This window comes from Miscanthus floridulus, chromosome 4, assembly GCF_019320115.1.
Source record: "Miscanthus floridulus cultivar M001 chromosome 4, ASM1932011v1, whole genome shotgun sequence".
Taxonomy (NCBI): Eukaryota; Viridiplantae; Streptophyta; class Magnoliopsida; order Poales; family Poaceae; genus Miscanthus; species Miscanthus floridulus.
In genome coordinates this window covers 73,321,402-73,382,469 of record NC_089583.1, presented here as the reverse complement: position 1 = coordinate 73,382,469, position 61,068 = coordinate 73,321,402, and the positions used below count along the sequence as shown (strand labels likewise).

The 61,068-nt window shown below is 43.3% G+C and overlaps 3 protein-coding genes and 1 pseudogene across 4 annotated transcripts; 2 read left to right on the top strand and 2 right to left on the bottom strand.

Moving 5' to 3' along the window:
- Positions 1-1,358: 1,358 nt before the first annotated feature.
- Positions 1,359-3,733, top strand: LOC136551729 (uncharacterized). 2 transcript variants are annotated; one of them, XM_066543270.1, is made up of 6 exons: positions 1,359-1,448; positions 1,796-1,996; positions 2,077-2,351; positions 2,421-2,639; positions 2,723-3,038; positions 3,124-3,733. In XM_066543270.1, the coding sequence occupies exons 3-6, from the start codon at positions 2,223-2,225 to the stop codon at positions 3,636-3,638; spliced, it is 1,179 nt and encodes a 392-aa protein (XP_066399367.1). In that variant the 5' UTR covers positions 1,359-1,448; positions 1,796-1,996; positions 2,077-2,222; the 3' UTR covers positions 3,639-3,733. The 2 variants fall into 2 exon arrangements, with proteins under 2 accessions (XP_066399367.1, XP_066399366.1); XM_066543269.1 differs by lacking the exon at positions 1,359-1,448 and having other exon boundaries at positions 1,553-1,996.
- Positions 3,734-5,330: 1,597 nt separating this feature from the next.
- Positions 5,331-6,332, bottom strand: LOC136551728 (uncharacterized). The gene is made up of 3 exons (XM_066543268.1): positions 6,080-6,332; positions 5,776-5,859; positions 5,331-5,699 (listed from the first exon to the last, which is right to left on the bottom strand). The coding sequence occupies exons 1-3, from the start codon at positions 6,296-6,298 to the stop codon at positions 5,370-5,372; spliced, it is 633 nt and encodes a 210-aa protein (XP_066399365.1). The 5' UTR covers positions 6,299-6,332; the 3' UTR covers positions 5,331-5,369.
- Positions 6,333-11,132: 4,800 nt separating this feature from the next.
- On the top strand, positions 11,133-12,609 carry LOC136548648 (uncharacterized). Its single transcript, XM_066540098.1, has 2 exons — positions 11,133-11,917; positions 12,579-12,609. The coding sequence occupies exons 1-2, from the start codon at positions 11,133-11,135 to the stop codon at positions 12,607-12,609; spliced, it is 816 nt and encodes a 271-aa protein (XP_066396195.1).
- A 1,937-nt stretch (positions 12,610-14,546) lies between these two features.
- LOC136548647 (uncharacterized) lies at positions 14,547-33,684 on the bottom strand (annotated as a pseudogene).
- Between the last annotated feature and the right edge of the window lie 27,384 nt (positions 33,685-61,068).

The following is a 61,068-nucleotide window of genomic DNA, read 5'->3' as shown; positions in this document are numbered from 1 at the left end:
GGGGGGGGGGGGGGGGGGGGGGCGAGCCCCGCTCCAGCAGTACCTCTCAAATCAGCCTCTCAAATCAGGACTCCTACTGAGAATTTGAGAGTTTCCTTTTCTTTTTTAGGGTTCGGTTTTTATCTCAACTATAACAGTAGACCTCAAATCAGGATCTTTACTTTTGCAAGTGTGTTACGTGTGGAACCACATATAGAATCAAATGAGAAATAAACACAACAAAAAAGTAGGGACCTTAACGAAGAGTCCTCATGAACGAGAGCCGAGGGGGATTATTTCAGGACCTCTCCCTGCTTGTTGCACCTGTATTTTTTTTCGATTCTTTAAATATAGCTTTAGATGTCCAAGTAGAGGCTCTGTCTGGAATGTGGTGTATGATTTTAGCCATACCCTATCTGGGTACCTAACCACGGTAGGAATGTTAGAGACCATGCCAGAATGAAGAACGTATGGGCATAACTAGGTGTGAATTTAGGTCGGGGTCCGAGTTTGATCCCGATAGCATTCTATAATTTTCTAAAAATATATATTATTTATCTTTAATATTTATAGTTTGCCTGATTCTATTTTAATGGAGCTGATCCGGTGTCACGTCGGTTTCAAATTCATTTTATTTTCATTTAAGCTCTTGCCAATATATATTGTCCTGTCCTTTGCCCTGTTCGTTTAGCTGATAAGCCATGGCTGAAAGTACTGTTAGCTGATTTGTTATGAGAGAAAAATATTGTTCGTTGGCTGAAAAAGTATGGCTTATAAACTAAGCAAACATGGCCTTGTTTCTGTGAACACATAAATGGTAGTATGAATGTAGAGGTAGCTTCGTACCGGCAGCTAAAACTGAGTATATACCGAAAGAAATAAAGGAAAAGTATATCGTGTACTACAATTTGGGGAAAAAAATTGGGTGAGCGACGGGTCCATTAAACCACCCATACGCCCCTAGGCTGGATCATCGACACGTGGCGAAGATAACAAATCAAGCGCTCAACATGGTGCTGCGCTTGGAGCCGAGCCGATGACCGAGCCTGCACGTCGCTACGCCCGAATTTTTTACTTTTTGGCTCTTTTTTCGAAAGTTTCTCTCAAATAGACCCCTGGCGGAATAAATTCTAGAAATGGACCCTTGGCTCGGCGTCAGAGTGAGTGGCGCCGAGCTCGGCGCCACGGTGACTGGCGCCGAGCTCCTGGCCACGGGCAAACGGCCTGCAAGGGGCTCGGCGCCAGAGTGGATGGCGCCGAGCTCGACGCCGCAGATCTTGGCGCCGAGCTCGGCGCCACTCACTCTGGCGCCGAGCTACCTGCATTTAACCCCCGCCCAGCCTTCTTCCCTGAGCGTTCTTCCTCTTCTTTCTCCTCGGGTTTTTTTTCTCGCCACTTCATCCTACCTCACGAATCGACATATTGGACCTTGAAAACCTTGATTTGATCCGTAGATCTTCGAGAGCAAGGTATACTCGCTCACCTCCTTGTTTTTCTCATATAGATTCGGTACATATTAGTCGGATTTTTGAACCTAAGAATCGTCATCACTTAGGGTTTCATTGTATCCCTCAATATATGTATTATACAACCGTAGGTTCATTTCAAGGCGTGAAAAATGCTAGCAAACCAAGCCGCATGTAGTTATGTTATGGGTTTATTGTTGTGGATGAAATGAGAAACCCTAGGTTTAGGGTATAATGTTAACTGCTTTTGGTTCTTATAACGAAATTGATTGTATTGTAGTTATGGTTCTCATTGATATTTTGTTGTGATGTTTTTATTTATGTTTGCTAAATTACATCCTATTTGTTAGATGCAAGAAATGTTTCGGGAGGAGTTTTGGCGAAAACGGGGTCGTCCTCGCGAATTATACCCCGACGCGTCTAGCAAAGATGCCCCTGTTCCCCCTGACCTTCCTGTCCCTAACTGTGATTGTGGTTTCCCGGCCCATGTTTTTCAATCGAAACATCCGGACACAGCCGCGCGTTGCTTCTACACATGTAGTCGGTTTAATGTAAGAAATTATTTGTACTATCCTTTTTCTTTATTTGTTTAAGTATGGTACTAATATATTATTGGAATCTCGTTGTGTAGGACCATGAGAGGTGCTTTTTCTTTCAGTGGATCGATGGTGCAGAAAAGTTTGATCCTAGGTACCTCTTTTTCGACGATTGGTTTAGAGGGAGACATCCACGTGAGCACTTCAAGCGGTGGGTTCCACCCCCCCTAACCCTCCGGCAATGACGGCTAAGGAGAAGCACCTAGCCGCCGTTAGACGACTCGAGGAACCTCCTCTGTGCGATTGCGGAGATCGAGCTGTGATAAACCCTGAGAATACGTTGGAGTTTGTGTGTCCAAACAAGCATGAAGTAAGTGCAAAGTGTATGTGTTAAAATCTTGAGCTATATGTGTTTATGTACTAATGTCTCATTATTTAGGTGTATTCAATGGCGAAGTGTCGTTTCAAGGAGTGGTTGTATGGTCCTAAGAACCAATGGGCGGAAGAACCGCGGAGGGTTAAGGAAAAGAAGAAAGAACGTGTAATCTACAAAGCACCTCCTGTCATGTGCGAATGTGGTGTAAAATCCAACTATGGCCTAGTCCCTTCGGAGCTTGGAATAGGTCATTATTGCGGCCATATGATTGAGTATGATGAGGTTTGTTATAATTCTGGTAAACATGAAATCGTATTTTGTTTGTTTTCCTAATACATATATGATATAATATTTGTTTTGAACAGAGTACTAGGAAATGCAGTTGGGAATGTTATGATGGTCAAGCTAAGTTCTTGGATGAACTGAAGAAGAGGCAAGTAATTGCACGGAAGAGGGGATATGGACCTGACTACGTCAACCTATTCGTTAAACATCACAAAGAAAAGATGTGTGAGTTTGCTAGACAGCGCGGTATTTGTAACCCGATCGATGTTGGGCTTAACAAATGGGGATTGGAGAGGCGAACGACGTTAGAGGAGGAGAGGGCAAGGAATGAGGCAAGGGAGGAGACAAGAGTACAGATGCAGGTCTTGGACGAGCATGTTGCTACATTATGTGCCAGTGAGTGCTTGAAAACCTTTTTTCGTTGCCTGGTTTTAAATGTAATATTATCGAGTTGCTAACTGATTGCATTTTATACATCAAGGGATTGGTTGCAGCGGAGAACATGCTGCAGAGGTGGCTCGTGCAAGATATGAGGAGAAGAAGTTAGATGCCCATAGATCACGAGCTGGTCGCACCGTTCAATCATCGATTGTGCTGTGTGATGATGGAGACGAGGATGAGGACGACACTGGCAGACTGAGTGAGCTCATTGCTTTAGCAGAGGCGGGCATACAGGCGCAGGAGGCTGACGACGACACAGGCAGACTGAGCGAGCTCATCTCTCTAGCAGAGGCGGGCATTCAGGCGCAGGAGGCTGACGACGACACTGGCAGACTGAGCGAGCTCATCGCCCTAGCAGAGGCAGGCTTACAGGCAGAGGAGGATGACGACGCGTTCTTCACTCAGGCCGCAGCGGCCGCAGACGAAGCGGAGGCCGCTTACTACAAGCGACAGGCAGGTGAGAGCAACGCAGTTGAGCCTAGCCGCAGCAACAGGGTTGTAGTAGAGGACTGGTACTCGGATGATGAGTTGCTTACTCAGTACGTTTCAGATTGAGGATTTGGAAGTGCATTTGCCCCTTTGTCTACTGTCGGCACTTAGTTATACTATTAATATGTTGTGTAATATGACATAGTATCTAACTTTTCATTATGTGGTTGTTTTCATTATCAATGGTCTTAATATTCCGCTTAATGATACAGACTTATTTCTATTTGAACACGTGCTGCAAAAAACAGTTAACGACATACGATATTATAGAAATCAACACACGAAACACATTAAATGGCATGTGACTACAGGTACCGAACCTGGGTACATAGTTTTCTTTGACTAAACCTAACATGCCTTAGGTAATTAAACCATGCCTTCGGTAATTAAACCTAACATGCCTTAGATAATTAAACCTGGGATTCTCCACAAGAAAAACATAAACTCATCCTAGTAGTGTGGCCACATAGCAAATTGTGTTGCACCTTCTCCATAGTAGCCTCCCGTTGTTGGTGGTGGTGGTGGCGGGGGTGATGGGGGAGACCCCTTTTTCTTGTGGTTAGGGCAGGTGCAATATGGATCATTGCAGAGTGCCTCCTGTGAATCGGCACCATTGTTGTTGTCGTCCTGTTCGTCGTCCTTGTAACCGCTGCTAACTTCCCTTTCTAGATCGAAGATACGGTCTTGTAGGTAGTAGATGTACTCCGCATGCGGATAAATAGGTCGAGGATCGACCCACCTACTGAACCCACAGTTTTCTTCTGTCAAGGAAGACTACAAAAAGTATGTCGTGTAAGTGATATACAAGACAAACATATTGAAGAAACAAATAGTAAAAGAAATTACCCATGCTCGCGGGCATTTGAAGAAACGACGACCTCCATCTATTCCCTCGGTGAACATCTGCACTAGGCAGTCCTCACCATGCATGCATTTTGGCCACTCTTCTTTCCTTTCATCGTATCCTGTCAGTGGTGCCTCTTTGGTGAAATCACTTTTGCTCTCAACTGGAACCTCTCATAAAGAGCTTCCTCAAAGAAATCGGGACCAAGAGGACCCTCCCACCCCCAGGTAGTTTTCTTCCCCTTTCCTCTCCCTCTGGACGACCCTCCAGACATTGGTACTACAACGAAAGCAAATGCTGAGGAGTGTTCTTCTTCCTTATTATTTGTGTGAATGAGAGGGAGTGAGTGGTTATTTATAGGTCAAGAGGAGGAATGGAGGCCTGTCAATGTGCCATGTCAGCGATCCAGTGTGCCGCTTTACCTCAGCCCTTGGATCAAACAGTCATAAGATGGATGGTGGAGATAGAGTTTAGTTGTGCTTCCTTGCATGTTGTCCTTGCAGCTGAGAGGTCTATATCAGTGATGTGATAATTCGATGATGTCCGTGTATCTGAAAAAGTCTATATTTATTCTCTGAAAAGCATAGATTCTCTGAAATGCATAGATTCTTGTACACAGCGTATGTACAAATATTCCTGGATTATAAACGTAATAAATTTATAGTTAATCTGTGTACTACATTTGTGTCTTTGTACAAGTATAGTATGATTAAAGATTCACGCAAAAAATTCGCAAGATACGGTCTTGTATTAGAAGCATCCACAGTTACAAACAGAGACATCAATATATATTCTAAACATTTACTCATCCAACAAGCATAATGCAACCACAACGAATATCACAACTAACATAATATGTCATGCAAAGTACAAATAGTCCACAATATTCATACGGTCCCGAATAATTAAAGATAAGTAAATACAATAGTTCATAGTAACATCTACCACGTCCCTCACTGTCTCCTACTCTTGCCCCTACCCTTGTGACCCAGAGCGCTGGTGCCTAGAGTGTAAGGGTCACGGGGACGGCGTCGCCTAGTGCCTAGAGGCGGTGTAGGATAAGTCGATGGAGCGTCATGGAGCTGAGAGGGCCCAAGCTCATCGTGCCTCTTGTCCATGTCATCGTCGTCGTCGGCCTCCTCGTCCTCCTCCTCGTCCCCTGTAGCTGCTTGACTAGAGGAACCCAAGGCTCCTCTTCCTGCGGAAGGATCGTACACGTCATGCGTCGTGTTTGTCCTGCAACCACAACGACCAGCCGCACGGCGTAGACGACGTGACAGCCTCTGTTGTACAAAACAATGTTAAGTGAAAGAATATAACGTATTAATGATTTGTTTGAAAGAATATTTGTAATCTTACATCTAGGAAGCCAAGTATGTAGTCATCATTGACTCTAGGCCGAACGCGCTCGATCTCTTCAACTGAGCTTCTCAGTGTATTGCCCTGCAACAATGTTTTCAATATTAAGACTTCTGAACACCTAATGTATTACAAGGGTTATATATTTAGTTTTGTTTTCTTTTGTACAAGAATGTAACTTATTACAAGGGTTATACAGCGCGAAGGTTGCAATAACTACAATAGATAACTCCTAACGTCGGTCCAAGAACACCTAATGTATTGTTATGTAACTAAACGTAACAAAATAAGTCGATTGGCTTACCACTCTGTCCAAGATCGGTCCTGCCTCCACCTGCCTTCCTGCACGAGTGGACCGGTCGTACGTCGTGTCCTCATCGTCGGAGGACTCGATGTCGGCGTAGTCAGCTTCGGTCCACTGTAGTCTGAGCCTGCACCTTGTCGAACGCTGGTACCAAGCTTGGTACCGCCTGAACTCACGGTTCGTGTGCGGCTCGTTGTTGTCGTCCAGGTTGTCGTGCATCTCCTCCCATTCCTCAATGTAGGACTGGTGGTGCCTCTCCCTAGTCAAAAATCTTCTTGTTCCTCTGACGATCCAACCTGCACGTATGTCATCGTTACATTAATCCACGTACGTGGCACCATATTATAATAAATGGACCATCATCATGACTCATTTGAAATATCAAAACACTTACTTGTGTAAGTCAACGCCAGTCGAGAACATAGGCATAGGCCAAAGCTGTCTCACTCCAAATTGGCGTGCAACCCTATCTGGCAGGTGGTACTCGATAGCATAGAAGCAGATTAGAGGACACCTCATCCTATAGAAGTAGTCGTCGGCCCCACATACGGTGCTCAGCTGAAAAAGTAGTGCGTCCTCTCCACCATATGGCTCCCACTCTACCTGCATCATGTTCAAATAAGATGTTAGATGGTATACTAATCCTTTTAATAGGTGCATGGAAAATAAAATTTACTTACACTAGACGCCGTCAGCGAATCTAGCTCGTTCGTGTACTGAATGTACGCCCGGTCTATCCTCGTGTGCGAAACCCTGACCTGGTCCCAAAGGTACTGCCCACGTCGGCTGGCGACTTGGAGGCTGACCTTGGAACCACTCACGACGAGCCAGTACCTCTAGACGACCAACTGGAAAACGAGCCCACATCCACAGCTTGTAACAGGTACACGCATCCACCAAGTGACTGGGTTCGCCGTAGACCGACGACACCCCTCGCACAGCTGCCGGTATAGAAAACACAAGACTGCAGAGCCCCAGCTGTACTGACCCGCCTGGTCCCAGTTACTGAGGCAGTGGATCCACATCCAGGACGCATTGTCACCCGTCGCGTCTGGAAAGAGAACGCAAGCAAAAAGGTGTAGGATCCACGCCCGGCAGTAGTACACAACCGTCTCCTCATCTGCCTCCTCAGGGCACTGTGCGAACTCTGTACGTAGCCATGAGATGGGAACTCCTAGAAGTGCGAGCCCCTTGCTCGCCAAGCTCACGCCCAAGGAAGGCCTCCACTCGTGCTCTCCATCCCTCTGACCTGCACTGCCCGGTGACTGGGTTCCCATGAATCCTTAGGCCTAGCATCTTCTGACAGTCCTGAAGCGAGACTGTCATCTCCCCTGAAAGGTAGGTGGAAGCTGTGAGTCTCCGGCCGCCACCTATATTTAAGACCAAGGAAGATTACTTGTCAAACAGTCAATCGCATTAACAAATGGCCATGAATGGAGGCAATGATTCACTTTAATACCTGTCTACCAACGCAGTTATCGCCGCTGAGTTGAACTTGGGCAACCCACGATGAACCTGAAAGGAGATGACATCCAGGCCAGCTCTTTGCAGGAAAGGAGTGTACCTATCGTCGTACCGAATGTCCAAGAACCCACTGTGGGTCCTAGAACGAAGGTGCGGAAGGTCCTGCATCGAAGATAACATAGTAACATGTTACTTCACGAACACATGTACGAATAAAACTTATAGATTATTACCTGCCCCAGCGCAACGAGACGTCCTCTGTGGGTCTCCTCGTACGTCGGGTCGAGCAGGTGGAATTGCTCCATCCTACAAAAAAAGTGAATGAATTAGAATTACAATGTACAATGAAACATGAACTTATAAATGTATACATAATTGACACAAATACAAGCATAAATTGAGACATGCATAATTAAATATATGATACGACAAAATATAAAATAATACTATAAACCAATAGTCCTACCTCACTAATCTGCCAATGGCAACTTCGTGAGTTGTGGCCAAGTCTACCTGCACTTGCCGCACTCGTACTGCTCGGGATCAGTAACAAATGGAGTTCCTCTCCCACGCCTAGTTCTTCCGGGTATCTGATCCATAACCATCCTATGTCTCATCCTCTGCCTTGATCCACGCTTGTTCCAACGGTAAGCTGGATCCGCAATGTACTTCGGCCCATCATAAGGAGGCCACTCTCCAGGGTCCTAGAAAGGCACGAAGCGAGGGCTCCATGTGTTCACAAGCGTGTTGACACTGAACTCGTGAGGTATCCTCCTCTCGATATTATAGTTGCGATGCCTAGCTGCTGCCACCAAATGCGAACATACAAAGTGGTATTGCCTTGGTTTACCACAAGTGCACTTGAAATCTTGGAGGACAACCACATGTATCCTCGACTCTCGGACCTCGCCATCGGACGTTGTACCGCCCCTATGCTCGACCTGATAAGTCCCTATGGCATGGTCAAAGCATGCAACCTCATGTGTGCCAGCCCTTTCTCTTGCCTTCTCTAGGTGTGCCTTTGGTTTCGGAGCCCATATCTCTCCATCACTACTCAACTGCAATGCATGGGTGTGTCTATCGTTGAACCAGGCAACAAGCTTATAGAAGGTGAATTGAACAATTGCATTCACGGGCATACCACGTATCCCCAATAGCAATTTATTGAATGACTCTGCCATGTTGCTGCATTGAAACTCGTACCTCCAGCCACCATCGTCATGAGCTCTCGTCCATTTCTCCAAATCCCTCATCAAACCCGTGAGCCATTGTCTACCTTCTGCATTTGATGCGGTTCTGATCTGCTCCAACTTTTCCCTAAAGTACTTGTCCTCAAGCTGTCGAGCAGCCTCCTGCAACAGATCAAAGTTTTTCTTGACACTGTCCTTCCATAGGAGATTCTCGGCAAGGTGTCGAGTACACCAATGATGGTGCAAAGGTGCATACCCCTCTAACTGCTCTCGCATGGCATTAAGTATGCCCTGATGCCTATCAGATATGACGCCAACCTCCCTGCCAGGGCCAACCACATGTATCCGGACTAGCCTCAAGAACCATCCCCAACTGTCATTGTTCTCCTTCTCAACCAAAGCAAATACCAAAGGAACCAACTTGTTGTTCGCGTCACAGGATATGGCTATAAGAAGTGTGCCCTGGTATTTGCCAATCAAGAACGTACCATCAATGGAGAAGACGGGATGACAATGCCTAAAGGCCTCGACACACTGAGGAAAGCACCAGAAGGCACGGAAAAATATCTGCCTCCCATCCTTCCATGCATTAGGTTTTGGGATGTACTCATAATGCATGCCTGGATTCACCGCTTTGATTGCATTGAAAAGAACTGGCAGCTGCTCATACCCATCCTCCCAGTCCCCATATATCATGTTCCACGCTCGCTGCTTAGCCCTCCATGCTTTACCATAAGTTATCACATATCCTCCATACAACGCCTCAACGATCCTGATAATTGTTCTCACCTTCATGTTGGGTTCTCCCTGCAAAATTCCCATCAACCGCTTAGCAATTAGGGTAGATGTCAACTGCCGATGCCTCAGTGTCAGCTCATGGTCAGCACAATTGTGTGGCCCAACTACTTTTGTGATCTTCTATTTTCCGGTCACCTATTGCTTCCTTGCACAAACCCTCCATGGGTAGCGTTCCTTGTCACACACAACTGTGTAACAGCGCTCCACATATGAATGCAATACCCTGTAAGGCCTCTTTCGTATCACTGCAAAAGCCTGCAACCACCTCTTCAAAGCAGGGAGGTCATTGAACACCCTCCCCTCCTCAATTACCATGTTAGGACCGGCCTCAGGAGCTTCTAGGAGCTCATCATCACGTCCTTCTGTAAATGCTAGATCAGAATGAGCAAGATCACTAAACTCATGAACTCTAGGATCACGGCGGTCGGGAAAGATACGTCTCATCATCTCAACATCACTCTCCGTCAGCTCTCCAACAGGACGATCATCATTAGAATCAAGAGCCCTAGCCATCTCATATGGCTCCGAATTATTCATAATTTCAACATTATTGGAGCCACGAAATCCATCTGAAAAGTGCACTTGCGCAGCAACATGGGGCACATCGATATTCTCAGGAATGTCTCCTGCAACGTCATTACAGAAATGAGGAAAGAATAAAAAAAATACCATGATTCTGATGAGCTCCCCAAAACCATGCGGTTAAGACACTTACTCGGATGATTCTGTATCAAAGGGATCTCATAAGGAGGATCTGCCACGAAAACATAAGTATGACAACCATCTCCAAATAACGCATTGGGGGCAGATTGAGCATCAGGAACCGTAGGCGCAATCTGCACATGCAGGTAAGGTTTCGGAACGGGAGGGTCGATGTGTGCCAGATGATCTATTGCTGGGGTAAACCCATGAGGGATTGGATCAACTAACACCCGACGAACAACCACGTCCAAACATTACAGCTGGCTCTTCATAGCCGATCTCACATAATTGTCCCACTGATCCGCACAACCAATTGAGATCATTCGCCTGAAGATGTTCGGAGGACAACCTAGGTGCAGTACACCATCAACTGCAATGTCATCATCTCCAAAGCAATGCAGCTCCTCCCGAGCCCTTGCAACCATATCACTAAATGAAGGCCTATCATTGAATAACACATGCACGCTTTGCATGTCAAGAAACTCAACATATCCATAACGATCGCTTTCAACCGTGCCTCCATAATATATGGTCACTAGGTTGTCCATCTATTTAAAAAACGTAACGAAACACATGTCCTTTAGTCCAAATTATACGATAGATAGTACCTAACAAGTACTTTCTAACTACAAACTAAGTAATCATGATAATAACTACGTATATATTTATAGTGTACTCACTAAATAGCAAGATCATATGTAGGTAACTACAAATATAACTATATATCTAAGTAGCTATCTAACTATATCTATTTATCAATGTATCTATGTTTCTATCTATCTACATATATATAACCATATCACTAACAAAGTCATCACAATATAACTAGTCAATAACATACACCAACTAAATAAGTACATTGCATATTCATATTTTATACCTTTCTGGGTCGACGGACGATGGGCGTAGGTCAAGGCGAATATCCGGGACTGCGGTGGCGCGGCCAACGACAGAGGTGGCGCGCGGCGGTCGCGGGGTGGCCGACGCTCCGCGCTGCGAGACCGGCTCGACGGCCGCGGGAGGCGGGGCGAGGCGAGGACAGCGGTGGACGTCGGCAAGGCGGGGCGAGGCCGAGGCCGGCGGTGGAGACAAAGGCTACGACGACGGTGGAGGGCGTGGCGGCATCGGCGCTGCAGCCAACCAACGGCCAACAGCGCGAGGCACGGCGGCGCGGTGCGGGCTCGGGCAGAGGGAGCGGAGGCAGCAGCGCGGGCTCGGCCGCGGAGCAGCAGCGGCTCGACGGGCCTGGCGCGGCGCGGGCTCGGCGCGGGCTCGGCGCGGGCGGGCGCGGCAGGCTCGCGCGGCGCGGCCTCGCGGGCAGGCGCGCGTTGGCGCGGGGGGCGCGGGCCACGGCGCAGCGGGCGTGCGGCGCGGCGGGCGCGCGCGGGCGGGTTCGCGGCTGGCGGGCGCGGGCGACGTCGGGCGCGGGCGGGCGTGGGCGCGGCGGCGGCGGCGGGGGCTGGCTAGGGACAACGAGATGGGGAAGAAGGCCGGGTAGATATTTAGGCGAGCTCGGCGCCAGAGTGAGTGGCGCCGAGCTCGGCGCCAAGATCTACGGCGCCGAGCTCGGCGCCATCCGCTCTGGCGCCGAGCCCCTTGCAGGCCATTTGCCCGTGGCCAGGAGCTCGGCGCCAGTCACCGTGGCGCCGAGCTCGGCGCCACTCACTCTGGCGCCGAGCCAAGGGTCCATTTCTGGAATTCTTTCCGCCAGGGGTCTATTTGAGAGAAACTTTCGAAAAAGGGCCAAAAGTAAAAAATTCGGTCGCTACGCGAGGAGCCGAGACATGCGGGGAGGAGCCGACGCACGTTGATTAGTTTTCCTCGCCACGCGTCAGTGATCTAACGTATGGGCGCACCGGTGGTTCAGTGGACCCGTCGCCCACACAATTTTTTTCCCCAATTTGGTGGCCCGCTGGACACGAGCCATCGTTCGTATTGATGGGTAGGGTTGATGGGCCACGCATGGCATTGATGGCTGTAGCACATGCATGAAGCACGACCGATGGTGCAAGGCGGAGTGACCGCCGTGACGTGACCTACCGGCGGCGGGGCCCGCAGTCAGTCTCAGGTCCTTGCAGGCGGGCCCCGCGGCATGGGCATACAAGTGGGAGCTGACGAGTCCTCTGGCTGTTACCGCCGCGTGGTGTGACTGCGCGATTCTTCCTTCTTGTTTTATGATGATCCAGTTGCATGCATAGGCCGCGTAGCCTTCTCTTCGTTTTGTCACCGCACACGTAGAGAGACAGGTATATGCGTACATGTACGCGTTTGGTTCGTAGCGAAATCCCGAGGGCGGAACGATGCATGTGTAGACACGTATTCATAATTCATGTACGTACATGCAGGAGATGGACATACCAGTTGCAGCTTGTCTAGTCTCTCTCTTGTCAGGCAGAGGCCGTAGGTTGCAGGGCACGCGGAGGCTTGAAGCGTATAAGAAACGACTTGCATGCAGACAGAGGCAGAGAGCATGAGGCAGGCATGCGGCAGCTGGTTCATGCATGCCGACTGCTGCACGCATTGCTCGATTCATGTTTGTGCGAAAATCCCAATCCACAACTCAACATTGCTTGTGTATGTGTGTGTGCCGCCTCCTCTTTGTGTAGCTTGTTTGATGCCTGCAAGAAGCATTGCTCCACACACAACTCAAAAATTGCCATTTGCATATATACAACGTTGTTGCCAAGATGGCTGCTCTATAAGATTGCAATCATGCATGCATTGGTCAAAGACTTGTTCTATAACGAAATAAAACACGTCTTCCTTAGGCCTCCTTTAAAATTCAGGAATTTTACACAAAATAATAGAAATTAATTTATTTTTATAGGAAAAACACACATAAAAAAGTTCTTCGGTTCGGAAAGAGGCCGTATACATTTACATCGCCCATACGTAGTCTCCTCGCATGCATAATTAGGAGAGGCTCCTAATGCACGCTTTGAGCTGATGACGCCTCATAATGCATCCTATGAGTATATTTTTATTACTCGTGTGGCTGGGTTAGGGGGTCTTCTTGCCCGCACGACTGATAATATTCATTATCAACTCCGGAGTGTGGGAGAGGGGGTCCTTCACGCACGGAAATTGATAGTCATATCAATATTATTACCGGCTATTCTGAGATTTGTCAAGATCTATGTTGCCATTTGACTTAATATGGATATATTATCTTATAGTATATTCGTTTTAGCCAGCCTTTAGTCTTGAAATTCACTTAGTGGTTCAGTATCTATATATCCAATCTGGTTGCCATGTGTCGTACCATGATAGGAATTGCTGATATTCTCTTCTCAACTGTGAGTCCTTGCCAAAATTTGGTGTTATTAATCTTCCTATTCCTCTCAGTGGTGCATTGTAGCTATGGTGTTCTCGTAAGAATATCTTTATTTTTTATTTTGGTATATCATAAAATATTGGGGATCAAACTTTATATTCCCTTCTAATTCTTTAGCTTCTTTAAATATTCTCCAGTTGTCATGGTTTGTTTTCTTGGAAAACAGCTCTTCGTGCTCTTGGGATATTTTTGAAGGGCTTAGGCTTGGGAATAAATATATATACCTGTTGTAATATAGATATCATGGGATGCTGGCCTTATTGGCTGTGTAAATCTTGGTGGAATGGAGTAGAATACAATTTTATATCTTCCTTGGAGGTATGAAAGCTTTTTACAAGCTTCCTTAGTAATTTTTCCAAGGTCAGAACGTTGGATCTCCTCCAGCGTTCCATATATAGCATGGTCTATAATGGTCTGTAAGGAAATTTCTTGCGTGACATTCTTTTGTATAGTTCTAAAATATCTTAGGTTTATGTCCGCCTTTAATATTAGATATGTATGACGTGGCTCGATGACTAGTGTGTCATCTAGCTGCAGTAACGGGAGAATGAGTGCTGATTACTATTCCGGGATGCCTTTCATTTCATTTATAGAGCTTCATGAAGAAGCTTTGGATATCCAAGAATATCTTTCTCTGCCTTTCGGCATATTTTCCCCATATTAGATCAGTAATTTCTTGGGGGAAGTATGACAATATTTGCTCTGTTTTGAAGCTTATTCTGGGAGGAAGGAATTCATAAGGTATATTGTAACGATATATTTCTTTGTCAACTATTATATATGGCTCATTACGCTGTAGCATCATTTTATTTTGGATTTCATATGATAAGAGCTGATCCCTGGCCTTGTCTTCACTTGTTCCATTGTTCTTCATTCCTGCCGAATGGGAACATGAATTAGTGAGACTATTATATAACTCTGTTTCTGTAGCATTGTTGGGACTAATTTGTTCCATATTTTCTACTTCTTGTCTCTATTTTTAGTTTGTTGCATTCAGACATGACGCACAGGCTTGTTTCAAACAAATGCTGCATCTACACCTATTGTCTTAACTTGGATACACTACGCCAGATTTGCACATCACTGCCGGCATCATCACTGCTGGATTTGTGAGAACCGGCAGTGATGTACCTTCACTGCCGGTTATGAGCTTGAAAATGAAAAAACGATTGGGGCTGGGCTAAAACCGACAGTGAAAGACCACATCACCGCCGGTTTGTGGCTTGAACCGGCAGTGTTTTGGCGGCCACTCATCACTACCGGTTTAAGCCAAGAGCCGACAGTGATTGTGCTCTATCACTGTCGGTTCTAGCCAAGAACCGACGGTGATAAGCCTACAACACAAAAAGGCTACAGCCGTCCTCTCATTCCTTCTCTCTTCCATCCCAAGAACAGAGGCGCGTGTTTGGACCATTCCCTCTATTGCTGCGGCTGCTCTTCACCATGAAGCTAGTGCTTGGATTTTGAAGAATGGCTTGATCTTTTTGCTTTAAGGTTAGTAACAAACATCCACTCCTTTGATTTTGTTGCTTAATTAGCTTCGTTTTGATGGCTACATTGCTTGATTCTCATTCTAGTTCTTCTCCATTCTAGAGAGCACTTTTCCAATTGGACATTTGTGCAAGGCTCAAATTGTGGTGAATCCATCATTCAAAAGGTTGGTGTCTATGAACACATTTAAATTCCTAGCTAATTATTCCATGGTGGTCAAGATAATCATTGTTAGTATGTGATGCTATAATTAGTTCTTAGAAGTAGAGTAGAATAGTTGTTCTTCAATATTGTGCAATAATTGTTTTTACTACGATTTTCAATTTACAGGGCCAGGGCTACCAATTTCAAATTTTCAATAATTAGTGTACAATAATGTTTTCCAAAAATGGTACTTTCGAGCTACAATTGTTGTTCATGAAGCTCGATTTCTTATTAATTCTTTATAATTACTGTCTCAGTATTTTCTTGTGCAGAGATGGATCAAGAGTGGATGCATCTGTCCCGAACGGACAAGCGATACATGCATGGCGTCAGCCAGTTTATCACCGATGCCAAAGCCCATGCTGGGAATAGGAACCCTGTCTTCTGCCCATACAAAGATTGCAAGAATCATAGGAACTTTCGTCAAATTGAGTCTATACGATCGCACTTGATTACCAGGGAGTTCATGCCAAACTATATGAAATGGACTATGCATGGCGAGGTTGGTGCGAATGTTCTGCAGGAAAACGATAATGATGTGGACATGCCTGACGTAGCCATCCACGATGCTGACGAGGAACCCGGTGTCAACACAAAACCTATGGCCACAGCTATAATGTGTTTAGGAACACGCTAGCTGACGACACTTAGGATAACGATGGCATTTCTTAGCTGCTACGTAATGTAGAGACCAGATGTCTTAGTGAAAGAAAGCTAAGAAAGCAAAACACCATTGTATAGAAATTGTCCAATGAGTAAACTGGAAGCCAACATCATGCTGTTAGAGTTCAAATCGATAAACTGATTGAGCGATAAAGGCTTCGATCAGTTGTTAGGTGTAATAAAAAAAATGCTCCTAGAAAAAAATGAGTTACCAAAAAAGACATACTTGGCCAAGCAAATGATCTGCCCCATTGGCCTCGAGGTTGAAAAAATCCACACGAGTTCCAATGATTGCATATTGTACCGTGCAGAAAAATACAAAGACTTGGACAAGTGCCTCAAGTGTGAAGCTCCATGGTACAAGAAAGGGCCGTCAGATGAGGGTACCAAGACCAGAGGAGGTCCCATAAAGGTCGTTTGGTATTTTCCTATAGCTCCTCGGGTGCATAGATTGTTTGCATGTGCAAAGTCAGCCAAGCTGTTGCGCTGGCATGGCAAAGAGCGTAAGAAAGATACAATGATGAGGCACCCTGCCGATGGACATGATTGGAGGACTGTTAATACTATGTTCTATAAGGACATCGGTGGAGAGGTAAGGCACCTTTGATTTGCTTTGAGCACAGATGGGATGAATCCTTTCGACCAGGTTAGAAGCAATCATAGCATCTGGCCAGTGACGCTCTGTATATACAACCTTCCACCTTGGGTCTGTATGAAGCGGTCGTACATCCAGATGCCACTACTGATCCAAGGGCCAAGACAGTCTAGGAATGACATCGATGTGTTTCTAGAACCAGTGATCGATGAACTAGTGGAAATGTTTGAAAAGGGTGTGCTGGATGTTTGGGACGAGTACAAAAAGGAACATGTCACGATCAAGGGAGTACTTATCGCTACAATCACTGACCTGGTAGGTTGAGGTTCGTTGTCCAGAGAGAAGACAAAAGGCTATACTGGATGTGTCGAGTGCTTAGACAACATCGATGCGGTAAATCTACCAAATAACTCAAAGATAGTTTATATAGGATACCGTAGGTTCCTACCTAAGGATCACCCTTACCGCAGGAACAGAAAAAGATTTCAATGGTGCTATTGAGAAACGCTTAGCTCCAAAATATCAAGACACGCCTACGATACTTCGAGAACTCAACAAACTGGAGGTTGTCCTTGGGAAGGGGGACAATGCAGTAGCAGCGCCTGATGGGAGCGTTTGGAAGAAAAAATCGGTTTTCTAGAAACTACCTTACTAGGCATTTCTGAGTGTACGCCACTGTCTTGATCCCATGCATATCACTAAAAACATGTGTGCTAACACTCTTAACACCTTGATGGACACCGGGGGGACATCGAAGGATTCACTAGCCACACGTCTGGACATGCAACACTTGGGAATCAGGAATGAGCTGCATCCCGTGGAGCTAGAGAATGGCCAGTTCGAACTTCCGGTTGCGTCATGGACATTGAAGAAGGAAGAAAAGCATACGCTTATTTCTTTCTTCAATGAACTCAAAGTCCCGACGGGCTACTGTGCGAACCCAAAGAGGCTAGTGAACATGAGAGAACTCAAGTTCAACTATGGCCCTATGAAGGCCCATGACTGTCATGTCATTATGACTTAGCTGCTCCCTGTTGCCCTGCATGGTATCCTCCCCCCAAAGGTCCACGCCCCAATCATAAAGCTTTGCTCGTTCTTCAATGCGATCTCAAAAAAGGTCATTGATGTGTCCACGCTAGAGCAGCTACAGCGGGACATAGCCAAAACTCTTATTAGGCTTGAGATGCATTTCCCGCCGACTTACTTTGATATCTCATTGCATCTGCTCATTCATCTTGTTGACCAAATTAGAGCCCTTGGTCCAATGTACCTGCATCAGATGTTTTCTTTTGAAAGATTGATGAAAGTTTGTAAGAGGTATGTTAGGAACAGATTCAGACCAGAAGGGGGCATGATTGAAGGATGGTCAACGGAGGAGGCCATTGAGTTATGCACATATTATCTGGACAACAAAAGGGTCAGAGTTCTAGAATCTCATCATGAGGGAAGACTACGTGGCAAAGGAACGATCGGGGAGAAATCTATTACAGTAGACGACCCTATTTCTTTTAGACAGGCACCGTTTGCTATTCTCCAGCAAGCCGAGGGTGTGATGCCATACATTGACGAGCACAGACAATCGCTGTAAACTCTGTATCCGAGTAGGTCGCAGGCTTGGCTGGATACAAAATATAAGGAGGAATTTATCAGCTGGTTGCGACGTCGCTTGCTTGGAATAAAGTTGGGTAATCAACTGGATGTCTTAGCCAAGGGGCCTTTGAGTACATATCTTAAGTACCAAGGGTATGAGATCAATGGATTCACATTTTACACAAAAAAGCAAGATGGAAAAATCACATACCAAAATTGTGGTGTTCGTTTTAATGCTCACGACGAGAACGACAATGTGCAGGCAACATACTATGTTTTCATAGAGGAGATATGGAAGCTAGCCTATGGTCCGTTGAAGGTAGCTCTTTTTCACTGCCAGTGGGTCCAGCTCGAGCAAATCAACACTGACAGCGAAGCGTTCACTACCGTTGATCTCACTAAGACCGCATACAGAGACGATCCCTTCATCCTTGCAAGAGATGTTATGTAAGTCTTCTATGCAAGGGACAATAAGACAAAAGGAAGGCTAAAAGTAGTTCTAGAAGGGAAAAGAAAGATTGTCGGTGTCGATGGAGTGACGGACGAAGAAGACTACAGGGGCTATCGAGAAATACATCCATTCGGGGCGAACGTACCCCTACCTATCCTTCAAGATGGTGACGAACCTGCTTACGTATGAATTGATCACAATAAGGCCCTCATTGTTGATGCACCTAAAGATAGTTAGATTATTGTCAACTATGTAATCATTATGCAGATGTTGTATCAGTCATTCACACTGAATATTTAATTTATATTTTGTGCGCATCTCTATAATTTAATTATTGACTATGTAATTAAATATTAAGATGATGTTCATAAACACTATTATTTGATAATTATAGACCATTAATTAATTATCATAAAATTAAATAATCAAGGCACAAATTTTTGTGTTATTTTAGAATATAAACTAACTGCATTATTTCTATTAATAAATAAATAAAGAAAAGCAAACTAACCGAACTCCCTATCCTAGCTCAGTGGTTAAGGCCGCGCACTCTATACTCTAAGACCTTCGCTCGAATCCCAGGTGGACCAAACTTTTTTGATTTTGCATTTATTATTTAGTAGTGCATTACGATGGGATAAAAGAAAAAAATAAAACCATTCTAACCGAACTCCCTATCCTAACTCAGCGGTTAAGGCCGCGCACTCTCGACCCCATGACCCGCGCTCGAATCTCAGGCGGGTCAAACTTTTTATATTTTTTACAAAAAGGCTATGATGGCAGGCTCCAAACCGATAGTGTTTTTTTATATTTTTTTACTAAAATATGGCGGCAGGGCCCTTCACTGTCGGTTTTGGTTTTAAAACCGACAGTGATAGCTTCTATCACTATCGGTTTTTAAACTAAAACCGACAGTGATGTGTAGATACTCCTCACATACCAATAGTGCTCCCATGACCACAATAATTGGAACACTGCTTCCACATATCTCGACAACTTTAGTTTAGAAATAAAAATGTAACACGACTGCTAGCCCCTATAAAATTGCCCTCGGCCAGGAGCTAGCCTCTTCATGCATGTTGGTTTCAGCCAGGCCTTATCAGCCATGATATAATATTTTTCTCTCACAACAAACCACAGATATTGTTATGCATCGCAGTCCACAAAAATGGTGCACACATGTAAGGTCTTTGTTATCGTATATGTAACTTATTTCTAATTTTTTGTAATTTTTTATGTATTTCATTACTATCTAAATAAATATATTGTTCTTGTTAAAACTTTCCCACTATAGTATCTAAATAAATATATCCTTTACATATATGCAGCTTCACTGTCGGTTCTATTTAGAAACCGATAGTGATAGTCACCTTCACTGTCGGTTCTATTTAAAAACTGACAGTGATGTCCATGCCCCCCTATATAAAACAAACTACCGGCCACATACATTGATCCCACCCCACCCACAAACTCTCTCAGTCTCATTTCTCACGTTTTACTCTCACTTCTCAAGACATCCACTCTCTCTCTCTCTACATGATTTGGTCATGGCAACTGCATTTTTCAATGGTATTGATATGTTATCTTCTCCAATATTCTATCTATATTTATTTGATCTATATTTATATTCATGTTTCTTTGCATTCTACATTTATATATATTCTTATTCCTTGCATTCGATCTATATTTAATTATGTTGCCATATTTTACTTAGAATAATTTTTTTGTGCATATATTTTATGTTAAATTTTTTTTTTGCATTTTATCGATCAGGTGGTATGAACAATGGACCTCCCCCACCACAAGAACCAGGTTTTAACCCTGGTGATGAGCCATTCACTCCTAATGTGGCCATTCCATGATTCCCAATTCTAGCTATTGTATAAAATATTTTCTAACATCTTTTGTTTTTTGATGCTAACAAATAAGTGTAACTAGTTTAATATTATTGTTGCATGCATATATGTCGTAGACTATATCCCCAATAGATTGGCTGCGAACAGCACTTAGCTGGTTCTTTATCTTGAACATCGTCGAGAATACGGCATCTAATGCAAGTGGTCGGCTATGGACGTGTGAACTCAGTTTTTTCATCACTGTGAGGGGTTCAAATCATCGAAACCATATCCATAGGACAGGAATACAGAGGCCGGACATGATAAGCGTCCAATTAAGTGCCGTGCGCATCTGTTTAGAGGCACTTCGACGTATTTGCTATGATGTGCCTGATTTCTCGCACTTCAAGGCACTTGCTTTGAATGCTGGTGATATCCCTGTCCCACAAACAAGCGAATGGTTTGCAAGCTACAACCATGCGGGTGTGGTAAAATGGTCACTTATACCTGAGTCGTGGTTATTTGTTGTTTATTATTGTAATAACATTCTCTAATTTTTTTCTCCACATGCAGATTATGCTACAGGGCCTTACCTATGCTGCATGTGGCTTGTGGGCTGTTCTAGACCAAGCTACGGAGCAACTTGGGTACGATTGGGACTTCTATAATGAAAACCTCGACCAGCTCACTATAGAAGGACGCTAGTACTGTATAAGGATTATTAACAGGGGCAGTGGTCATTCAGTAGGTTACATCTATGGGCGACCATTCTTTTGGTATTGTGAGGCACGAGAGAATGCACTCATACGGGTATTGGACTTCATCGATACAAGCGGATACATAATCCGTGACATCAATTACCATATATGGCTATAGAGGCATGTTAGTGTGCGTGACCCGATCGATCCCGGTAGTGATTCCGATAGTAATTAATGTTTATTTAGCTATGTTTTCAAGGTCATAGTTTAATTGGGTTCTAATTTTAATATGTATGGCTTTGTGTGTTTAATTATTGTCATGCATGTAATTCGTATAACATTTGTTGGACAATTAGAAATATACATTCTGGTGTGTATTGGTATCAAAATTATTCTCAGGCTTGCACATGCTACGTGTGAAGGAAACACCAAGTTTGGAATTTTCCGGAGATGGTTTGTTACTTTATGAGGTTCAATTGAATTTCCGCACGATGAGACCGTTTAATTATAGGTTGAACTGAGTCTACCCACGAAAAAATCCGGAATGGTACCAAACTTTTACACAGGCTCTAATGTGCCCTAGGGATAAGAATTTTGTGGAGGTGGATGAAAAAATCTATTGGGTCCAAGATGAAATTCACCCTCTTTTGTCTCATTCGGCACAGAGAAAAATATAATAAATAACTAAATTACTCAGAAAAATCTAAGATCCTATGTGCGGTCTTAATTTGGGTGTACAAGCTTGCCAAAAAAATTTCAAGCCATTTCGATATAGACAAAGTATACATGCTTCACAGAGGTACATGTGCCCTTTCATCAAACCATGACTATACACATAGGTTATCAAGGTTTCTATGGTTCATATGCATTCCGGTGTTGTATTGGTCTTAAACTTTTTCTTAGGCTTGCACGTGCCACGTGTGAAGGAAACACCAAGTTTTGAATTTTCCGGAGATGGTTTGTTACTTTCTAAGGTTTAATTGAATTTCCGTGCGACGAGACCATTTAATTATAGGTTGAATTGAGTCTACCCACGAAAAGATCTAGAATAGTGCCAAACTTTTACGCAGGATCTAATGTGCCCTAGGGATAAGAATTTTGTGGAGGTAGATGAAAAAATCTATTAGGTCCAAGATGAAATTCACCCTCTTTTGTCTCATTCGGCACAGAGAAAAATATAATTAATAAACAAATGATTAGAAAAACCTAAGATCCTGTGTGGGATTTTAATTTGGGTGTACAAGCTTGCCAAAAAAATTTCAAGCCATTTTGACATAGGTGGAGTATACATGCTTCACAGAGGTACTTGTGCCCTTTCATCGAACCATGACTATACACATAAGTTATCAAGGTTTCTGTGGTTCATATGTATTCCGGTGTTGTATTGGTCTCAAATTTTTTCTTAGACTTGCACGTGCCACATATGAAGGAAACACCAAGTTTTGGATTTTTTGGAGATGGTTTACTACTTTCTGAGGTTTAATTGAATTTCCGTGCGACGAGACTGTTTAATTATAGGTTGAACTGAGTCTACCCACGAAAAGATTCAGAATAGTGCCAAACTTTTATATAGGATCTAATGTGCCCTAAAGATAAGAATTTTGTGGAGGTGGATGAAAAAATCTATTGGGTCCAAGATGAAATTCACCCTCTTTTGTCTCATTCAGCACACAGAAAAATATAATTAATAAAAAATAATTAGAAAAACTTAAGATCCTGTGTGGGATCTTTAATTTGGGTGTACAAGCTTGCTAAAAAAAATTCAAGCCATTTCGACATAGGCGAAGTATACATGCTTCACAGAGGTACATGTGCCCTTTCATCGAACCATGACTATACACATAGGTTATCAAGGTTTCTATGGTTTATATGTATTTCGTTGTTATATTGGTCTCAAACTTTTTCTTAGGCTTGCACGTGCCACGTGTGAAAAAAACACCAAGTTTTGAATTTTTCGGAGATGGTTTGCTACTTTATGAGGTTTAATTGAATTTCCGCGCGACGAGACTGTTTAATTATAGGTTGAACTGAGTCTACCTATGAAAAGATCCGGAATAATGCCAAACTTTTACACAGGATCTAATGTGTCCTAGGGATATGAAATTTGTGGAGGTGGATGAAAAAATCTATTGGGTCCATGATGAAATTCACCCTCTTTTATCTCATTCAGCACACAGAAAAATATAATTAATAAAAAAATGATTATAAAAACCTAAGATTCTGTGTGGGATCTTAATTTAGGTGTACAAGCTTGTCAAAAAAATTTTAAGCCATTTCAACATAGGCGAAGTATACATGCTTCATAGAGGTACATGTGCCTTTTCATCGAACCATGACTATACACATAGGTTATCAAAGGTTTCTGTGGTTCATATGCATTCCAATATTGTATTGGTCTCAAACTTTGTTTAGGCTTGCACGTACCACGTATGAAGAAAACACCAAGTTTTAGATTTTCCGGAGATGGTTTGCTACTTTCTGAGGTTTAATTGAATTTCAGCGCGATGAGACCGTTTAATTATAGGTTGAACTGAGTCTACCCACGAAAAGATTCAGAATGGTGCTAAACTTTTAAACAAGATCTAATGTGCCCTAGGGATAAGAATTTTGTAGAGGTGGATGAAAAAATCTATTGGGTCCAAGATGAAATTCACCTTCTTTTGTCGCATTCAGCACACAGAAAAATATAATTAATAAAAAATAATTAGAAAGACCTGAGATCTTATGTGGGATCTTAATTTGGGTGTACAAGCTTACCAAAAAAATTTCAAGCCATTTCGACATAGGAATACATATGCTTCTATTTATTTAGTATATGAAAGAATTTTTTTAATATATATAAACATCACTGTCGGTTTTAAAAAAACCGGCAGTGATGAGAAAAAACCGACAGTGATGCTTGTTATTACTGTCGGTTTATGTTGAAAACCAGTAGTGATATATAAAAAATTAAAAAATAATTGTGCTAGCCCTCGGGTTTAAGTTCGGGTCTCGGGCTACAGAGTTCAGACACTTAATTGCTATGCTAGTATAGGATGTGTGCCAAGGTTTATTTATTTTATCTTTTTGACCTTTAGACCGCTTAATAAATTATAAAATTAAACCCAAAAAAATTGGGCCACCTGGGATTCGAACATGGGTATCGGGGGCTAAGTTGTGGGGTCTTAACCGTTGAGCCAGTAGGAGGTATTCGAAAGAAGTGGAAAAGATAAGTTACTTATTCTGTAACCCCTACATGGAAATCACTGCTAGTTTAAAGAATGGTCCGGCAGTGATGTACCCCCATCACTGTTGGTTCCTACTTACAACACGGTTTTCATGACAGATGACAGACATGCGGCAACACGGTATTATTTAGAAGAGCAACAGTCCTGTTGGCCCTCTTGATCTCTGGTACGTAGCATATCATATACTACGGTCTTCATGACAACGAGACAACGACCAAGATGCATCGCCACATACAATCCAAGGGACGATGTAAGCAAAATGAGGTCATACGTACAATGCAACATCCAATATGTAAGCAAATAAAACGAGGTCATGCAATGCAAGTATCAACCCAAGGTGATGATGATCAAACAAAGGATTCGACAACACGGTTTTTTTCAGCACAAGTAAATTATTACATCGACCTAAGACATAGATTAATAGTGCTACTAATTACTATCGGTGTTGCCGCATGTGTCGTCCCCCTACTGTCGGTGCTCCTCTTCATGCTTCTTTCATCGCTCAGCCCTGCGCTGGTGCCGTTCTGCGTCCATCGTGAGACACCGCTCGGTCTCCTCCTCCTAGCGGCGGCACTCCTCCTCCTCGTGTCTACGCTCCTCCTCCTTGGAGATCTCGATGACGCGCTTCAGGATGCAGTCATCGGTCTCCTTCTGTGTGATGGCGTGGAGGTGCCGATCCTCCTCCTCCTTCCGGGCCGCCTCCAACGAGTTGAAGACGACCTCCTCCACCGGAAAGAGGTTCTGGTTCCTCCTCCGATGCGGTCTCACGGTCTGGATCATCCTCGAGGTTCACCTCGAGGCCCGATTTGGACGACGACATTGGTGGAGGCATCAGGGGGCGACATGAGGACAACGGGTTCAGCATCGCCCATGTTGTCTTCAAGTGGCAAGGCATTGTGGTGGCAGGTGATCGAGGGCCGGGGAGAGGTGTGTGTGGGAAGGGTGCTTCGCTTTCTTGACGTGCGGTGGTGCAATGGTGCTTCGCTTATATATAGGCATGTCGGTGGGTGGAACTGATCATGGTGCAATAACCCGCACCCCTCGGAAGATGGAGTGCGCCTATGTTGGGAACCGGTGCAAGTAGTCGATGGACTCCTGGGTAAACGCGGTGTCTCTTCATGGGGAACTGAAGGGCCATGACCAGTCCAAGGACCGGGTAAAACAATGGTTCTTCATGGGAACCGTGCGACCAGCGTGGTCGGGGAGTTGAAGGGCCTACGCGCAAAGTAGGGACAGATAATCACTCAAAGAAATAAATTCCTTCAAACTTTCTGAAATCAGGTGATAGCTCAATGGTTTGTCCACTGCTCTAGAACTTGTAGGCTTCGGTTCAATTCAAGGATGCAACACATTTATTTTATCTTTTTGACCTTTAGACCGCTTAATAAATTATAAAATTAAACCAAAAAAATTGGGCCATCTGGGATTCGAACATGGGTATCGGGGGCTAAGTTGCAGGGTCTTAACCGTTAAGCCAGTAGGAGGTATTAAAAAGAAGTGGAAAAGATAAGTTACTTATGCTGTAACTGCTACACGAAAATCATTGCTGGTTTAAAGAATGGCCCGATAGTGATGTACCTCCATCACTGTCGGTTCCTACTTACAACCAGCAGTGATGTACCACCATCACTGTCGGTTTCTAATTAGAACCGGTAGTGATGAGGTCTGGTATAAAAGGCCACCGCGGGTTGAAATTATCCAAATTTCAACCCCACGCCAACCCTTCCCTGCGCTCCTCTTCTTCGACGCCGATGCCTGTGCACCGCCCCACACCGAAGCACCCATCCACCGCCCCCACGCCACTGTTCCTAGCCCCACGCTCCTCTTCTTCGACGTCGAGGCCTGTGCACCACCCCACGCTAGAGCAACCGTCCACCACCCCCTCGCACCGCCGTTCCTAGCCTAGTGCTCCTCTTCTTCAACGCCGACGCCCGTGCATCGCCCCATGCCGGAGCACTCCTCATGCTGTCCACCGCCCGACGCCAAAGCACCACCGAGGCCTTCAGGAGCGCGCGCGGACAACTGCTTTCCCACCCCCACGGTGAGTGCGTGGCTCACTGCCCGCTAAGTTTTAGATGAAATGCCCCACTGTTGTTGTCTTCCCAATAGCAGCCAATTCCTATTCGATTGAGTTACATGCTGTTACTCCTTGGTTTAGCTATCCTTATATGTACATGTTGTTACATAAACCAGTTAGTTTTTCCCTGAAGAGATTATGCTACCTACTAATTTGTTGAGGACCTGGTAATCATGGCCCTAAACTATTTAAGAACCATTGGTGTTATTTGCATGTTGTCGCAACAAGTTATTCCCTCTAGTCATAGCTAAGTGACCTTTTGCGCTGTGTGCAGTCTAAGTATTTAAACATTGATCATCAACACCTCTTGATATAGTTAGATTGAATATGTGACAATGATATGAGCATATATGTCTCAAATAGTAGTTGCATAATGTTATGATATCTCTATACTTTGTAATTATTGCAAGCAATGGAAACTAGCAGTCAAAGGTACACGTTAATGACTGCGAACGTCTTATTTGTGACGGTAGGGAGTGTTCTGTTTGTGTAAGAGTTAGATAAGAATTTCTGCTCTTGCTTAAATAGATTTAGTTTGGAATGTCAAGGATAAAGAATATTAAATAGATTTAGTTTGGCCATATAACTTGAATAATAACTCTTGTTCAGTGAGTTACTATTACCACTTACCACATGTCTAATTTACTTAAATGTATAGGCAACCTGATATGGTATGTAGTGCATGTTGGTCACATGCCTGGGATTTATCGAACCTAGGAAGATTGCTATGCTCAAGTCAATCCCTACCCTGGTAATTTGCACAAAAAATACAACATAGAAGCTGAAGTTTTGAGGGCCTACTATAGTGATTTGGCCTACCTTGCAAACCATGGGAAACTGGCCTACTATGGTCCAATGAATGCAAACCATGGCAATTCGCTGGCACTGGAGATCGAAGAGAAGCCACCCACCGGAGATGCAAAGATTAGGAGAATTGCTACTTGGTCTTGAAAAGATGTCATGCATTTATTTATGGCTATGGTCATCGCTTTTCTAATTTGGAAGTTGATGTAGGCTTAGTTTCGTAGAACAGTAGGTGGACTTTGTTGTATGTGGTCAATCAAACAATGAATTTGTTCAAGGTGAACATATGCTATTATTTGACTTTGTTGTATGTGGACTTATTATTAGACTTTACATTAAACATATTATATATATGAACATATGCTATTAGTAGTTGTCCGCGGCCAAAACTAACCATGATCGTGTCACGGCCATGACTCATTGTCGCCTGTTACCCCATCGCCGAAGAACTGATCGGCAACAAGAAGAGGCTGATATCGCTGGGATGGGAGAGTCGCATAATCCGACAAACGGTGATGGTGTCAATCAGGTCGGTGAGAACAAGCAACCATGGACCCCATCCGGCCAGCTCGATCTGGGTCAAAATGACCAAGATGGCCAGGTAACTTTGGTATCATGTCACTATGTAGCCACACACACTAATCAATTGAGAGGGTCATAGCTTACTTGGTGTCTCTAGCAGGAGCCTCCACCGGCCAAGGAGCCAGAGGGTTCAGGTAGCAGGAAGGCTAGATCCAAGCGAGGCATGTCAAAGATTCCTGTTGGTAGGAATGCACACTGGCACATTACTGAGTTCGATGAATTTGGGGATCCACTCTCACCGCCTATAGCTTTGACCAAATTCAAGACTATCCTCGGGTTACTTGTTAGGGACTTCATCCCGATTAAGTACAGGAAGTGGATTAGGAAAGATGATGACCGGTGGAGGGTTTCTGAAAGCGAGAAGGATTACATATGTGATGTCAAGATCCCAGAGTATTCACTTTCCTAGCCGAGTATGATAGGGAGTTAGTCAAGAAAAAAGCAAAAGAAATCATGGGGACATGCTTCAAGAATTTCAAGGGGACATTGTACAAGAATTTTGTCCTCCAAAATAAAGAGCCAGATTTCTATGGTGGACAGTTTAGCAAGCAGAAGGACTTCTGGTAGGATTTCAAGGAATACATGTTATTCGAGGAGTACTTAGAATTGAGTAGGAAGAATAAGGAGAATTCATAGAAAGCGACGAATCCTCATCATCTCGGCTCTCGTGACTACGCCAAAAAGATGCCAGAATTTGAAACAGAACTTCAAAAGATGGATCGCCTTGCTGAGGAAGGCGTTCAGGTTAAGACCGCTGATTGTGAGCCCAGATCGGTATTATACTATATGGGGAGAAATGTACGGCACGCCGAGGACGAGAGCTTTAGCTCCTCAAATCAACCCATGAGCGAACTCATCCAGAGGATCTCCCAGGTAACTGAAGAGGTGAGGCAAGGGACTCGCACTTCTAATAGGGAGAAAGACGTGATCACCCAAGCACTCAGAACCAAGGAGCACCCTGGTCGCACTAGAGGAACCGGTGTTGTTCCTTGGAAACTAGCATTCCCCCAAGAATCTAACACTTACCGGACCCACTCGAGGGGTAGAGTGGAATATGAGGCAGAGTATTTGAGGAGACTAAAAGAGATGGAAGACAGAATGAAAGCACGGATTGAGGCGACCATTGAAGCATGAGTCGAGCAAATTTTGCTATCCAAGGGGTCAGTAGTACCACAAAACCCTACTCCTAGTGCCTTTAGCCCATAGTTTAGGGGTTGCAGCAGCTGCGGATCGACCCCACTCGACGAAGAAGAGATGAATGTGCCTCATCCGGTGGACAACATCACTGAACCAACCAATGTCAGGTTATACATCCGTCAGGAATGGACAAAGGACAAGGTGGCGCTTGGCCAGGCCTGGCCTGCGGGAGATGGGACAATTAATGGCCACCCAATTCCACTAGGTTATGCTCACATCACCATTGACAAAATACTTGATAAGAAGTATAACAAGATACCCATTGAGTACTTCGTAGTGGAAGACAGGCCGAAACTTGGTCAAAACAAGGGCTCTCAAGTCACCTGGAGCAAGTGCTTCATTAAGCTTGACCATCAATTGCCCTCTGATGATGAGGACGACTGCGAGTCTTCGCCCACTTGCGATGATCACTCACCATCTCCCAATAGAGATCACTCCTCTCATCATCTGGAGCCATCACCCCTAAGAAGATAGAGGTCTCCTTCTATTCCTCCTCGTTCGACTCCATCTTCATCAGCCCTGAGAAAAGAGACTCCTCCTCCTCCTCCTCCTCCTCCATCTTCATCAGCGCTGGGAAAACAGAATTCTCGTCATCATCCTCCTCCTCCACCTCAGCCCAAAACAAGATCAAGGACATCCTCGCAGTCATAGAAAAGGTCCTTGGATTCAGTCGCTAATGCTCCCAAAGTGAACCAACATAAAAGAAAAAGGCCGTTCAGTGGCAGCGTTACCACCTTGATGAAAGACAAATTTACAGCACACATCTCGAAGGAAGATTGTGTTAGTTTCTTCAATCTATGTGCCTCACAGCCTCCATTTTTGTTGAAGTCAGAATTCGAAAGGCAAACACAGAATAAATACGCTACAACAAGAGACGAAGAAATACACAATAAAGATTTAAGGAACATTATGAAGTTAGTCGAAGACAACCCTGATTTAACCATGGAAGAGGCTACGAACATCTATTATGGTGTACAAGGGACGAGAACAACGGTAATGAAGTATGAAAGGGGCAATCTTTTGGTTCCCGATCATGAGTATAAAAATCTGACAACATATATGTGCCAGTTACATGAATATTACATGGCTCAAGCAACAGAGACGGACGACTTTAGTTTTAAGGTTATTATCTATTCGCCACATGTTTTCCAATATCCTGAAGAAGAGAATTTCGATGTCGAGTGGGAGTGCTTGTTCCAGCTATACCAGAAACGCTCTCTCGATGTTCAAATGTTGACGTTGTGGACTATGTAAGTACCCTACACGCACAATATTACAATTAACTACTCTCTCGAGACACAAATTGTTAACTTTTGAGCACTTCCCATGATTTTATGTAGGTGTATAGCAAAATTTTGCATTCTAAAAAGCAAATGGGATTACATAGGCTTTTGGACCCCATGCGAGTCAATGAGAGGACATGTCTAGGACTCTATGGATGTGACGTGGAAGACCTAAAATAGAGATTGACTGTTGTTTTTGATGAATTCACGATGAAGAAGAAAACCCACATACTTCTAGCCTACAACTGCGAGTATGTGTTCTCGGCTTTTAATTTTATGCTTCTTTTTTTGTTAAGATTATTCGATAATTAGGATTCTGTGATTGCAGCAACCATTTCGTCTTCATTTGTGTTAATCTTGTCAAAAATCTGCTCGAGGTGTGGAACTCGAAGAAAAAACCATTTCATCATCTGGATGCACTGGTGGCAATGCTGAATTAGTAAGCGATCCTAATAACTATTATTTTCTAATCACACATACTGCCTTCTAATGTTTCTCCTTTTAATGTTGCTCAATGTCCGAAGAAGACATATCGGTGGGACGCTGGTCCCATTTAAGGTTGTCGAAATGGAGGGGAAGTACCTATCACAGCCGGCGGGAAACAATGAATGCGGGTTTTATGTAATGTGGGCAATGCTTCGCTACATCAGTGGGAAATCGGAAGAAGCCGATAAGTTGGTGTGTATAATCTCTATTTCATTTATGTCTGTTGAAAATAATTTACTGTTCCTCTTTGGATATAATCTTTTTTGAACGATAGCGCAAGAAATTTAAGCACGAAAGGCTGCTAGACATGGAGATCGTCGCACTACAATCGGAGCTGGCAAAATTCATCTTAGCCGAGGTATTGGAAAAAGATGGAGTATTTTCCATTGCACAATTCGTGAAGTACAAGGACCAGTATGGCCCAGAGCGGCTCGCCATATTATTGTAGGAAGTCCGAGAAGCATGTGTGAAGTCCAAGAACATTTCTTTTTTATTTTGAGGGATCGAGATGTGGATAAGAACATTTGAATTGTAATCGTAACATTTATAATGTTTAATATTGATGGACCTATCGTCTACATAGCGTATATAAAGCGAACCCCGATTCTACGAAAAAATATAAATTATAAAACAATAAAATACGAACGGGCCATCACCGTCGGTTTTCAACAAACCGATAGTGTTGTCGTAACCATCACTGCCGGTTAGAAGGAAACCGATAGTGTTGGCTTGCTCAACACTGTCGGCTTAAACCATGAACCGACACTAATAGTTACGAGAACACTGCCGGTTTGATCCATAAACCGACACTAATATTTACTACAACACTGCCGGTTTGATCCATGAACCGACAGTGTAGGCTTGCTCAACATTGCTGGCTTGAGCCAAGAACCGACACTCTTGAAGCAACCGTCACTGTCGGTTGGCACTACAAACCGGCAGTGTTGTTCAACTGGACACTGTCGGGTGGAGCCAGAAACCGACACTGTTTCCTATAGATCAGTGTCGGTTTTTAAGGACTGGCAGTGATGTCAACCCCCCATCACTGCCGGTATGCCACTGTCGGTTCAAAATCCGGCAGTGAAGTGGGTTTTTGAACCGGCAGTGATGTCCAGATCTGGGGTAGTGATAGTATATGCAATACGCACATTTAATATTATAATCACCCTTTCCTCTAATCCATTCATGCTTGCATTCTACTTGATTCATCATTTCTATATTTAAACCAGCTAGCTCTTCTATTAAGTCTATTTTCTCATCACTAGATTCATTTTCTGCGACTCATTCTCTATTTCATCTGTTTCTATAATTGAGTAGATTGACTCATCGTCCTTTATTTCATCATCACATACTAATATATTTTCATTGACACTATCTATTATAAGTACTCTCTCTTGCTCTTCATATTTGCTAGAGTACCTCTTTTGATCTTTATTAGGACATGTTTTGCTTAGATGATTAGGGGAATTACATATAAAACACCTACATGTTTTATCATAAGTTTTTCTTGGATTATATCTTCTTACATTTCTTTTATGTAGAAATGGGGCTCTATTATCAGATCTTCTTAAAAAGTATCGTTTCTTGATTCTAAAGTTTTGATTATCTCTCTTTGGAGGCCTATAATATTTTTTATTAGAATGCCTTTCTGCTCCATATGACAACGATATCTGTATAATCTTATTACAGAAACCATATTCTGATCTCTTCATGGATCTTTGGGCTTGTATATGTGTGCAAATCTTTCTTAGTTGTTTGAACACAAAAGTTATGGCTTGAGATATATTTTCAACATGTCCTTCAGGGGTTTTCTTGTATTCATCAAATATCATAGTTCCTAAAGGGTCTGGTAGTTTATTAAAAAAATTCTACTATTGCTTTATTATATCCTTGCTTAGCAGTGGAGGCATTATATAGGAAATGTTGAGAGAATTCTTTTATGCCTTTCCAACTTGTTAGAGCGAGCTTCTCTAATTCCTTTAACCTATCATTTTGTAGAGTAGTATGACCAAATTCTGGATCTTCTGGAATAATAATGTTTGATATCATATTCGCGAAATTATTAGGGTTATTTCTAGCCTTTTTTAATTCTTCATATAAATTAGGGTATGTTTCTACCCATTCTTCCCACAAAACTTTTACTGATTCTCCTAGAAAGGTTTCTAAGTATGTAATCATGTCCTCAACCTTAGTGCCTATAGTGTACTGGTTTTGTATGTACTTTTGGACAATTAGGCCCTTCCAGATACTAATTATATTTGACCAATCTATAGGGTCATGAGCTGCTAAATTTAATATTGCTCCATCACTCTTTGAGTTTTGAAATTGCACAGCCCTTTCGAAACCCCTTCTTTTACTTCCCATATACTTATATTGTTCAGGAATATATGTGGGTTGGAAATCATTCTTTTCAGGAGGCCATTTTCCAGACCTTCTTGTGGGTCTTTCCTTTTTTCCTTCACTTTTTACAGAAGTCTCACCATATTGTTATCTCCTTCTTTTGATACCTCCTATCTCCACATCCATAGCTTCTATTGCATTATCTAAGTTATGTAGGCTCAATGAGTTTATAAAGTCATTATGCAGCTCAGACTCATCATAAATGTTATCCTGCGGTAACATTTCTTTTGAAAGCTCTTCTTCTTCTTCATAACTCTCTAGAAGTAACCTATTATTTATATCCCATTGCTCTTCTTCACTAATAATATTTGTGCTATGTGTGTTTGGTATAATATCTGCTTTGCTTGTAACCTGTTGACTACTATTATCCTTAGGAGTGGCAATATTATTAACTATTTTATTGCTATTTTCAATAATCCTTTCTTTTTCTTTAGATATATTTTTAGCTATCATATCCTCCTTTTGCTTTCTTTGTAACCTTGCTAATTCTCTGATAAAATATAATTCTTTTTCTCTTATCTTAGGCCATTCCATGGTCATAGAATTTTTATATTCCCATTCTATATGTTTTAGATTCCGTTGCCAGTAAGCTATTTGTTCTTCTAAACTTGTTGTTTCCATACATTCAGTCATTCCTTTGGTACTTTTGATATTTTCAACATGTATATATGCTTCTGCTTCATCTAAGGCTGCAAATTTATAGTTTGTAAATCTAATGCTACTAGATCCTTCACAATTTTGATAACTTATATAGCTTTCAGGTTGCTTCAACTCTTTCCTTTCTATTAAGTCACTAATATTCCATTCTTCTCCTGCTCTTTCCTCATAGCTTATTTTAAGAGGACTCATAAATTTTATACCCTTGAATTGCATGCTTTCAATAACATCATTCACATTTACCCTATATCTTGAGCTACTTTTATTAGTTAGTCTACCTACGAATTCTATGCTTACTAATAAATTTGTACCTTTAAAATCTTCATATCCTTTGGTTTGAAAACCAAAGCTCATTTTTTCAGCGAATTCCTTTACTGGCATCATTAAGTGTGGAGCTATATATGTTATTAATCTATTTTCATTCATATCTCCCTCCATAGATCCTAAAGTTGCTTTGTCTATAGTTCCCCATCTTTTATCCAACAAGGTTATTAGGACCTTTGTTCCTAATTTCTTTCTTGTCAAACCTTTTACTCGTATGATATACATGCCTTGGTGAATATATTTGTGACCGGAATATATGAGTTCATTTTCAATATTCTTGCTTACTATTCTTAGATCAACTAGATGCGTAAGAACGCTTAACTCTAGTTCTCTCGATATTCTGTATAATCCATTTTTACTTTCAAATATTCTCATATGATATACTTGTTGTGGTCTTATTTTTCTTGGGGTATCATTCTGATATCTTTCCAAGTCTCTTTGAACATCGATAACTTCCTCTAGATTTTCAATATCTTCTCTTTTGCATGACAAAGACAACCTATGCCTTAGAGTTAAAGGTTGTGAATCTTGCCTTACTAGCTGGATGGTTTTGTCTCTTCCGATGCAACTTTTAGGTAAGTCTATTTTTCTGAATTGATACTCAGCCTGTTCGCTGGTTGGTTTCTGGGGTGATAAGCCCGGCTGATGCTGGTTTGTTGTGAGAGGAAAATACTGTTAGCTGGCTAATAAGCCCTGGCTGAAACCAACAAGCAAATAGGCTGACTATATGATGATGCTATTATTCCTGCTGAAGCTAGTACTATATCTTTGTTGCGCTGTTCAGCGTTTAGCTTTTGCAAAACCTGAATCAACAGCTGAAGGATAGTATTATTCTGCCTTATTATAATTTTGGAATCTTCTTTTGGAGAATCGTGATCTGAGAACCCAACAGGTGGAGCTAAGTATTTTGCTACCTCTGTTAATGCTTGAGTATATTCGGACATACAACTTATGATATGATCAAGGTTTTTATTTCTTGTGCTAATTTTTTAACTTCTAGAATCTCAAGTCTGGTCTTAGATGGAAATTCTTTGGATATAGATACTATACTTAGATTCTTCCCTATGGATATGACTTCTTGTTTAATGTAATCATTATTCTTGCAGACCGTATATTGTCTTCCTTTGGCTTCTTCTAATTTATGTAATATAATATCGATCTTATTATTGAGCCCGTGATATTTTTCTGTAAGCTTCTGATATTCTGTTAGTAAGCTTTAAAACTTATTATCAAGGATATCTTGCCTCTTTTTCCAAGATATGAAGAAGTCATATATCAGATCCTCAACATTATGCAGCTGATGATGAGATGTATGCCAAGTATGTTCTACTGCTGGATTTATTCGGCACCTTATATCAATATTTTCCTTAGTATTAATTATTCTACCTGTGCTAACCTCTAAATTAAGATACTTTAATCTTTCGATGATTGAAAACCTGGGTCTGATACCAGATGCTAGGCTGTATATATGTATGCAGTGGTGTATAGTGTATATTAATGTTGTAATATGGGCTGATACCAGACGCTAGGCTGTACTCCCTCCGGTTCTCTAAAGCAAGTCGTTTTGGACATCGACACGGTCTTTAAGAAACGACTTTGACTGTAACTTTTTGCTATAAAATATTTATAAAATATAGTCAATATATACTTTTATGAAACTACATTTTGAGATGAATCTACTTACATCACTTTCATATTTTCAAACTCAACCCAAAAGAAGTTATTTGTAGTCAAAGTTTAAAATGTTTGACTTAAGACAACCTCAAAACGACCTGCTTTAGAGAACCGGAGGGAGTATATATATATATATGCGGTGGTGTATAGTGTATATTAACGTTTGAGTAAAATGCACCGGAGGTCCATTACCTTTTGAGAGTGTGTCACTTAGGTCCATCAACTTTGCAACTGTATTTTTAGGTCTATAAACTTTTAAAGTAGTTTATCAGAGGTCCATACCCCTTCATTTAGTCTTTAGATCTGACATGGCAAGTACAGTTAGCAGCTAACTGTGTTTATATTTATAAAAACAACCCTATGTTCTCTATCTTCCATGCAGTCGTCCCTAGGAGAGAGGAGCATGATTTTGCTAGCACAACATGCAGCGTGAGCGCATGCTCGCCACGCTGGCGCACAAGCCTGCGGGCTAGCTAGCGCAGGGGGCCAGAGCTGGCATGCGCAGCTTGGGCATAGGGCTGGTGAGCGAGCGCGTGCTCGCCGCATGACTGGTAGGCCACGCGGAGCATGCAAAGTTCATGTGGCTGATGCGCAGCTCACTCAGCCGTGGACCTGGCCGTGTCGGCGGTGCTGTGGGGCGCTGAGAGACTATTGGTGGGGAACCTGATGAGGGCTCCCTCGAGCGCCGGGACGCACCACTGTGCGCAGCCTCCGTGACTAGCTCAGTAGGCAGCAATTCGAACTGCTTGTGATGGGCAAGCTCGTGGACCTCATCAAGAGCCCCATCGACCGGTACCGTGGTACGTCAGGGCAAGGGACGACTAGCGGCCATACGCGTCGTGCACCGAGGGCTGCAGTATGCATCATGCGCCGTGGTCGGCAACATCGGCATCTGGCTTAACAACGCACCCGCAGGCGAGGGCAGGTACGCACGCGGGTGGCACGTCGGCGCCACGACCGGCTTGGCGTTCCGACAGGAACGTGCTGAGCTGAAGCACGGCGCGCACCGGCTGCTGGTACTGCCGTGCGCTCGTGCCTAATTGCCCATCTTCACCTCCATATGTGCAACGCGACGCACGCTCGCGGTGTGCAGCGCCCACGGCGACGCCGACCCGCATGGATGTGCATGCATGCAAATAAGATTAGATGCCTGACAAGCCACTCCCTATTGCCCTGGAAGCCCTCCGCTTCCCCTTCCTCACGGCGCCGTCGATCACCCCTCTGTAGACGACGCCGAAGCCACCCTCGTCGATGATCTACCTCAGCTCGAGTCGAAGTCACCTGTGGCCTTTCTGAGCTCGTCGTATGTGAACAACTTGAGGCGGCAGTACGTCAACATGGTCCGGAACTCCACGTGACCACGTCCTTGGGGCTTGGGCACGACCAGCATCCGTACGGACTTGCCTGCTCCGTGTTGGCCTACGAGATGTACGTGCAACGAGCCTGCGAGCACGCGCTCTCTCGCCGCCCATACGCGGATGCGCCTTGGCTGCGCTCGCCACCTCTGGCCCCCGGGCCTGCCACGCTAGCTGGCCCGCCGGCTCGCGCTGCATGCTGCGCCCACACCATCGTGCTCCTCTCTCCTAGGGATGACGGTATGGAAGACATAGAAACACAGGGTTGTTTTTGCAAATATAAACATAGTCAAAGCTGCTGACTGTACCTGCCACGCCAGATCAAAGACCAAATGAAGGGGTATGGACCTCCAGTGAACTACATAAAGAGTTTATGGACCAAAAAATACAGTTTCAAAGTTGATGGACCTAAATGACACCATCTCAAAAATTAATGGACCAATGGTGCATTTTACTCTTAACGTTTTAATATGGGCTGATAGCTGATATATGGTATTAGTATGGGCTGGACCCGTGTATTATGATATTTAATACTTGCAAAGTATATTCTGGCACGTGTAGTATAATATTCCAGATATTCGTGTGTGTGGATATAATATATTCTTTTGGGTATGCGTATCCATATATGCAGGATCTCCGAGGCTAGCGAAGCCTGCAGGTCTGCCGCTCGTTGTAGACACAGTTGTGTTGGTCCTACTCGGTACTCACCATATTTATCTGAAGCCTATGATATGGAACAGGTCATCTTAGATTTTCTCTAATATTCTCTAGTCATGTCACACCTCGACGAGCTAGCATCGTCTCCCTAGGCAGTTCCATCCCGAAGGGAACACTTCTCTACGGTAACAGGGTTCTCTCAGACGCCTCTCTCCGGCTAAGCACGAACAAAAACATGCGCAAAGATTTCTCCTATAGGGTCCCTAGCATAGCGACTCATCTCATGCGACCAGACCAAAGAACGGCATGGAATCTCTAGGACAAGCTTACTCCATATATGCAGACAGGATTACATATGGCTTTCCCTTTTGGGAGGCCCCAAACACACGGACCACAAGAGCTGGCTTACCTCAGGACAGGAGAGGCACCTGCTCCTACTTGGGACTACTGGTGTTACAAGGTGGGAGTGGAAACTAGGACTCAAGCTCTCGCTCGCTCTGGCTACTACTCTCTGGTCTTCCTCCTGATGTTGGCCGATGCCTTCCTTCAACTTCAGTGAGGCCCTTTATAGGAGCGTCGATTGGACACGTCAGGGACAGCCGGTGAGCTCCAGCGACGCCAACACACCGCCGTCTTTCATGATCTCCAGCCTATCTCCACACACATTGCTGCGGTGTCTTGTATCTCGCAGCTACGCGCACCGCATCGCGTAGGCTTATCTCCGTCTTCCGGAATGGCCTCAGACAACCACACCATTGTTTAAGCGCCTCGGGACCTTGGGTCGGAGCTTATCCCGTAGTCTCCTCGCATGCATAATTAGGAGAGGCTCCTAATGCACGCTTTGAGCTGATGACACCTCATAATGCATCCTGTCAGTAAGGCTATCACTATTGGGATCCCGGGGCTTCCAATAGCTAATGGAGAGTTCTAGCCAGCCCCCCTCCCCATCCAGCCCAACCATCTAGGTCCGTTCAGCTGACATGCACGCGCAAGTGATGATCGGAAGCATAAAATTCTAAATCAAGCTACGCAGAAAGGTTTTTGTCGCGACGATACATAAAAATTAATAGTTTGATGAATGAAAATTAATTCATTACCACATAGAAACCTCTCCATGAGCTAGACATTCCTCCTAACACAACCAGACAAGGATGACACACGCATGCTTGCAACCCAATCCAATCTCTTCCATTTTTTATTATAATTCTTCAACAAAGCATCCGATTCAAAATCAATTTTCACCATTGAACTCCTGATATTTTTGTGCACGATTCAAGATCCATTGTGAATATATTTTTAGAAAAAATTAAAATTCAAAATTTTGCACATTAGGATATAAAGATTTATGTTTCTGTCTACGCATAGAATCTTGTGAGTGAGAGCATACAAACATGGAGACGACCTCGTCTTCTCCAAAATTTGAAATTTGAATCAAGGCACGATACGACCGATTAGGTGCATAGAATCTATGGTCAAGATGCGCAGAAAAGTTTTTGGTGCCGACGTTGCATACAAATTAGTGGTTGAATGAATAAAAACTAATTTTGTTACCACGTAAAAACTTCTCCACATGGAGACGATATCGTCTTCTCCAAATTTTGAAATTTGAATCATGACACGTGATATCTGATTGGATGCGTAGAATCAATGGTCAAGATGCGCACAAAAGTTTTTAGTTCCGATTTGAATCATGGCACGTGACGGATGATTGGGTGCATAGAATCACTGGTCAAGATGCGCAGAAAGGTTTTTGGTGCCACATTGCATACAAATTAGTGGTTGAATGAATAAAAATTAATTTTATTGCCGCATAAAAACCTTTCCACGAGATGGAGATTCCACCGGACACAACCGTGGTTGCCTCCACCAACATCATGCTTCCCAATATGGGAATGTATAATTAACATGTGAACAATACATAGAACACATAAAAATTGCTCCAATAATGTATAGAATTGTGTACCAATAATGTATAGAATTACGTAGATGCGTACAGATAACTGCTTCGATGATGTAGTATACAAATTTGTTGTAACAATGTATAGAATGCATAGATGTGTTACAATTTAGCCATGCATAGAAACTTATGCACACAAGCATACAAACACAAAATCAACAGACAAAAAATGATGAAGAGGCGTTGCTGCCTTTGCCGAAGATGTCAGGGAAGGGGCCAGGGGCTAGAGGTGCCACCGTGGGCCGTGGTGGGGGAGGGGCGCTGGGAGGCTGGAGCTGTCACTGTGGCCTGGGGTGGTGAGGAGGCGCCGGGATGCCAGAGCTCGCATGGGGATGCTGTGTCCCGTCGTCGATTGTACGTTGCAGATCCGCGTGCAACAACGAGCTCGCCACCGTCCACGCCGCTGACCCTTGATGCCGTCGAGGGGAGGGGCCTGCTTCAGGTCGGGGGAGGTCCGTGCCACCATGGGGAGGGCCGGAGAGGCGCTGGAGAGCCGGCGCCACAACCTGCAACCAACTAAATCGATGGTGAGGGGTACACATGTGGAGAGAGGGTTGTCGCAGGGGAGGAGCGCATCACCTCGTCGCTGGAGGAGGACCGCGCCATTGCAGGTCGGGGGAGGGGCGAGGCCACGCCATCACCGAACGAGGAGGGGCAGGGCCGCGCAGCCGCTACTTGGGAAGGACGTGGGGCCGTGCCGTCGCCGGACGGGGAGGGGCGGGGCCGCGCCGTCGTCGGACGGGGAGGGGCGAGGCCACGCCGCTGTTGCTCGGGGAGGGCAGACACGACACTCCAGGGACGACGGTCCACGCTCCAGGTGTGGGGGCGGCGGGTGGCAGTGGGTGGCGGCTAGGGGAGGATTGGTGGGGAATAGGGTTTGGGGTAATATATATATAGGGCCTGGCCAGGTCGGGCCTGGTGGGCCAACGGGCTAGTGGGCTGGTTCGGTTGGGCTGGTGGGGAGCTGGTTTGGTGGAGCCAGACCAACCAGTTTGGCCAGGGCTTCCATTAACTATTGGAAGCCCTAAGTTCCCAATAACATATATATATGGAGAGTATATTCAGTAGCCAGCTACAAAATAAGTTATTCTGTAGCCACCTCTATTTACGATAATTTTATATATTAATTTACGATAATGTCAATATATATTTACGATAGTTGGGTTACTGTAACACATGGGAATATTTACTATAATGTTATAGTAAACCACTTAGTAAGGAGTTACTGTAATCTCGTAAATTAACATAGTAATTATCATAACTCAAAGTGGCTACAGAATAAGTTATTTTGTAGCCAGCTATATATATATATATATATATATATATATATATATATATATATATATATATATATATATAGGGAGAGGCTATTCAGTAGCCGGCTACAAAATAAGTTATTCTGTAGCCACTTCCATTTACTATAATTTTATATACTAATTTACTATAATGTCAATACATATTTACGATAGTTGGGTTACTATAACACATGGGGATATTTACCATAACGTTATATTAAACCACTTAGTAAGGAGTTACTATAATCTCGTAAATTAACATAGTAATTATCATAACTCAAAGTGGCTACAGAATAAGTTATTCTGTAGCCAGCTACAGGATAGTAGTTATATATATATATATATAGTTTTGGTTCATAGAGTTGTAAGTAGGCAGGAAAACTTATAAAGAGGATGTTTGGTGGCGCTCTACTGTTTCTCTATGAAAGCGCTGAAAGCGATTCTCTTTGATTTTTTAGCATAAACTCTTAAAATTATGATGGAGAATCACTTCACAGAATCAGATGAAGCTATTTTTCAGCTCATAGAATCACTTCTCTCAGTAGAACTGCTACTAGATTCTGTAGAAAGTCAGCTCTAGGAGCTCTGTTAAATAGGGCCTAAGGGTTGCCGGCTCGGCTAGCTCGATGGACAAACTACTATACCTCCAATTGTTCTCTTTTTTTTGCAAATTAAATTGTCTCAAGTTATGCGTGAATTGCAAATAAAGCAGCACTTGGATTCGATGGTCTACAACAAAGCTACAAAATGATGGATGGAGTTGAAAATTTGGAGCTTTTTTCGACTCATGAGTAGGACTAGGTAGCTCATGCGCGCCAGGGTCCATGATGCCAGCAACATGGAGCAAGCGAGAAGGTAATAATATCACTCCTCCCACCCCACACATGACCCCAAAGAAAGAAAGGGATAGCATTTGTTGTGTAGCGCAGCAGCAGCAGCACCACTTGTATATTGAGAGCGAGAAATGATCTATGACGGCCGCCTTGGTTTGATTAAACTATGATGAGAATCTGCACATACTAATTAGTGTACTTAACATCAATTTGTTAACGATAATCTATACGCCCAGTGCTTCTCTTGCTTTCCCTAACTATCTTTGCTCCGGAGGATTAGTATATAGCTAGCGCAAAGATCTAGCGGATCATGGCATCCATCGTCCAAATTAAAGGTGTCCAGAGTTTATGTTTGGGGCACTAAAGGCTGGGAGGTCAACAACTTGGCTCTGCAGGCCACACACACCTGCAACATTATGGTAAAAACTGGTTTTTAAGAATCCAAAACTGATCCGAACATGGCCTTATTCTCTAATCCTACATCACAAACATGTAATTCTTATATGTTTATTAATTGCACCTTAGCTTACAATTCAAAATCTATGTAGTTTATCAGATTAAAAGTGGTAGGGTACGGTATCAAATTGTTTAAACCAGAGATGTGAGCTTTAATAATAACTAGCAGCGCTTGCATGACTTAGTGCTGTAATGATTAGAAAACCAAGGAAGATGGGTCCGATCCGCAAGGCAAGTGGTTTATTTATGCCCGTCCGGCCGACGAATTGGCCGTATTAGCGCGAAATGGTCCATTACGGATCTTGTTGTATATATATACACACAATACAATCATTGCGAAACTTGTTGTATTTTTGCACATCGAAAGGCGGACACGTACGTAGGTATAGTACAAGGACTCGCTACCAAACTGTGGACGTACTACGTGATATTATTATAGACTAGAAATAATCAGTGCTACATACTCAATTGATGTTAAGTATTATATAAATTCTAGTATGTATGTATGTATGTATGTGTGTGTGTGTGTGTATATATATATATATATATATATATGGAAATTATTTCCTACTCCCAGTGAGTAGTTAGTCTTATGTGTATATCTCTAGATTTAGAGCATATATGGCCCCATGAAGTGTATGTAGATGAAATATATCATCATACTAGACCATCTAAGATAATATGTATGACAAGTATATATATATACTTAAAATATATGGTTATACTTATTTTATATGCTACTATCATAGTATTATATAATATATTAAAAAATATGCGCTCTTTTGACATTTTTTCACATAGTAAAGATTTGGAGTATCTTAATATTAGTACATCAACATACTCAAACTGATAAATGAGTATGTACACATACGCAACGTGATTTATTAATTATGAGAGTAACTACTTCCGGGAGTATATAAAATGCACCATATATATATATATATATATATATATATATATATATATATATATATATATATATATATATATATATATATATATATATATATATATATATATATAACTACTATCCTGTAGCTGGCTACAGAATAACTTATTCTGTAGCCACTTTGAGTTACGATAATTACTATGTTATTTTACGAGATTATAGTAACTCCTTACTAAGTGGTTTAATATAACGTTATGGTAAATATCCCCATGTGTTATAGTAACCCAACTATCGTAAATATATATTTATATTATGGTAAATTAGTATATAAAATTATAGTAAATAGAGGTGGCTACAGAATAACTTATTTTATAGCCGGCTACTGAATAGCCTCTCCCTATATATATATATATATATATATATATATATATATATATATATATATATATATATATATATATATATATATATATATATATATATATATATATATATATCACGCATCTATTAATTTCTCAATTGAGAATTTTTTGGCCTGACGGGATGTGGATTTTGACTCGCGCGAGGGCCGGCATCTGGTGAAATATACTATTGGAACTTACTTTATTACTCCCTCCGTTCCTTAATATAAGCCATATAGATTTCTAAAGAAAATTCCAAAATATAGGTACGTATTAGTTCCCAGACTGATTAGTTTGGAAACATTCCCACCGTACATAGCGCATGCCCCAACCAATCCCTTAGATTTAGAAAGCAATCTGATTGGGAGAGAGAAGATGGTCTGATTTTCCTTTTTTTTTCTCGATCTCACATCCTTCCCCAAGCCATGTATTAATATTGGTGCTAAAAACTATATGGCTTATATTAAGGAACGGAGGGAGTAACATTTTTCAAAACAGGAAATTAATTGAGACGATGTGATTGCATACATTATTCGTCCTTATTAGTTAGGCATAATTCAGTTATCATATATTACTGATTAATGGTCGTTATTTATTACAGGGCCTACATGCATGGTTTTTTGTGAAACATGTATGTGTATGTATGTATGTATCCTCCACTTTTCGCTTTCGTTTTTCCTATAATATATAACACATATTAGTTTTTTTTTTAAACTAACGTCGCAGAAAACTCTGGATTGGATCGAGCAAATAAAGGACGGGTATAATTACTCTAGACATATGGAGAAGATAACGACTCGTGTCACATGATTTTGGCATGTAGCACTTCATCGAGAGCGGGTAGCTTATATGTACGACCGACCGAGAAAGCATACCGCAAAAGTCAACTAAACAAGCCAAGCGAATGCACAATTATATACAGTATTAAAGATGATCAAAATCGATTTGATTCCATGATTATTGAGTATAATGAAGTCATTTCACATCACATCTTTCATCATCACCAAAAAAAATTATGAAATATATACGGAGTAGTCATCAACAATTAAATCCAATATATGTCACGAGAGTGCTGGTCGGCAGTCGGCACGTAGGTATTCCTACCACTACGAAGTTCCAGAGGCGAAAACCAAAACCATTCGAATTTTAGTTGGGATCAAATCACATGCATAATCAGCTTGTTCGGTTGACTGGTTCGTATCGTTGCTGGTTCGTTTATAGGAAAGAAAAGTACTACTGGCTATCCATATGAACAGTGTCCATGTGAGGGGTTGGCTAGCCCAGCCAGCCAGCCAGCCGAACACGGCGAATGCAGGTGTAGGACGTTTGATTACGTCCACCGAAGCAGCCGGCCGTGCGCGCGGTCAAAATTCCTGTACACGCACGCGTGTGCGTGCATGGCGCGCTACGCAACCGCGCCGAATTGAAGCGCAAAGGAACGCCGTTCACGAGGCCCTCCGTGTGGCCGCGGTGCTTTTGCCGGCGAGCGCCAGCCGAGGACATTTCTTCCTTCCGCTTGCTGCAAGCTTTATTTTACTCCCTCCAATCACAAAACAGCGACGTTTTTACATCATCATCATGCATGCACGGTCGTCCGCGGTAAAGAAAATCCGGATTTTGGTAATTATGATGATCGCTAATAACTAGCGAGGCGGCAGTGCAATAGCATGGTCAGTATGTACTTACACCCCAAAAAAAATAGATTTCAAGAGACAACCAAATTTATTATCAGAGACGGTTACAAAATATATCTATCTCGTCTCTCTCTCAAAATTTATTTACATAGATGGACACCTTAATAGGTCCACATCTCAAAATAAACAGATACACCCTCTCTCACACACAGGCAGTTAGATACGGCGGCGGTGGCCATGACAGGCTCGGCGGCAATGGTCTCTGGATCTGAGCAGCGGCGGCGGCGGCGCCGGCACGCGCGCAAATTCAGCGAGCGGCGTCGGCCCGTCGATTGGCTCGGCGGGGCCTCATGGATGGACTCTTTGCTGTAAATCTTGATTTACAGCGTCGCGAAAAGCAGAGATGAGCGGCCTACCTGCCTCCGGTAATAGTTTTTGACCGTCTTAGAAAATACTTTCGGTAGTAGTGTTGTTCAACTATTACACAACTTGCATTGGTCTGCACTACTCCACCAACCCAAGCTTCCACACGGAGTGAACACTACAAGACATAAGCATTAGGTATTCATGTTCAAGACCTTCGTTCGATTAATAAAAAAAATACATATATTAATTTGCAAGTTTTTTCTCTTCGTGTATTTTCTAACACAACATGCATATAAATACTATGTAATCTCTCTTTAGTTTTGATAACTTATCAACTGTTGGTCTATATATTTTTTTGTCCATCCATAGTTTCTTTCTTGTACATGCATTAGTTAAAATCTTAGCTTAAATTATGGTGGCTTTTGCGCAGGACATGTATCATGATGTCATGCATTTAGATTTAGATTTTTCAAGTTTTGATCTTATTATTGCTATAATTTTTTGTGCTCAAGTTAATAAGTTAAAACTCTAGTACTTATCTTTTATATTTATTAAAATTTTAGCTATACTGCAACATTTCAACCTACACCACACTATTCAAGATTGGTGTTAGAGCAAGAATGAAGTGAGATCTATGATAGGGCAGCGGTGCTAACCTCAACAGACTAGTCATATTCAAGCGTTACAATTATTTACTCTAAATAAACCTCAAAGATCAAGGTGCCATTGCCACCTTTCACTCGGCTACTAGGAGAAGTTAAGAACAAAGGCGGATACTTGAACCGGAGGGACGCCGGGTGATGGGCGGGACTTTAGCCTGGCACCTAGAGCTATCCGTAACGCCCTCGGTGTTACGCTCTAAACAAACTACTAAACTCTGTCATGAGCATCATGTTTATGCGATAATACATGTGATAGAATGTGTAGATAAATTTCATGTTTATACGATAATACATGTGATAGAATGTGTAGATAAATTTCTTGTAACCTAAAATGACCAATAAAAATGTTAAATAAAAAATTGATTCAATAGCTCATGTTATGTCAAGTAGGGCTAAAAATTAATTTTTATTGAGCAAAAATATTATAGAACATGTGTGCGACACCTAAATAAAGATTGAAGTACAAACTTTATAGATAGCAATGAAATCCTTGCTGTTGAAAAATAACTTCTCTAGCTAATGCTTCTAATGGCCTAGAAATAAAACTTGAAATTGAATTTAGCTCAAGACTTGGAAGATTCTTTAAGTTCTTTGACAGCAAGACAATGCCATGTTTGAGGATTTATTTTGCGAAATTGAGTTAAGAGGTGGTGTTGTGTTTTAGCTCGGATTGGTAGCCTAGTAGATCCTCTTTAGCATAGTGAAGACGGTTTAGTGTCAACCTCAACAGTTTAGCTGCTATCGATGCTTTAAAATTTGTGCACGACACAGTAAGGCGCGTTGCTGTGTGTGGCCGGCCGAGGCTGCTTTCGGCCTGGCCGTGTCTTGGCTGTGGCCTGGCGCTGTAGGTCGCTGCGTTGCTGCTCCCCTCACCACCGCGCCGCTGTCACCGCTGTTGCCGCCTTGCTGAGCTGTCGGGGCGCAGCCACTGCCGCCCTTAGCTGCTGCCGTGCGGTGCTGCTGTCGTCGTGACGCCGTGCTGCGCTGCTGTCGTCGTGACGCCGTGCTGTGCTGCTGCTGCCCGCCTTGTCACCACGCGAATGTGGGCTGTCCCGGCTGCCTTGTGCCATTGCCTCGTCTTAATGGCGCTGCGGCCGCGCATGTCGCGCCCCCACCTGCCTCCACGCGGGCGCATGTGGTCTGGCCGCGTTGTCACGTAGCGAGGCCTTAGACGCTGCCTCGGGTCCGACCGACTGCTTGCCGCCAAGGTGAGGACGGCCAGAACTCGGACCCATCCCCTCTCCCTGCCGCCTCTACCGCTAGAGCCGCGCCCTCGCAATCAGCCAAGGAGAGTTCACCTCAATCCGATTCAACGCGTCCATGGCCTCATCATTAAGTCCTCTAGCTGCCCGACCCCACCTAGCCTTGAAGCGGGCACGACCAGGCTTTAATTTTGGAGCTTTTCCCGCCACCGTGCCAATAAGGCCAAGTCCGCCCATCACCGAGGGCAGCTCCCATCTAACCATCTCAAGCCAAATTGGCTGCACCACTAGACTCGCCTCGAACCCCTCCTCATCATGCGCACCTGAGCCGTACCCCTACCGCTGTCCCAACACTACTGACGCGGTTAGGTCCACCGTGGCTCATCACCGAGCTCACCGCGCGTACGTGGACAGCCTTGCTCGGGGCGTCTCTGGCCAAACCATCGCCTCAGCTAGGTCCTTGGTGAGTCACTGATGCTCACCCGCTACTTCTACTGCTTCCTTAGCACCGTGGCTCACTGAAACGTTGTCGTTGCAACCACAGGTTGCCCGTCGACGTGGAGAAGTCGCCCTACTTCGTCTCCGGTCTTCTAACCGCTGCCTAGCGTTGCGTGTCGGTCCGTAGGTGAGCATCGACCCCCTAGCTAGGCTTGTGCGGGTCCAAGTTGGTCAGCGTAGCAGCTCCGTGCCGGCCACCGCCGCATCGGTGAGCACAAGGGCTTCGGGGACCTCCCCGATGTGAAGATGAGTCTTTTCGGGGGCCTTCGCGCATAATCACTAACTAAAGGAATATGGCGCATAGTGGTTGCGTTAATAGCAGAAAGCGTGGGGGCTTTTCTGCTAAAATGCCAGCGCATGCGTGGGCTCCCTTCCATGGGCCGCGCTAGGCTAGTTTGGTTTCTCTTTTTCGTAAAGAATTAGAAATAGCTTTATATTTTTATTCGAGAGCCAGTTTTGTTTAATTAATATAAAATTTTGTAGATGCCCAAAAATTGTGAAATAAATTTTGTTAGGTTCCTAAAATTGTGATCTATCTGTTGATGTAATTAATGTATACATATACATGTTAATATTAGGGGCTATTAAATCATTTGAGAGCACTTAATATTATTAGGTTAAATATTGTAGTAATTTTTGTGGTAAATTGGGGATAGCTTTAGTCCTGAAATTTTTATGATAACTTCATTGTATTATTATGTGCTCACTGTAATTTTTGTAGCCTTAGAATAGACTAAGCATTAGGGTAGTTAAATGCTCTTTATTTTAATATACATTAAATCCTTAGTAGAACTAAAGACATACCCTTAAATTGCAAAGCTACGTGTTTGTTAGTTGAACCCAACATTTTATTGGGTAAAGATGATAGTTATCTTAGTATCTTAGTCATTAGAGCTAGCTTAGTAGCTTGATATGCATATTTTTATTTTAAGAGTTGTTGTTGCTTAAATGCTAAGTGTTGCATCATCATCGCATGCATGTAGAGAACAAGTTGGTGGAGATCTTGACCACCGGCGATCACGAGTTCAAGAAGATCATTAAGGAGTATGAGGAGGAGATTCCCATGCAGGAGAAGGTCCTGGAGCCACAACTGACTGACTCAGCTGACACCGCGCCTACCCAAAGCAAGCCCCAGTGCATAACCTCTATTTTATAATTCACTGTATATATATATATATATATATATATATATATGTTGTGCATTTATGTTACAGGAATTTTATGGAAACCACATGCATAGATACACCTGCCCTAATAGTCTTACTAGTGTAGGTTCGAGTAGATGCTATGCTTAGGTCATCGGTAGTGTCGATGTTTCGAACGAACACCAACGAGTAAATTTATAATTATTGCGTGTTAGACTCGGATGGTGTACTAAAGGACACAAGGTTTATACTGATTCAGGAAGAATGTCCCTATGTCTAGTTTGCTGCTACTTATGTTATTAGTACCGAAAAAGGTTCATAGTAGGGGGTACAAATGGTCGAGAGAGGGACATGTCCTAAGTCTCTGATGGAAAGGTCGAAACGACGTCAAGAGCTCGGTTGCTGCTTGGTTGTGTCTTGTGTTAAAATGATCAGTCCCCTTAGTGGGGTGCCCTAGCCTCCCTTTTATAGACCAAGGGGGAGCACGGGTTACAGATGAGAGAAAGAGGGAAAAACAAGGGTAGAGAAGGTCATTCGAGGGAGCTGGGTCTTCCTTTTCCCCTGTGCCTGCCCTGCTAACATGGCAGACCATATCAGAGATGGCGTTGTTTGCTGATCCTCATAGGGCCGTGCCCTAGCCTCCTTTAGCAAGTGGGTGCATCCCATCCTACACCGGTGGACGATGCGGCGTGCTAGAGAGCCGAGCTGTGACCCTTTGGGGAGTAGACGGGAAAGTGACTATACGTCCATCACTGTAGGTGATGTGAGTTCTATCTTGGATCATGGTGGTTGTCGTATGCTTGTATTAGTATCCGCGTCCAAGGGCTGATGGCGGCGCCTACAACACTATGGGACAAAAGTCGGCGCCTACAACACTGTTCAGGCTCTGTTAGGTTGGAAATGGCCTAAAGCACACATCCCGTCGTATCCTGACAGTACCTCCCTACAGGCATGTAGGGCATGGCCCTCGGTACTACGGTTGACTCGAATGTCTTGTCGTACCCTGTGCTCATCTTTATGAAGGAGCAGGGTGCAGTCATCGGGCGAGGCGAAGCTTGCCCTCAGACATCGGGTGAGGCAGAGCCAGCCCTCAGAAATCGGGTGAGGCAGAGCCTACCCTCAGACGTTGGGCGAGGTAGGGCCTGCCCTCAGTCATCGGGCGAGACAGAGCTAGCCCTCAACCATCGAGCAAGGCGAGGCCTGCCCTCAGACGTCGAGCGAGGCGGAGCTTGCCCTTGGACGTTGGGTGAGGCGGAGCTAGCCCTCAGCCGTCGGGCGAGGTGGAGTCTGCCCTCAGACATCGAGCGAGGCGGAGCCTGCCCTCGGACGTCGGGCGAGGCGGAGCTAGCCCTCAGCCGTTGGGTGAGGCGGAATCTTAGCCCTTGGGGGTCAGGCGAGGCGGTGTAATAGAACCGCCCAATTTATACAAGATCAAGTACGGCTGTCCCCGCTAACACATTGACACGCGCATACTTTCACTCATATAAACCCGGTAGTCCGCCGAGTGTCCCGAAAGACCTCGATAAATCAACATCATAACCAAGATCATGTGATTAAGCAAATACACATCACATATGCAGGGTTGCAGCAGAAAATAATATTCCAAATGGATTCATAAATAATAGTACAAGTTTGGGTTTTAAAACCGATTAGTGAAAACAACATAGCTTTCAAAAGATTACATTAATATATGTTCCAAATACATTGCTAGCATAAGTGACATCATCCGACAAAAGCATATAGATGAGAAGTAACTATAGAATCACCGAGCCACCGACGGTTAGCCACCATCTTCACAGGCCGAGAACTTCACCTGCAACATGGTGGGATAAACCCTGAGTACGAGAAGGTACTCAGCTAGACTTACCCGTCAAAACCAGAAATAAAGGACACCAAGGGTCATGCAAAGCTTATGAGGTGGGCTAGCTTGACATAGTTGCATAAAAGAGCTTATGAATATAGTGACCAATTTAAACTTAGCATCAAGTTTATCATCATTTACCTGTCCACTAGATTAGCACCTGTACTAGAGCACTCACTTATTAGGAGCAATCAATATTAACCATAGCAGGTATAATAAGGCTGTCATCATCATATCATCATTTTTGAACCATTATGTTATTTAGTGTATCTACTTTGAAGATAAGCCCGTCAAGTTCTCACTAACCGGTGAGAGACGGCGACTCGAATCGAATTACAACTCAGCTGAGGGGTATTCCTAACTCTCACCCTGACATACTTAGCAAGAGTAGCCGTCGGTCACCTTTGGTATAACTCAGGAACCAAATTCGTGGGTTCGATCAGCGCTAGCGCTCTCAGGGATTACCCTTCTGCCAAGACGATCAGGACTTTTAAATCACCTGCCCTTGGACTCACGCCTATGGCTCCCTTCCGAGGCGTACTTTATACTTATCGACTCCCGGCCTGAGGTGAGCTACTCGGCTTCGTGGTCGGTCTTCAGACACGGCCAACTAAGAGAGAGGAATGCGTTCAACATGAACAGGAAAGGCTCCAAGATTCAGTCCTTAAGCGACATAGACGGAGTCACTACAAACCGGCAAGCCTTCACCCGGTCTTCAATTCAAATTAAGACAGGTTCTTTTCCATGATAGCAAATATAGCCAACCGTGCCATATGTATGTCCCTATATCTCGCAGGTGATAGGAAATCATCTGACTTCTACCACGTTTAAGTAGGGCTAAGCACTACATGAGCCTGAGCTACATAGGATTTAGGGTATCAATATCTGGACAAGGATTGGATAACCATTGCAGCAAGTGTTTGCATCCAACACCTAAACTTAATGCAACAATATATATGTAACAATAATACTTTAATTGCATTTCGGAAATTAGGAGGCTTAAACGGGGCTTGCCTGGGATCCCACACTGAGTCAGTGTTAGTTAGCTTGCACCGTCCTGGTGACATCTCAGGTCCTAGCACTTGTTTAGTCCTTCCATCTTCGGGATAGATCCATCAAACGTTGTCTTCGGGTTTGGCTCCAACATCTCATCCTTCACGTGGTGCATCTAGCATACCTAGATGAGATGCAATATGCAAGTGCATAAATATGAAGAATAGTACCATGAGACGCATCACAAAATAGCAAGCAAGACAAGCATAGTTTACACTAACACACTTAAGTACTTTGCGATGCTTAACTTAAACATCACACAATCTATCATGCTAAGATGGCAAAGAAGACGACAACACCAAGCATGACACAAGTTTCCCAAGATCTCAGGTGCTCTAACTCAGTCATCATTCAAGGCATAAGTCACACTTAACAATATACAAGCAAACACTATAATTGGAATCTGCCAATTTCTGGACATGCAAACAGCAGCTACAAGATTTAGCTATAACTGGAGTTACACAAATTCAAATGATTTGAAAGAAGACATTTTGGAAAGCTTATGAAATTATCTACATTTCATCTATAACCATCACAGCATGATTCCCAAGTTAAGTAGGTCGAAATTATACCTTTATAGAAACTAGTTCATACAAAACCGAGAGCAACAAATCCTGTATTCTAACTTTAAATAGTTGTAACTCAAACACTACTCGGCCAAATGATACCAAATTTTAACAGCAGCTAGATACATAAATTATCTACCACTTTTGTATAAACAAGTTTCACAACAAAGCACATTGTCATGAAGAACTTTGCTAAGTTCCCAGATCTGTCCATAAACCACATCGACAAGAAAATAATTATTAACTTATGTTGCAAATTCACAATTGGGCAAAACCAACTTTACCAACATTTCACACATGACTAAAGAACACCAAAAAGCATGGTGCTCACCTCTAAATAAATTTTCTTAAAGCATTTCTTAATTTATTTAGACATCAAGGTGTATTTATGAACATATACCAAAAATGCACAATAAATTCTACAAAAAATTACAGTAGCTCACATATCCTCTCAATAGTCTACTGTACAAGTTTCATATCATTTGCATAAGTATAGCTGCCTCTACGAAAAAGACAATTTGCTATTGCAAGAAATCCTGTGAGAGCGAGATAAACCAATAACTCACTCATACTTCATCTAATACTCATGAAATTTTTACCACACATCAACTATCACATGAGTAGCATGCCACAAAAAATTTCACTTCATTTGGAGCCCTAGATCTGCAGTTATGGAAAATAACAAATTCAACTAGCATTACAACCTTACTGCACAAATCTATTTTTACCACAAAATATTGAAACTAAAACATGCTATATTATAGATCTAATGCACAGAGAATTTCACAAGGATTCCAAAAAGTCCTCATTTGCTATTTTACGAATTTCCTATGAATTACTATGAATTTCCAAAGATTCAGCAAATTTACTGCAAATAGGTCCTTATTGGCACTATTCATTTGAGTCACAAACTTCGCAGTTAGACCCCTCCCTTTCATCAAATTTGAGCCTGAGACCCCTGGTCGCAGTTGAGAATGGAGGAGGTCGGGGAATCGACCGGTGGCGGCCGGAGAAGGGCCGGCGGTGGCGGGGGAATGGTGGGGAAGCACCAGGAGGTTGGTGCGCACTTGTAGGTGGCCGCAGCTTGCTCCGTGGAGGCCCGACGCGGCCTGGCCACGTGAGCCTGCGACAGCCGCGGTAGCCTCTCTGGCGGCAGCGGCTGCGGGGTTGGCCGGCTTGGCCAACAGGACCCAGAAGCGGCGGTGAGCACCCAGGGGTCGGCGCACACTCGTGGGCCCACTCAATTTGGCTAGAGGCGGGCTGGTTAAGCCCGGTCGCGCGCACAGGCGTCCGCGGCAGTTGCGACACCAGTGGCCGTGCGCTACGGCAACAAAGGAAGGCCAAGGAGGGGCGCGCGAGGACTAGGAGAGGATGGCAGAGCCGGTGACGGTGGATGCAGGGCTGCCAGGCGCTCGGAGGTGGAAGAACGACGGCGGCCAAGCTCGAGCTCGTGGCGGCATCTATGGCGGCCGTAAGAGGGCACGCGGAGAGAGGCGAGAAGAAGAGCTAGGAGTGGGGAGGCGAGTCGTCCTGGTGCTCCACTACTTGGAGTGTGGCGCAGGGCACGCGTCAACGGTGGAGGCACGTGGCGTCCATGCACGGCGACCACGTCAGCAAGCGGTCGAATAGGTGGCGGGCACCGGTGTGGACATGGTGGAGCGCAAGTTTGGGCCAGCTATGGGACGATTTGGTTCATGGGCCCAAAACGAAGTTTGCTCTACACGGCCTGCTCTACGTTTCTTATTTAAGGTGCCTGATCATTTGAGCTCTGCAACAGCGGGTAATTAAGCCTCAATATGATAGTGTCAACATGTTGATAACGGTCACGGGAACTCGTCTTTGGAGGTCAAAACTCGGTCAAACTTAGTGCAACTTTTTGTATGCTCTTCTCCATAATATAAGCTTCAACTTTTATTTTTGGACCAACTCAAGTTGCTTAGCAAAATTTGGAGAACGTGGGATGTCAATGTCGATGTCAGTGAATTCCGGACTGCAAACACTGTCGGGCTGATTTCAGCTTTTCTATTAGACTTTGAGCCTTGTTTTGATCCATTTTGAAACCAAATCATGACTTGGTCTTTTAACAAAGTTTGTTATAATCAAACTTTTATTCAACTTTGATTTTTGGTCAAACCTCATATCTGGTCCAGAAGTCAACTTTATTTCTCGGTCAACGCAAAGCCCTTTTTGCTATAGAATCTAGGGTTTCCATGATTTTTGGATATTTTCTCCATCTTTGCTCAACACGAACCCTTCATAACTTTTGTTGTAGAGTTCAATTAGAGTTATTGGAGCAAGGTTGCAAGGTTTGGTTGATGTCATAGGTTTCCATCTACTTGATAAAGTAATTCATGCAAAGATATGACTTATCATTTCATGTGACTTTTTGATTCCAAACTTCATGAAACTCTTCCAATGTTCAAGAGAGATTGGTACTAAGGTGATGGACATGAGAGAGGTATGTTTAACATTATTCAAGCATACATTTGAAAAGAGTCATCATGTGGGTAAAGGTGTGTTGTCCAAGTTTAAGTGCTGGCTCATTTTCATATGTTTGATCTAACATCTCCATCACCACTTAATATGTCATGGTTGAGCTCCACTGGTAACAAACACTTGGGGTGTTACAGCCCTCCCCCCCTTAAAGGAATCGCATCCCGAGATTCGATGTGAAAGACTTTTAAGGGAAGAGAAACATGTCATCCAGTTTCCAACATCAGTGATAGCATTAGGCTACTTAACTTCGGAGTATCAGAGAGGCTAATTTGGTCACAACACTTTCTGATACTTGCTCTTCGTCGTAAGATGTTGTCTGAAGACTTTCCTTTGTTGGCATCCATAAAGCATTGTTACATTGGAAGGAATCCAAGATAGCACTGTCCTATGTACTTCGTCCTCGATGTACGAAGAGTGATTCAAACATAGACTAAATACTTGTAGCCTCTACTTCCCTAGTGGATATAGCACAGAACTTATAGACTTTGCACTAGATCGCAGTCGGTTGATGGATATTCCTTGCAACGGTGCTATATTTGTTCCCAAGGGTTGAAAAGCAGTTCTCCACTAAAGTGGCTTGAGCATAACTTCTCGTAAAGGATGTGATCATAGATGGGGTAAACATCCTTTGAGGGCATGAGAAGCTAGTTAACCAATATCCAAACTGGTTGTAGCGGTGCACTCACTCATATGTCAACTAATGGAAAGCTATATAATGTTCCATGTGTGCAGTGCTCTTTCTCTGATAACAATACTGTATTACCTAAGTCAGTTGAGTGAGCGGTGAATGTGATAGCTGACTCTGTTGACTCAGCATTTTCAACAAACCATTATTTAAGGAAATTCTCATATCCAAACGACAACAGTTATCTGAGTTGTATCTGAGGCAACCCCTTGGGTAAAACACATGGAAGACACCTTAGGCATGTCAACATTGGAGAACCATTGATGCAGAAGGATGTTAGCGAGGCTTGGAGGGCAACACAAGTTGCAAGTAATCACAAAACTAGAGACTAGTTCACTACCAAGCAGGTTAAGTATAATTTGCCTTCGTGGTGTAGTTGCACAGCAAGTTGGGTTTACTTGCATCGTAGCAAAACCAGCTTTCTTAAACTATATTTGATATCGAGGCTTCCATTTTTAGGTCAATCAGTATCTCAAAAACCATAATCCAAAAATCTATGGTTTGACACCTTTCCAATTACTTTAGAATTGCAAGGGCACAATTTGACTTCTAGAACACCTTGACTGCTCACACATTGCTGATCTAAGAGGGCAAAAGCAAGGCACATAGGGGTGCAATTAGTCTTATCAAAGGTATGGAGGGTTGTCTAACAGCAAGACACCTACAAGTTGTAATTTCTTGGTATGAATTACAAACCCAACCATCTAATGCAAAGGATGATCGCAGTCACAGCAAAATTGTAGATTTTGTACCCTTTTGTTTTCTATTCATATCTCACAAACTATTGCTCCAATATGTACAAATTTTGGTGCGCATGTAGATCCATGGGTCTTCTAACTACTCACCAAAATTCAACTCAACCAGACACCGTTTGACCATCCAAACAATTCATCTACCAAAACTGCTCTGTTCTAAAATGGTAGCAAACCAAGCCGACAAGATATCTCTCAAATCCGATGTTTTACTCAACCAATACTCAAGCCAACTTAAGACATTGAAGGGTCCTAAGCAAGGAATGAGATCACCAAGTTTGGGGTCAATCCAACTTCGTTTGAGTCACTAATCGCCGGCTTGAAGATAACCGGTTTCGTGCCACAAAATCTGGACAGATTTCGTGTTCTCCCTTTTCTTTGCTTCACACGTTGAGGTGTGTGTTTTGCACTCTCTAACCTTTCTCATAGCAGCAGCAGCCTTTCTCTAGCTGAAGATGGAGGCTATAGTCTTCTTGACATGTTTCTTAGGTAACAATTTCCGCCGTTGATCTAGACACCAACTTGACGATGCACAAGCATTGGACTTGTGGGCTATTTTCATAGGGCGCAAAGCATTACTCCACATGGAGGGCATTCCTACATAGACAAGGAACCGTTTCTGAATATTCTCTCGCACTTGGTCCAATAGAACCTTGAGCAAATCCATTTGTGGTACCTAGGGGCACCATGATGCTGATCGAAACTAGGGATGTGCTTTCGCTAGCTCCTTACGTAGCCGATACAACGTCTTGTACTATCTGTGTGATTGTCCAAGATGGAATTGACTTGATAGCATAGGTTTTGGAAAACAAAGCAGTAGTTGCATTGCTAAATGGCTTGCTATTACATTGCTTAACATTGCTCTGCGAGACATAGCCTTCGTAATTAGCAAAAAGTTGTCACCTAGCTGGAGGTTAAGCTTCCGACTAGTAACTAACCAGTTGTCTCTCAACACTAGAAGTTCTCAACCTTCACTCTTGCCAACAATAGTTGTGATTAATGCATAACAGATGGTCGCCATCGAAGTCAGCAGACAAGGGGTCACACTAGAGATTGTTGATCTCGACTGTGCGATCAGCATGCACATAATAGTCAAGACTTGGATAGCTAGTTCATAATCATAATATGATGTTCGATTCTTATCTGACTAACAACTTATCCAACATTAAGTGTTGTGTGCCTTTCTGATCCAACAATGATGACATAAGTTGTTCACTAGGTGACAGACGTCAATACTGGGACAACCAAGTGGAGTCACTTATCTACCACCTCTTGTAGTCGGTTAATGTTTATGTCGGTGACCAATTCTTCAAAGGTTATCCTTTTTGTGACTTCAATAGGAAGCTCTACTACTTTTGGTCTGATATAGGGATCTTCAATAAGATATGGAGAGATAACCAAGGAAGAGCTCATGTGAAAATAATACATCGGTACAGTTCGGCAATGGATCATGACTAGAAACCTCGATACCAGCGCGCACCCAGCAGCACAACCATGCGCCAGCCACCCACAAGGAGGCCCTAGGTTCCATCGTGGCACCGTAGATCGCTAATCATGGCACCATTACTGAACATACAACCAAAGTGAAACTTCTAGTGGCACCAATTAGATTGTAAGAATAAGCATTATGCAAAAGAGGGATAGCAAACAAGGATAGTCACAAGGTTAGGAATCAACAAGGAGGCGATCAGAAGATCAAAACACAGCGCAAAAGAACATAGCCTAATTGCCGAAGGCAACTAAGCAGGAGACTCTTGCTTAATTTCCATAAATGCCTTATGTCCACCAAAGTGATTACCAGATAAAGATTAACATGAGATTTGGTCCTGTCGAGCAGCAATAGGAGATCAAGACTGATAAACATCCAGAGACTTGAAGGAGTTGGAGACAAAACAAACGAGATTCAAGGGACAAAGCCATTGCACTGACTAGGCATTCAGTTGATAAAGCAATGACATGATCTGTGAGGAAAAGGTTCCAAAGTCAGGGCAGATAACGATTAGCGTTGCACTAGCTCATCAGTAGGAGAAAGAGCAATGATGTCTAATAAGGATTTTTGCAGCAGGGTCCTCCCACACAGGAGCGGGACAACCACAAAACATGCAAGCATTCAAGGGAACTAAGCTTGGGCCTAAGGTCAAGCAAAGGCATAGATAAAGTCTTCATAGCACAACGTTCAAGGCTAGCAACCATGTGTACAGGCTTAGGTTCCTAAGAGAGAACTTAATTGTAGACGACAACCCTGAGATTACCAAAACTTGGACGCTGCTCTAGGATAGCGCTCTTCCACACTCATATGCTTACCAAGGACAAAAGGGTGACAACTATGGCACTACCTAGATAACGAGCATCCACGCCTACATCATGGTCTTAAGCGAGCATTTCGAAACACTCAATACAATTAGCTTAAATGGCTATTACGAAGCACAAAGCTCATACATAACAAGCAGTCACCTACAACAACACCACTACACATATCAGGCAAAACATGGTGGTAAGGCACTGTTATCTTTTGTTTCCTTTTTACTGAGTAGGTGGATATCTTTACAAAACAAGTTTTACTTACATTTAGCAATTTAGTTTTCAAAGGGGTGAACTTTTTGTTAACTATTAACTCGTCATCTATTTCCTTTGGAAGCCAACATACGAGGCAAAGCTAATCACACACTAACTTCAAGCATAGTTATTCAAGCAGCATGGGACAAGGCATTTTGGCTAGCTTCACACAGGGAAAATAGTGACATCACATTGATCACAAGTTACTTAGCATTAGAACAAGGTGAGGGAAGCATATTTATGCACAAGCACAATCATGATGCATGCTCGTCCTATTCGTCCCCACGAAATTGCCAGCCTAAGGTGGCAATCACGTTCTATGTCGGTGGCATAACACATACTCTCTCGATATATAGCTAGTCGTCAACTATATTCAATCTACGCATTCATGGTTAGCGTACCTGCAGGCAAATTCATTGCAGCCCATCCCATAAGATATAAATAAGCACACAATGAAAGCAGTAAACTAAGATACTCTCCATATATACATCCCCAGATATATATACTTCGGTATTCATATCTACCCAACAGATATACCCATAATTAAGTACCTTCATATATACATGTGTGTAACATGTAAATATTCCAGTAACCAAAGCTAACTCTCCCCTAGACCGACAGTTGGACGGTCATGCTCTCACAACTCACACTTACCTAGGTGTAGAGGCAATTGATCTATACATTACCATTCAACGAATGGCATCCATACAATAGCACGCCGTATGGACGACAAAAGTAAAAATCCCCATGTTAGTACTTAGATAGCCACCTAATAGTCCTTAACTAGGCATAAAGGAGGATGTCGCTAGCATAGTTTTGCAAATAAGTTTTGACAAATTTACCTGTAGCTAAAGTTTTAGTCAAAATAGGCTTTTTAAAACCAAAACTTTGTTTTTAAAATGATGTACATGACAGTATTATGCTTAATCTTGCTCTGATGTTAGCTGTAACAGAACCGCCCAATTTATACAAGATCAAGTACGGTTGTCCCCGCTAACACGTTGACACACGTATACTTTCACTCATATAAACTCGGTAGTCCGCCGAGTGTCCCGAAAGACCTCAGCAAATCAACATCACAACCAAGATCGCGTGATTAAGCAAATACACATCACATATGCAGGGTTGCAGCGGAAAATAATATTACAAATGGATTCACAAATAATAGTACAAGTTTGGGTTTCAAAATCGATTAGTGAAAACAACATAGCTTTCAAAAGATTACATTAATATATGTTCCAAATACATTGCTAGCATAAGTGACATCATCCGACAAAAGCATATAGATGAGAAGTAACTATAGAATCACCGAGCCACTAGCGGTTAGCCACCATCTTCACAGGCCGAGAACTTCACCTGCAACATGGTGGGATAAACCTAGAGTACGAGAAGGTACTCAGCTAGACTTACCTATCAAACCAGAAATAAAGTACACCAAGGGTCATGCAAAGCTTATGAGGTGGGCTAGCTTGACACATTTGCATAAAAGAGCTTATGAATATAGTGACCAATTTAAACTTAGCATCAAGTTTATCATCATTTACCTATCCACTAGATTAGCACCTGTACTAGAACACTCACTTATTAGGAGCAATCTATATTAACCATAGCAGGTATAATAAGGATGCCATCATCATATCATCATTTCTGAACCATTATGTTATTTAGTGTATCTACTTTGGAGATAAGCCCGTCAAGTTCTTGCTAACCGGTGAGAGACGGCGACTCAAATCGAATTACAACTCAGCTGAGGGTTATTCCTAACTCTCACCCTGGCATACTTAGCAAGAGTAGCTGTGGGTCACCTTGGTACAACTCAGGAACCAAATTCGCGGGTTCGATCAGCGCTAGCGCTCTCAGGGATTACCCTTCTGCTAGGACGATCAGGACTTTTAAATCACCTGCCCTTGGACTCACGCCTATGGCTCCCTTCTGAGGCGTACT

Coding starts and splice junctions, on each gene's coding strand:
- LOC136551729 (XM_066543270.1), top strand. CDS start 2,223: ATGACGGCTAAGGAGAAGCACCTAGCCGCCGTTAGACGACTCGAGGAA. Junction 2,352..2,420: donor TGTGTCCAAACAAGCATGAA/GTAAGTGCAAAG, acceptor CTCATTATTTAG/GTGTATTCAATGGCGAAGTG. Junction 3,039..3,123: donor TGTTGCTACATTATGTGCCA/GTGAGTGCTTGA, acceptor TTATACATCAAG/GGATTGGTTGCAGCGGAGAA.
- LOC136551728 (XM_066543268.1), bottom strand. CDS start 6,298: ATGCACGACAACCTGGACGACAACAACGAGCCGCACACGAACCGTGAG. Junction 5,860..6,079: donor GACCGATCTTGGACAGAGTG/GTAAGCCAATCG, acceptor ACATTGTTGCAG/GGCAATACACTGAGAAGCTC. Junction 5,700..5,775: donor ACATACTTGGCTTCCTAGAT/GTAAGATTACAA, acceptor TTTGTACAACAG/AGGCTGTCACGTCGTCTACG.
- LOC136548648 (XM_066540098.1), top strand. CDS start 11,133: ATGGGCGTAGGTCAAGGCGAATATCCGGGACTGCGGTGGCGCGGCCAA. Junction 11,918..12,578: donor ACTCTGGCGCCGAGCCAAGG/GTCCATTTCTGG, acceptor ACGTACATGCAG/GAGATGGACATACCAGTTGC.